Genomic DNA, 72089 nt, shown 5'->3' with positions numbered 1-72089 from the left:
CACCCCGAGGCTTCGGCGACTTGCTTGAATAGCATGATGAACGCCTCGGGGTCGTCCTGCGGGCCCATCTTGGTGACGGTGAAGGGAGACTGGCCCGCGGTAGGAGCGCTGGTGGACCCCGCCGACGTGAGGAGGTGCCGGAATGCCTCTCGATCTTCTTGTTGGGCCAGCACCAGGGCCTCGAAGTGTCGCTCTTCCGGAGGGTGACGAGCGCCTGGTGCTGGCTTTGCTGGGCCGTGGCGAGGGCGTGGACCAGGTCGGTGAATGGGGAGGACTCCATGGGGCTGCTCGGCTGGTGCTCCACTTTCCCGGGTTTCGGCACCACTGTAGCAGTTCAATAGGGGTGAGTGGAGCACAGAGGATGGCAGGACAGAGATCAGGTTTGCAAAAAGGGCTTTATTGCCACACTTTTCAGTGAACAACTTTCCAAATGAACACACACATCAACACAACCAGCGTCTAGGTCGGGGATCAGCTCCTCTGCTCTCGCTCTCCCTCCTTAAATAGGGCGCTGTCACTGGGAAGACACACAAACACAGGTTAATTGCCGTCAGGTGTAGTGATTCTGCCACTTACCTTCCCTGACTCCGCCCTCCTGTCACAGACCAGCGCTTGACCACGCCCCCGCTGCCACAGTAGTATAATGTAGTTTCAGCCTTGTTTTACAGGTAAAGAGTTGAGGTTTGCCCAAAAGTCAGGGTTGCAGCTCATTAATACACTATTTCAGATGTATAGTGAAAAAAAAATCGACATTCTCACCTTAGCAGACCTTTCGCTTTGCTCCTTCAGTACTGAAGAGCTACACTCAGCCTTGCGCCCAAATGACGTCTTGCATCGCACTTCCAACAGGCAACATGGCGGCCTCCTGGTGGCATTAGAGCAGCGATACAAAAATGCTCACAGCTTTCTTATAAATGGTCAAACATGCCTGAAACTTTTCTTACAGGCTCTCAATATTACAAGCTACCAACCCATGCATGTATTTACTTTACATTTTCTATTCCTTTCAGTGAGCAATGAACACATCTCTCTCTCTCTCAGGAACAGGATTCTGAAGTGATTTAATTGACCTGACCATCCATCCATTCTCTGTAGCCGCTTATCCTGTGCAGGGTCGTGGGTAAGCTGGATCCTATCCCAGCTGACTATGGGTGAGAGGTGGGGTTCACCCTGGACAAGTCACCAGATCATCACAGGGCGACACACAGAGACACACAACCGTTCACACTCACATTCACACCTCCAGTCAATTTAGAGCCACCAGTTAACCTAACCTGCATGTCTTTGGACTGTGGGATTGATCTGACCAAACACTGCTATTCCTTTACACTTTTCCCCATGTGTACTTTTCTTTTGTCATTTATTTTATTTGTTGTGTCACATATGACTGGACAATTAAAAAATATTTTATATTGAATTTATTGTAATGTTTGCACATAGTTTACTTACATTATGTTTAAATTTCTGATCCCATTTTGAAACCATAATAATCTAATAAACTACAAAATGGTCAAGCAGTAAAAATAAAAAGATCAGAAAAATGCCCAAGGATAAAATGAAACAGCAGAAGGGGAAACGAGTGTGTGTGTGTGTGTGTGTGTGTGTGTGTGTGTGTGAGAACTACATTTTAAAAATAAAATCTATAAATACCTGAACAGTTACAGAAGACTTATCAGAATTAATGTTCTAGTCATCCAAACAAAGTTCATAATGAAATCACTTCATCCTTTTCCACCTTGTTGTTTAATTCACCTCTTCAGGTTTCGACTGGGCGTGGGCCAATCTTAAGTCTCATCATCGTATCATGATTTACACCCAATTATGGCATTCCTTTAGAACAGGACTGGATTCCAGGCGTCCTTCTCCTGATCATCAGCCCTTTTCCAGCTGTTCCATCTGAAACGATGGTTACGTATGTAACCGCAGTTCTATGAATTTCGGATGACCGCCAGAGGCGGTGCTTAAAGCACCCGGATGTCCATCACATGCGCATGCAGTTCGAGTGTGTATACCAACAAAGTCGCTTGCGACAGGGGTGACGTATGTCACTGCACCGGTACTTAAGGTGCGTTCACCCCGGAAGCGTTCTCTTGGCAGTCTTCTCGTCAGCCTTCCGAGTGACGGCCAAGCTCTGGTGGTCATCCGAAATTCATAGAACCGCGGTTACATACATAACCATCATTCTATTTCATTTCTCCTGACCGCCAGAGGCGGTGCTTAAAGCACCCGGATGACTAATACCAACAGGGTCACGAGGAAGACCTACTTACCCTATGAATGGCTGAAAAGGGTGGCTGTGGCCAGTGGATTGTGCATGGCCACATTAACCCTATAAAACCTTGCAAACGTGCAAGTTGAGACCCATGAGGCAGCGGCCCAGATGTCAGGGAGTGGAACTCCACGTAGAGCCGCCCATGATGCAGCCACACTCCGAGTGGAGTGGCCTCGGATGTGGGGAGGGAGGGACCGGGAGGCTGCTGTTAATGGCCTCCACGGTCCAGTTCGACAGTCTCTGTTTGGACAACGCGTGGCCGCGCCTATGTCCAGTGTGACCCACAAACAGTGCATCCGACTGCCGAAATGCAGCAGTCGCTTCAATGTATGCCCTCAGTGCTCGAACTGGGCAAAGAAGGATGTGACCTTGGCCCTGCTCATTCTCCTCAGGCGGTGGTCTGAAGGCTTCCAGGCTGAGGGGCTGATTGGTGTACGAAGAGGAGAAGTTCTTGGGCATAAACAAAGGATTAGGCCACAATGTTACACCCGTGCCATCGGGGCTCCATTGTAAGCACTCCCGGCCGATAGACAGGGCGTGTAGTTCACCCGCTCTCTTAGCCGATGCCATAGCTAAGGGAATGCTGTCTTTAAAGATAGCCAATTGAGCTCCGTCCCCTGTAGGGGTTCAAATGGAGGTTTACACAGTGCACTTAAAACCAGAGGCAAGTCCCAAGCTGGTCTTGGACTGCGTTGAGGGGATCTTATGCGCTGAGCACCTTTAAGAAAGCGGCTCACCAGTGTGTGGGATCCCACTTTCAGCCCGTCTACCCTGTTGTGCACTGCGGATATAGCCGCTACATACATCTTGATGGTGGAGGGTGCAAGGCTCTTGTCCAGACGAGACTGTAAAAAGCTGAGAATCACCGGTATCGGGCAACATGCTGGTTCCTGATGGCATGCTTGGCACCAACTCACAAAGAGCTTCCACCTATTGGCATAGAGCGCATTGGTGGAAGGTGCGCGGGAACACTGGATGGTCCGCACCACAGTCGACTCACATTCTGCTAGCAGTGGGTCAGGCCCTTCAGAGGCCACACCCACAGCCACAACCGTGCTGGGTTCGGATGCCAAATTTGACCCCCCATCTGTGAGAGGAGGTCCATCCATGCAGGGAGACACCAAGGCTCCTTGTACAGCAACCTGTACAGGGTAGGGAACCAGACTCTCTCTGGCCAATAGGGGGCTATCAACAGCACCCTGTGGCCCTCCTTGAGGATCCTCTCGAGAGTGGGCAGAATTAGCGGGAGTGGTGGGAAAGCATACAGGAGCTGCTGTGGCCACTCGTGTGCCAGTGCGTCTTGGCCCAAGGGGCTTGACGTTTCTTTCAGTGTAAACCACAGGGGACAATGTGTCGTGGCCTGGGAGGTGAAAAGGTTCACCTCTGCCCTGCCGTATCGCAGCCAAATACTCTGCACCACTTCCGGGTGCAGCTTCCACTCCACCGGGTCGGGGTTCTGTCGTGACAGAAGAACCGCAGCAGTGTTCCTCACTCCTGGTAAATGCATTGCCCTCGGGCTCACCAGACAAGGGTAAGCCCCTGTCAGCAGGTGCCAAGTGAGCCTTCAGGGAAGGTAGTGACCTGGTGCCGCCCTGGTGGTTTATATGATAGACCACAGATGTATTGTCGGTCTTTATATGGACATGCTGACCCGCTAAAACCAGAAGGAAATGTTTCAGGGCGAGGAAGACGGCCTGCAGCTCTAACACCTTGATGTGTTGTCCTCGCTGTTGTGGGGCCCATACACCCCGGGCAGTCCTGCACTGCCACACTGTGCCCCAGCCGATCAGTGATGCATCGGTGGCGACTACTTCTCTGCGAGAGGGTATGGACCCCATGGGGACCCCTCGCATTAGAAAAGAGTGCTCTCTCCATGGGTGTAGACATGAGGAGCAACTGGCCGTGATTCTGACTGGCCTGTGCCTGTGATGTTGTGGATGTAAACCAAGGCTGTTCATCCAGATTTGTAGAGACCTGAGTGTGAGGAGGCCCAATGGAACTACCGACAAGGCCACGGTGAGCATACCTAGTAGTGTCTGGAAAGACCTGAAGGTCGGGGTTCGTCCCTTCCTGAAGCGATGTAACCGTCAGACAATATCGCTCACCCATCGCTGAGACAGGGTTGCCCTCAACAGCTGAGAATCCAGCTGAAGGTCAAGAAAAACAGTCTTCTGGCTGGGTGTGAGGGAGCTCTTGGCGTGGTTCACCCTGAGCCCAAGTTTGGTGATGTGAGAAACCAGCACGGCTGGGTCGCTGAGCGCGTCTACCCTTGACTGAGAACAAATCAACCAGTCGTCCAGGTAGGGGAGGATACGCATTCCCCTGCTCTGAAGTAGGGACAGTGCTGCTGCGACGAATCTCATAAAGATTCTGGGAAGTATGCATCCTTCAGATCGATGGTTGTGAACCAATCGTCCCGTCTGATGCTGTTTAAGACGTCGGATGTGTGCAGCATACGGAATTTGAAGACCTTGAGGTGGTCGTTCAAATGTCTCAGATCCAGTATGGGGCGAAGCCCACCCCCTTTTTTTTTGGATGGTGAAATAGGTGGAATAAAACCCACTGTTTTGTGAAGGTGGATCTAATGGCTCGATGGCACCCTTTTTCAGGAGGGTCAAGACCTCCTGGCGTAGTGCCAGAGCTTTGGCCTGGTCTTTTACTATAGTCATTTTGACCCCTTGCACTCTTGGCGATCGGCATCTGAATTGTATGCTGTAACCCTGAGAGAGGGTGGCTATAACCCAGGGGTCCGATGTTACCACTTCCCAGTAGGCGAGTTGTTGACTGGTGAAGTGTCCGACCGCTGGAGTGGAGTAGTCAACATCTGCCTCCACGCCCCCTATGGCCCCTGGGGGGGGGGTTGTACCCGACGTGCCTGTGCGGCGGCACCAAAGAGCTGTCTCGGAATCACTGGGAGAGTGCGGAGGGCCCTCCTGCAGGGATCTGAGAGTGGTGACTGAGCCAACCATACCTGACGCCTGGCGAGAGTTAAAGACGACATTAGTCTGCCCAGCTCCCTGGACATGAAAGCAAATGCCTGCAGCGAGGCCTCGCTTAGGCTTTGCAGTGATGGGTCTGCTCCAGAAGACTGAAGAGCCTGAGACTGGGCCAGGATCAGGTGAGATAATGAATTGCCTATGCATGCAGCCCGTGCTGCAGCGTCATAGCTCTTCCCGATGGAGTCATCGGTCAAATGACACTGTGGCCGTGGACAGCGAGCGTCGGGTCTCAACGCCTCGTCCGGTGAAGGATCAGGGCCGCAAGGGCCTGTTCGATTGTTGGCATGCTGACCAGACCCTGACTGGACGCACCCTGCATCTCTACAGCTCCCTCAACAAAGGGGGCTGAAGGTGGAACAGTGAAAACAGCAGAGGGGGAGTCTAAAAAAGGCACTCTGCATCTGTACTTCAGATGGTGCCGTGTCCCACCCCAGGCGGGCTAGCGCCATTTTTATCGCGGGCTTGACCATAGTGGAAAGCACGTCCTCCTCTTGAAGCTCCGCGGCCGGGGACAGCACCGGAGGCTGTGGCTCAGGAGGAGTAAATGAGGCAGCAGAGGCGAGAGCATCAGCAGGCCGTGCCTCAGGCAGTTGTAGGTTATAGAGCAAAGCCTTAATCTCAGCAAGCTCTGAAGGACCACAATGGAAATAAGTATTTTTACTTTTGTGTTATCCTCCGCAATATTTATATGTTTACATGTTATGTATATGTTTTTATTGCGAAATAAATCAATACAATACAAAAAGAAGCCAAGGTGCCCACTCGTTGCGCCAAGGGGTCCACCTTCTGGTACTTGGGCCTCCAGGGAGCCTCACGTGACGGCTGCTTAGGGCGCTTCCTAGACTTAGGAGGCAGAGCGTAGTCGCTCGGTGCTGGGGGCAGTCGAGAGCCCAAACTGCTTTCCAGCTGAGCAAGTCTAGCAGTGCGTCAAGTAAACAAAACGAAATATCCGTGGCGGAGTCAGGAGCGAACATACTCACCCAACCGCGTTCAGGTAATCAGCAATCAAAGCTGAAATAAACAAGCTACAGCGCGAATCAAAAGCGTACAAAAACACCAAATAAGTATCACATTTGCAACAAAACGATACTTATTAGATCGCTACAAGGCGAGAAAATATCCATATGATCACGGTGAAACTTATAATTAGAAGCTGCTGGCTGCCGAAGTCCGAGCGAACTCGCTCATAACCGGTTTAGTTGAAAATACTTTACTTACCTTAAAGCTTCGAGACAATCAGCACATAAACATGACTGCTGTTTATTCTACTTACCTAAATATGGATTAGGTGATGGTAAACAAGCAGTGTCGAAGTACCAATACAGAACCAAGCACCCAAAATGAAATATCCCCGGTGGAGTCAGGAGCGAACACACTCACCCAGCTGCGTTTAGGTAATCAGCAATCAGCTGAAGTAAACAAGCTAAAGTGTGAATCAGAAGCGCACACAAGCACCAATTAAGTATCATACTTGCAACAAAATTATACTTATTAGATCGCTACAAGGCGAGAAAACACCCCTATGATCGCAGTAAAACTGAAACTTATAATTAGAAGTTGCTATCTGCCGAAGACAGAGCGAACTCACTCAGCAAACAGCTGAAGTAAACAAGCTAAGCTACAGTGCGAATCAGGAGCGCACACAAGCACCAAATAAGTGTCATACTTGCAACAAAATGATACTTATTAGATCGCTACAAGGCGAGAAAACACCCCTATGATCGCGGTGAAACTGAAACTTATAATGAGAAGTTGCTATCTGCCGAAGACAGAGCGAACTCACTCAGCAATCAGCTGAAGTAAACAAGCTACAGTGCGAATCAGAAGCGCACACAAGCACCAAATAAGTGTCATATTTACAACAAAACGATACTTATTAGATCGCTGCAAGGCGAGAAAACACCCCTATGATCGCGGTAAAACTGAAATTTATAATTAGAAGTTGCTAGCTGCCGAAGTCAGTGAACTTACTCATAAACGGTTTCTTACCTTAACCAAATGACAAATCGCAGTCTTAAGAGGGCGAAAAAAAACGCAGTTCCAACCCGTTAAGGGTTTGCAAGACTCCAGCGATTGCTCTTAGAAAAATAATATAACTCGAAAACCTGCTCTGCATGAGAAGATGCAAGAGAAGGCTTCCGGGGTGAACGCACCTTAAGTACCGGTGCAGTGACATACGTCACCCCTGTCGCAAGCGACTTTGTTGTGTAACCCCTTTTTAGCGGGTGCTAGAGCACTCAGTAAGAGCTAAAATGAATTACACTAAATATTAATAAACAATGGCGCAACAGGATTCCTAAATTCTCAGCGGTGGAATGGTGAGCTGACTGAAACTCCTGATACCACAAATATAATTAATAATTATTATTTTTATAACTGTGTAGTTGAAGGTGAAGAATATAAATGTGAATAAAGTAATAACAATTGCAAATTTAGTAGCGCGGTGCCTCCACTGGGGAAATACTACACTTACTTTGAAGCTAGTGCAGGACGTATCTCCTCAGAATGTTCATACAAATAAATGTGTAAAAGTGAGTGTTACGCTAACCAAACTAACTAAACACCAGTCAGTTGTGAGAAGGTAAATGATCTGCCAAGACCCAACATGTGAATTGAAATACAGTAGTACAAAATTTATTGAATAATAAAACAACTCAACTAAGAAAGAAAAAAAAATAAAGGGAGAGAGAGAGAGAGAGAGAGAGAGAGAGAGCAAGCTAGAAAAAGTGACACAAAGTTTATAATTTACACGGGCTACGTTTACAACTTAGAGAACCGTAGTTGTGATAAACATTTACTATAAAAACAAATGATCACTCGTATAAACCCTTCCGATCAACCCCAAACATCAGAAAACAGACACAAAACAAAACAGCGCGCAGTTGGGGCCCTTACGATGGTGCACTTGATGGCAGCTCCCTGAGCCGCAGGCAACACAGCAACCGCTGCGCTGCCCAGCAAGAGCCACAGGTCCAAACCAGAGCCAAACGTTAACGCGCACGGGCGCGCATGTGTGTGTATGTCAGTGTAAGTGTAATCACGAACCAGCATCAGCAGTTGCTCGCCGAACAGCCACTCGGTCCCGCACCGAGTCCTCCACAGCAAGCGGGTGGCGAGGAGAGGGGGGGGGGTTCCCGATGGGGCCCAGCAGCAGATGGCCACACGAGAAGGGGGCTGGATTGGCTAAGAGCTAGCTCCGACGAACAACAGTCCACGTTGCGAGCCGACCACCAACCACACCGCGCACACTCCGACGCAATGTCCCTTCTGTCCCGTTTGTTCTCGATGTCCGTTATAAACAGTCCCTCCACGACTCAATAAAAAACAAAAAAAACACAGACCACAAAACGCGCCAGTCTCTCTCCACTGTCCAAACGGCTCAGCTCGCCTCTCTCTCTCGAGGTGATCGAATGTTCCCGCCCTGGAATGTTCGAGTACCGCCTAGTTCGCGGGAAAACAGATATTTATCGCTCTACCATTGGGTATCACGGAATTTCAAAAAAAACATACATCAACAATACATGGGATTGGACAATACAGATCAGAACATTTAAACATTGAAAACTGATGACGCCACAAGGCATCACGGTAAATGGAGTCAACCAGGCACTACAATGCAATACAAAAAAAATGGCTGATATCCCAATGAACAGTATCAATGACCTTATTTTAGAGGTCCTTACATTCTCCCCCCACCAAGAAAACAGCATGCCCCCATGCTGGGTCACACGCATCAGAAAGTGAACAGGAAAGTAGAGATAAAGAAAAAACAATAAAGAAATTACCAAGACAAAACAAACACACCAAAACAAACAGAGACTAGTGCTTAAAACTAGCAATGGGTGCATTGGCAGTTGTGCATGGGACTAGAAACGGCATGTGTGTGCATGTGCTACAAAGAGCCTGTGGAGAACACCACCAGGCATGAGAAAACCGGTGTGGTGTAGCTATGCGTTTGCTCTGCACGCCCAGCTGGCCATAAGTCAAGCGATTAGTAGGCTTCCTATCCCTATGTGACCTACGTACGGCGAGGGGTACTGAGTCTGAGGCAGCTACCAAGGGAACATTAGGAGAGCTACCCTCCCGGCCTGCAGCTACCAAGTCTTCAGCTACTTCAGAGGGCCTATATGGAGGGACAGGGAGTGCAGTGTTGGGTGGAGCTAACGTTACATCACTCGGTGCGTGTACTAACCTGGGGCTTCTAACAGCGGTGGAGACACATGGTGCAGCAGAATCTGGTACCCATCTAGCAGGCAGAGGAGCGTGTTGCACAGCATCCTCAGCATAACAACCATATTCTGAATCAGAATCTGACCCACTAAACTGTGCACAGACCACAGGGGGCAACACCTCAGAGACACCAGTTCTAGTCTTCTCCTTTGCTGATCTACGCTTCACAGCCCTTGGGCCACGGGCTGGAGCGGCGGCGACCACAGGACCTAGTCTTACCTCCTGTCCCAAAGGCAAGATATAGTTATGGTGCATCACCTTGACTGGGCCGTTACCATCAACAGGCTTGAGTCTGTACACTGGAAGATCAGACAATTGACTGTCTACCACGTAAAGGCAGGAATTCCACCTGTCAGCCAACTTCTGCTTCCCTTTAAGACCCAGGTTTCTAATCAAAACCCGATCCCCCAAACTCAGGTTATGATAGCGCACTTTCTGGTCATACCTTGTCTTATTGCCCTCATTCATCCTACTCGCGGAGGCACGGGCTAACTGATAAGCAGCCTGCAACTCCTCCTTCAGCTGTGTCACATATTTCAAATGTGAGGAGAACGAAGAGTTATCTGCCGACACTCCAAAGCACAGGTCAACAGGAAGACGAGCCTCACGACCAAACATCAGGAAGTAGGGTGAGTATCCCGTTGCCTCATTTGGAGTGCAATTGTAGGCATGCACCAAATGCGAAATATGCTCACTCCATTTGGACTTTTGGTGGGACTCAAGAGTGCCGAGCATATCCAACAGCGTCCTGTTGAATCGCTCTGGCTGAGGATCACCTTGTGGGTGGTAAGGAGACGTTCTTGACTTCCTAACCCCCAACATGGCCAACATCTCTGAAATCAAGCGACTCTCAAAGTCCCTTCCCTGGTCAGAGTGTATTCGGGTGGGCAAACCGTAATGAATGAAATACTTTTCCCACAGTGTCCTTGCCACCGTAACTGCGGTCTGGTCCCTAGTGGGAAAAGCTTGGGCGTAGCGTGTGAAATGGTCAGTGATAACCAACACATTGCAAACATTTCGAGAGTCAGGCTCAATCGAAAGAAAATCTATACACACCAGGTCCATGGGCCCTGAACTCTGAATGTGGGAAAGAGGGGCAGCTCGTTGAGGTAATGTCTTCCTCTTGATACAGCGCTCACAAGTCTTACAGTATTTCTCTACGTCAAGCTTCATTCTGGGCCAATAAAACCTGTCGCGGACTAAACTGTACGACCTGTCGAACCCCAAATGGCCACTGTCATCATGTAGCAACTTACACACGAGACCCCGTAGTTCCTTAGGCAACACCAGCTGTCTAACATGCCTGTCACTCAGCTTAATTGTCCTGTATAGTAGACCCTTATCAACAGAGAACTTTGCCCACTCCTTTTTCAGGACCTTAATGTTGGGATGGCTGTTCAGGATGCTACTAGCAGGCTTCTTCAGGCTCACAGCATGCCAAACTTCTCCCAGAACTGGATCACTCTTCTGAGCCTCTTGAAGCTCACCAGGACTGAAAGTAGGCAGTCCGTCAGGTGCTACCGCTGCAACATGACAGAAAGCAGTCGGAACAGCAGACTCGTGGCTACAAATCTGATCAGCCACACAAGAAAAAGAAGAACCTGTTCTCTGCGTGGCCACTACCTGACAGATAGCTCGAACACCGGGAGCCGGAATCTCTTGCCACTCATCATCAGGAGACAGACTGATGTGAGGGCGTCGTGAGAGCGCGTCAGCATCCACGTTTCTCCGACCAGGCCTGTACTTCAAGCTGAAGTCGTAAGTGGACAAAGCGGACAACCAGCGATGACCAGTGGCATCTAGCTTTGCAGACTTGGTGATGTAGGTCAGCGGGTTGTTGTCAGTCCTGACCTCAAAAGTGGCGCCATAAAGGTAGTCATGCAGCCTGTCAACAATTGCCCACTTCAAAGCAAGAAATTCCAACTTGTGAGCAGGATAATTCCTCTCAGAAGGAGACAGACTGCGACTAATGAAAGCTACCGGGCGCAAACTCCCATCAGTCTCCTGATACAGAACACCACCAAGACCATCCAGACTGGCATCCACATGCAATACATATGACTTCTGGGGATCTGCAAAAGCGAGAACAGGCGCTTGAGTCAACCTCTGCTTCAGCTCCAGAAAAGCAGACTCGCACTGATCACTCCATCGAGGACCAAAGGGCTCAGAGGGCCGAAAGAACGGTTTCGGGTCAGCGGCTTGTGAACTCAAAGTCTTCTTCCTGTGAGACTGACAACCCTGAAGCAGATCATTCAGAGGACGACACAAAGTTGAAAAACCCTTCACAAACCTACGATAATAGCCGCAGAAACCCAAAAATGACCGGAGCTCCGTAACGGTCTGAGGTCGAGGCCAAGACACGACAGCTTCTATCTTAGAGGGGTCAGTGGCTATACCGTCCTGTGAAACTATGTGCCCAACATAGTTCACAGACGTTCTCCCAAACTGACACTTGTCCAAAGACAGCTTGAGGCCTTCAGCTTTCAGCCTGTCAAGAACCTTTAAGAGCCGCTCCTCATGCTCCTCCAGTGTACGCCCAAAAACGATCAGGTCATCCAAGTACACGAGAACTTCAAGAAAATTCATGTCTCCGACTGTCCGCTCCATGACTCTCTGGAAAGTGGCAGGGGCACCACAGATTCCCTGAGGCATGCGCTCAAACTGATAGAACCCCAATGGACAGATAAAAGCAGTCTTCTCTTTGTCAGCCTCACTCATAGGAATCTGGTAGTAGCCACTTCTCAAGTCCAGCACAGAGAACCACTTACTACCAGAGAGACAATGGAGGGCGTCCTCGATCCTGGGAACTGTGTACTGGTCTGGGATTGTGCGCTGGTTAAGCGTCCTATAATCAACACACATCCTGACCTTACCAGACTTCTTACGCACTACAACAATGGGAGAAGCATAAGGACTCCGAGATTCTGAAATGATGTCATGCTTCTGGAGCTCTAGCAAATGCTGACGCACGTCCTCCAAATCAGCTGGAGCCAAACGCCGTGAACGCTCTCGAAAAGGTCGTGAATCATTCAACCTTATGTCATGCTGTGTGCTTTTCGAGCAACCAACATCCCACTCACTGCAAGAGAACACTTCCTTCCTCAGCAACATTTTCTCACAGAGACGCTGTCTTGCCTCCTCTGGCATAGAAGAAGTGCCAAAATCAAAAGAGGCAGAAGAAAATGAACTGGTGTCTGCAGAACTACAAGTGGATGGAATCTGTGGCACCACGTCAACTGGAAAAATGTGAGCAAGGGGACTGCCTCTCTTCACAAGGACATCGCGAGAAGACACATTCCTCACATTAACAGTAATTCGACGGCATGATACAGCAGAGACAGGATGAACTTCAGGCCGAACCTCGAGCTCAGGAACAGACGCGTCATCAGCACTAACAGGCTGGTCAATAAGCACCACGGAGTCATTGAGCTCGCCTGGGAACTTAGGTAGCCCTGAAAGCTGCAGCTCCTGCCCAGGCTTTAAAAGAATAGGTTTAGCTCTGGTGAACCACACGGTGCCATGCTTATCCACATCCTCAGGCAACACACTGGTGTGCTTAATGGACTCAAAAGCCTCTTTGATAACAGGATGTATGGTCAGTGCATTCAAGAATCCGTCACCAGCCTGTTCGCGACAGGAGTGGAACAATCTCCTCACTAAATGAGTGTTCGTGCCGACCAAAATGGCTATACCTTCGTTTGCTTGCGGGTCAGGACACACAAGGGCTAAAGCGTCCACTACCTGAGGTACACCTGTGACAGCCTCCGTGAACTCCAATCTGAGCGGTAAGTAGCCATCATATGGGTATTTGTGAGAGCTCAAACCCCATATTTCAAGATTCGTCACCGGCTGCAGTGGCAAGTGTTTCAGATATGCATTGTAAAAACTTCGATACAAGATGGTGACTTGAGAACCACTATCAAGTAGAGCTTTGGCATAAACACCCTCTATCTGCACGGGTACCTCAGCCGAGGGCCCCACCAACCCAGATGGCAGTTGTGATTGGCTGACACTGATTGGAGGTGAACAATGAGCAGAACGGGTTTTGCGTGACGGGGCTCGGTGCCGTTCCTTCACTGAGCTCCGGGAGAGTTTCCCTGCTGCTTGACCCTCTTCAGCAGCTTCTGATTCACTAACCGCAAGTTCTCATGACGCGTGCACTCACGAGTGGTGTGGCCATCTTCACCACACTTATAGCAGAAAATGCCAGGAACAGGAGTGGGTGCTGTAGATTTCGGCAAGCTTAAAGGAACAGTTCTTGTGGAAAAAGCTGGGGCAGTGGTCTCCGTGCTCTGGCTTGCGCTACATGGTCTGACTGGAGTAGCAGGGGCTACAGTGACAGCAGTCAAAAGTTTCGACACCAAAGATGACAGCTCCTTGACCTCTTTCCTCAGACTATCCACCTCCGATGCCACTGGGCTCACTGGCACATGGGGAAGAGCAACAGCAGCTGTCACGGGCACTGGAGGAAAAACAGTGGTTACGGGTGCCCGTGGAGTAACAGCAGAGGAAACAGAAACTTTCGCACTCTCTCTCGCACTAACCCAGTGTTCTTCCTCCCTCACACTTCGCATCAACTCTGAAAAAGAAGGCGGAGCTTGCAGAGTGTGCAGAAGTCGCACACGTAAAGCCACAATGTCAGTGGTGAGAGCACCTTTGAACAGCTGCTCAAGACGAGCACGATTTAGGCCGGCAGCGTCAATCCCCCCTCTCAGAAGAGCGCGGTGAAGAAGCTTATCTAAGCGGTACAGGAAAGCTGAAAGCTTCTCTCCGTCGTCCTGAAAGGTATGGCGAAACAAGGCCATAAGATCAGCTCCACACTCCGTAGAACCATAAGTAGTGTCAAGAGCAGCGAGATAATCAGTAGCAGTAGCTGACGGACTACTGACTTTTAAGAATCTTACTATGTCTGCAGCAGGCCCACGCAAACTCTCGACGATGCGCTGTCGCTTCGCTGAGTCACTGCACTGCCACTCAGTGACCATCTGTGTAGCCTGCTCCATCCAAACCTCATACTCTTCCTCACCAGCAGGAACAGGACGAAGGCCAGAGAACAGCCTCAGCTTTCTATACCCAGGCGCATCAACAGATGCCTGGCTACAGCGATCAACAAGCTGACCGATGGCATGCACAAGCTCAAAACTGACATCAGGTTTAGGAGGCTGTGGGCCCAGCACAGCTGCCTTAACATCACCCATGGACTTACCCTCTTGCTGCAGAAATGCTGACAGCTTGGCTTCAAAATCATCGCCTGCAGGAACAGAACTAGCAGTTATTAAGCTACTCACAACATGAACAGCCCAAGGACCTGCATCACCTACCACTCCCACTTCAGGAGGGACACAGCTCTGCTCCAACTCAGCGGAAGTCTCCACTAAAATGTACAAGTGCCTACCAGTGCTGTCACTACGGCGACCACGTATCCGAGTCCGACCGAAGACTTTCACTGTACTGAGCACGCGGCTAACAACATCATTCGTAGCCTCCAGTGGCACTCTGCTAAGAAGAATAGCATGAGACAAGTCAACATTCTCTTCACGGCTCCACTCAACAGCCTGGTTAAGCTCCATGTTAAAAGCTGCACAGCAAATGGCAATAACTAGAGAAAAAAAAAACACTAAGCAAACACAGCTACCTACTTGTTTTGGTAAACAGGACTATCCCAGCGGTGCCTCCAAAATGTAACCCCTTTTTAGCGGGTGCTAGAGCACTCAGTAAGAGCTAAAATGAATTACACTAAATATTAATAAACAATGGCGCAACAGGATTCCTAAATTCTCAGCGGTGGAATGGTGAGCTGACTGAAACTCCTGATACCACAAGTATAATTAATAATTATTATTTTTATAACTGTGTAGTTGAAGGTGAAGAATATAAATGTGAATAAAGTAATAACAATTGCAAATTTAGTAGCGCGATGCCTCCACTGGGGAAATACTACACTTACTTTGAAGCTAGTGCAGGACGTATCTCCTCAGAATGTTCATACAAATAAATGTGTAAAAGTGAGTGTAACACTAACCAAACTAACTAAACACCAGTCAGTTGTGAGAAGGTAAATGATCTGCCAAGACCCAACATGTGAATTGAAATACAGTAGTACAAAATTTATTGAATAATAAAACAACTCAACTAAGAAAGAAAAAAAAATAAAGGGAGAGAGAGAGAGAGAGAGAGAGAGAGCAAGCTAGAAAAAGTGACACAAAGTTTATAATTTACGCAGGCTACGTTTACAACTTAGAGAACCGTAGTTGTGATAAACATTTACTATAAAAACAAATGATCACTCGTATAAACCCTTCCGATCAACCCCAAACATCAGAAAACAGACACAAAACAAAACAGCGCGCAGTTGGGGCCCTTACGATGGTGCACTTGATGGCAGCTCCCTGAGCCGCAGGCAACACAGCAACCGCTGCGCTGCCCAGCAAGAGCCACAGGTCCAAACCAGAGCCAAACGTTAACGCTCACGGGCGCGCATGTGTGTGTATGTCAGTGTAAGTGTAATCACGAACCAGCATCAGCAGTTGCTCGCCGAACAGCCACTCGGTCCCGCACCGAGTCCTCCACAGCAAGCGGGTGGCGAGGGGGGGGGGGGGGTTTCCCGATGGGGCCCAGCAGCAGATGGCCACACGAGAAGGGGGGTGGATTGGCTAAGAGCTAGCTCCGACGAACAACAGTCCACGTTGCGAGCCGACCACCAACCACACCGCGCACACTCCGACGCAATGTCCCTTCTGTCCCGTTTGTTCTCGATGTCCGTTATAAACAGTCCCTCCACGACTCAATAAAAAACAAAAAAAAAAACACAGACCACAAAACGCGCCAGTCTCTCTCCACTGTCCAAACGGCTCAGCTCGCCTCTCTCTCTCGAGGTGATCGAATGTTCCCGCCCTGGAATGTTCGAGTACCGCCTAGTTCGCGGGAAAACAGATATTTATCGCTCTACCATTGGGTATCACGGAATTTCAAAAAAAACATACATCAACAATACATGGGATTGGACAATACAGATCAGAACATTTAAACATTGAAAACTGATGACGCCACAAGGCATCACGGTAAATGGAGTCAACCAGGCACTACAATGCAATACAAAAAAAATGGCTGATATCCCAATGAACAGTATCAATGACCTTATTTTAGAGGTCCTTACAGTTGGTATACACACTCAAACTGCATGCGCATGTGATGGACATCCAGGTGCTTTAAGCATCGCCTCTGGCGGTCAGGAGAAATGAAATAGAACTGTATTTTTATTTTGCTTTTTGTTGTTTTGCACTGTATATTTGTGTCTGAACAGAGAATCCTGATGATACTGGATCGGTGGTGTTTGTGGTTTTTCCCCGTACGCTAGCGCACGTGTGGAGCTGCACATTAGTGAAGGCCTCACAGGAAACCAGTGTGTGGTGTGTGAGGCCTGAAGTGTGTGCAGTTCCCAGTGTGTAGTGATGGAGAGAGACACGAGCGCTCCCTCTGGGATTTAAACTGACCTCTGTTTAATAAAGTTTTGTTTCGACACAGTGTTTGGATCTTGAGTTTATGAAGCATCTTTTATAAACCTGAGTTTGATTAATAGTCGTCATTTGGCCTTTAAATGGAAATAGAAAAGTAGAAACACAAAGGGAGTTTTTATGCCCTGGTAATTAAAATTAACACTATTTTATTGTTTTAATTGATTTACATCATCTGTTAGTTTTAAAGTACAATAAACTAGTACAAATGAGTTTAGAACATGGGGAGAGACACATCACTGACATTAAATCAGGCATCTGAGAGGAAAAACAGCCCCAAATCAGAAAAAGGTGATATTGTATGTGGAAATTGAAATTAAAACTGAAAATGATTTGTAAATAATCTTTATATGGATAGATTCCAAAACCTGCAAAATAACTCTGTATTTATTCCATATTTTAAATATTTTTGAAGGGGTCTGAATACAGTGAGTGTAATTATTTTTTGAACAGAAAATGGTTCAAGACACAAAATTGTTAAAAGTATTCTTACACACAGTAGGGTGTGTTTCCACCAGCAGCAGGACAGAAAGACGCAGTAGTTTGAGGAAGTTTTATTTCTGAAGAAAGATTTTGCCAAAGAAAAAAAAGAATTTGAGACATTCTAAACTTTCATATCAGTGTAATAAATCTCATAATAGTGCAGACATTTAAAATAGTCTGAATTTTTTTCTAAAAACATCTTATATTCTGCATTAAGACATTTATGTAACTTATTTTCTTATTAATCTATAAAACAGATGCACTCTGAAAATAATTCATTAGTGCCACAGTTTCTGCACACAAAAGTGTCTTTGTATTTCAGGGAGAAATTCAATCTGACACCTCAGTTATAATTTTACTCAACATTTCAACTTTTACCAACATTTCATTTTTTCATCGGATTACAAAACCTCACAGATGAGTCAGAACCCCACATCCAGACCCCAGCGTATAGAGGCTGAGTGAATGTGGTGTGGACTCTGTGGAGGAGCCTCATCGGGTCAGAGACGCTGTAGAAGGACAGAGTTCCTGCACTGTGATCCACATACACTCCTAGTCTGGAGGATGATGGACCTCGGAGATCAGTCTTAATGTTCTTGTGTCGGAAACGGACAGAGGAAGGAAAACACTGCAGACTCCAGGACTGACTGTTGAATCCAAACCCACACTCATTACCCCCTCCTTTCCTGCTGATCTCTTTATATGAGACTGATATGTCCACACCACCCCTCCGCTCCACCTCCCAGTAACAGCGTCCACACACACTCTCCTTACACAACACCTGAGACCTGAAGTCAAATCTCTCTGGATGATCAGAGTATCTCTGTTTTGTCCCACTGCGTGTCACCGCTCTGTTCTTCTCAGACAGAATGAGTTTAGGATTTACTGTGTTTGGATCCAGAGTCAGATAACAGAAATCTAAAACAATAAAATATCCACAGGTTAGATGTTAATCACAGGATTTATAAGAAGTGTGTGTGAGACACCTGTCTGTCGTGAGGCTCCGAAGCGCGAATGGAGTAGAGGGGGCATGGCAAACGAAACCACGTTACCGATGACGAAAGAGCCCTCAGCTCGATATAAAATCTGGAGGGCTCCGAACCCATTCCCCTCTGTTTTAATAGTATTTATTGGTCACATTTTAGACACAAAAGATTCAATTAGCAAAACTGTGACCAATAAATACTGTTAAAACATGTGAGAATGAAGCTTTTTCTTTTTAAGCCCACGCACTGTTCAGCAAATGGGGTAACTTTTAATGTGGTAAACAAATGCAACTTTAATCAGAATTATGAATGATGTATGCATTGGAAAATAAAATAATTCACGCCTATGCAAGATGAGTTTTGTTAACTGCTTGTGGAGTGTGGGTTCAGTCCAGTCATCATCTCACTGAAGCATTTGGCCAGATGGTGCATCCGGCATCCATACTGTCAGACGCTGTATTTCTTATTACATTAGTTTACCACGTTAAAAGTTACCCCATTTGCTAAACACTGTGTCGTCTTAAAAAGGAAAAGCATCGAAATTGAATCGTTTGTCTAAAATGACTGAATTGTGTGATGAATAAATACTGTTAAGACATGACTGTGAGAATGAAGTGAAAATGGCAAATAACATGAGAAAATAATCCTGTTTCAACAGCTGTCCTAAATAGAAAGGAAGTATTGTACAGCCTTTTGTGTTATTTATTATTATTATCTCTCATGGCGGCACGGTGGTGTAGTGGTTAGCGCTGTCTCCTCACAGCAAGAAGGTCCGGGTTCGAGCCCCGTGGTTGGCGAGGGCCTTTCTGTGCGGAGTTTGCATGTTCTCCCCGTGTCCGTGTGGGTTTTCTCCGGGTGCTCCGGTTTCCCCCGCAGTCCAAAGACATGCAGGTTAGGTTAACTGGTGACTCTAAATTGAGCGTAGGTGTGAATGTGAGTGTGAATGGTTGTCTGTGTCTATGTGTCAGCCCTGTGATGACCTGGCGACTTGTCCAGGGTGTACCCCGCCTTTCGCCCGTAGTCAGCTGGGATAGGCTCCAGCTTGCCTGCGACCCTGTAGAACAGGATAAAGCGGCTAGAGATAACGAGATGAGATGAGACGACGGTTTAACACACAAACCAAATGTGAGTGGTAAGATGGCGTCCAGATGGCTTCACTCGTCTCTACAGAGGGGAATGGGTTCGGAGCCCTCCAGGTTTTATATAGAGCTCAATGGTTGTGATTCACGAAAAGATTCATGACTCGGAGTCTCATTCAACAGAGTTCACTAGCGACACCTACTGTTCAGAGAAATGTACAGCATGTTTTAATTCCTACATCACAACAGTGTTCTGACACTTTACATTATTATTTACACAGTTTTCCATTTTAAAATAACTTATAAACATTAGTTTTTTATATACCTTTGTTATTCAGTACTCTTATTTTCTCTCTCTCTCTCACACACAGTCTCTGTATGAATTTATGCTCAGTATAATTGTGTCTGCACAGGAAAAGGTTTAGATAAACATGAAGAGGATAACGTGTGTGTGTTGGACTCAGAGTCCTTCTGTAGCCGTAGTAACATTTCAGAGAACCTTTATTGATTTTTATTGAGGAACAGGATTTCTCCTCACTGTGTTTGGATCGAGGCGGTTCCTTTAATGACCTTCTGAATAAGTGTTGTACTTTTGTTTATCATGTCTGGAATTCTGAGATTGAACGTGTCATCGCCATAATTCTCAGCAGTAACGATGTCCGCTCATGAGCTTTATAAAATCCCAGCTTAAAATGTAGATACCATGTCTATAAAATCAACCTTCAAGCTTAGATTTGTGACTTCTGAAGACCATTCAAGTTTAAAAGATGGTGCTGATATGTTAATAAACTGTGGCGAGGAATGTAGATCAGTTTTCCAAGTCCAGTGCATTTGTTGTTAAATATGAAGCCCTTTTTTATTACACAAAAATAAGATTAAGCTCCAACTTGACGCATCGAGGATAATGTACATTTAATCCACGCATGTCACGACAGTTAAGGCGAAAGAAAGAAAAAAAAATCAAATGTTTATGCATTAATAACCAAGTTAATGAACAAAATCTTGCTTTTGGTGGTCCGTCTTCACCCACTGCACCTCATCCCCTTTAGATTCTGCAGTTGCTGCCCCCCATCGTGAAAAACAGGCCCTGGGGTCACTTCACATTCCTGATGGAACCACTCCAAACAGCTTTCACATTCAGCCATTTTTTTCTTTTCCTCCCTTTTCCCTCAGCATTCTGTACACACAAAATACTTCAATCTTTAGTGTTGTATCGTGGCGTCTTTTTCTGTTTTGACCTTAACTTTGTCAGTATAATTGTGCGTGAATCAAGCTGACGTTCTTCCTGCTTAGAATTATTATGAGATTAATTATGATGATTAGAATTAATCACCAAACCTAAATGATTTCAATCCTGACGTGAATACTCGTCATATTAATTCTAGGTACTATTCCCCACACGAATTTCATTCTTCTCAAGAACTTCGTAATTATTCCCCACCCAAACGAAGGTTGGAGAAGGATATAGAAACAGGTTCTGTCCATCCATCCGTCCGTCTGGTCATGTTTTCGTTTCTGGGCCATATCTTTAAATCTACTGAAGATATCTTCATGAACCTTTGTATACATAATCAACCAACATGTGAACTGGTGCCTTTTGCTATTTTCGATTTTTGGAAAAAAGTATTTTTCAAATTTTTACATAGCAATAGATTTTGACTTTGAGCAATGTTCGTTTCCGGAGCATATATCCAAAACTATTCATGATACGGATCTGAAACTTGGTATACATGTTAACAAGGTGATGTAGATGTGCCTTTTCATACTAAGAAATTTGAGAAATTTTAATTTTTCATGTTTCCATGGAAACAATTTCAGACTTACTCTGGAGACGAGGTTTGGTTTTCAGAGCAGAACTTGAAAACTATGAGTGGTTTGGTCTTGAAAGTTGGTATATGTGTTGATGAAGTAATGTAGATGTGCCTTTTGATACTAAGACGTGAAATTTTAATTTTTAGCTCACCTGGACCAAAGGTCCAGTGGGTTTATGCCAATGGCTGCTGAGGTCAGTGTAAAGAGGTAGGGTTGGTTTCCTGCAGCAGAACTTGAAAAACATGACAAATAATATATTGAAACTTGGTATATAGTGCGGGGGATATAGATGACTATCTTCTTGTTTATCTGACAAGTTGTTCTCTTTCCTTCACTATATTATCAGGAGCCTCTCAGCTAAATTTGATGAATTTCAACACATACTCAGTATTTTAGATCATCTATTGAAGATCCATTGCCTTTCAGAAACCTGGCATTCAACTCAAAGATAGTTTTGTCAACTTTTACTTACCTGACTTTAATTACATTTCCCAACACACTAAATTGGACTCTTCATAAATTGCTGAAGTTATAATCTAAGAGATGACCTTAAAACTTCTTCTGATCAAGACGAATCAGTCTGTGTTGAGCTCCATAATGAAGGCAGTAAGAACATAGTTTGTGGTGTGAGATAGAGACACAGAAACAGTTCTTTTCAGCCATTTCTGGATAATCTTTCCAGAATAATTGATAAAATCCATGAGGATTGAAAGCTTTGTATTTTTGTGAGCAACCTAAACTTAAATCTGATGAATTCAGACACTCGGATACCTACAGGTGATTTAATCAATACTTTATCTTCCTATTCGTTTCAGCCATGTTTATTGACAATATATTTTTAAATTCACTTAAATATCCTGTGCAGGGTCACAGGCAAGCTGGAGCCTATCCCAGCTGACCCTGCACAGGATAAGCGGTTAAGGATAATGGATGGTCGGATGACTTGAATATGCTACATATAATGGGAATATTTTATAATGACCTAACTAACCATTTTCCCAACTTTGTGTCTATTGACTCAATTCACCCTCCCCATTGAATAAGCAAGTTTAGAGAAGAGAGTTCCTATGCCAGGTGGCACAGTGGTGTAGTGGTTAGCACTGTCACCTCACAGCAAGAAGGTTTTGGGTTCAAGCCCAGTGGCCAATGGGGGCCTTTCTGTGTGGAGTTTGCATGTTCTCCCTGTGTCTGTGTGAGTTTCCTTCACAGTCCAAAGACCTGCAGGTTAGGCTAATTGTTGGTTCTAAATTGACTGTAGGTGAGAATGTGAGTGTGAATGGTTGTTTGTCTCTATGTGTCAGCCCTGCGATGACCTGGTGATTTGTCCAGGGTGTACCCCACCTCTCGCCCATAGTTAGCTGGGATAGACTCCAGCTTGCCTGTGACCCTGCCCAGGATAAGCAGTTAATGGATAGATTTCATATGGTTCAATGAAGATGCATTTATTTATCGTTTTCAACAAATTGACTGCTCTAGCCAGTCCGATGGTGAGCCTGATATTCATGACATTCTCCAGCTTTCTTGAAAACTCTGATGAAATTATTACCGCTCATGTTCCTCTGAAAAACCATGTCAAGGAAGGAAATCAAACTCAAATCTGAACCTTGGATTTCCCTTCAGTCTTAAAACAATGAATTATAAAATCAAATTGTATAGAAAAATCGATCAAGACGAGAAATCAGTACCTGTATGCCAAGTACAAAGTGTAGAGAAATAAGCTAAACCATTTGACTCCTATAGGTAAAAGGATCTAGCAAATGAGTTCAATGTTTATTTTGCAGACATTGGTAAAAGTATCAGCCAAACAACACCAAAGGTCAACAAAATATTTTCAGATTTTCTTGCTTCTCTGACAAGCGACAGCTTTCTTCTTAGTCCTACATGGACACAAGAAATTCAAGACATTTTTCTCTGGCTCAAGTCTAGAGAGGCTTGTGGCCCCTTTAGTATTTCTGTAGCCCTGTTCAAGATATTAAACTCAATCTCAAAGCCTGTGGAGATCCTACATCACTTCTCCTTTACTTCTGGTACTGTTCCTGATTCTTTTAAACTTGCTCGTGTCAGACCCGTGTTTAAAGCAGAAGCTCAACTGTTAACTTCTAATCATAGACCCTTTTCTCTTTTGTCAATTTTTATCAAAAATATTAGAAAAACTCATGTAAAATAGGCTGAATACATATCGAGAGAAGTTTGGTTTCCATGACAACAGATCTACAGAACATGCACTTTTACTAAATCACTGATAAAATCCAAAGAGCAATTGAAGATGGCAAATTTTCCTGTGGTATCATTCTTTGTCCGAGTAAAGCTGTTGATGCCATAGATCATGATATTTTGTTAGAAAAATGATATTCTTATGGCATCCGTGGCATTGTCCATAATTGGTTTGCCTCATATCTATCAAATAGACATCAGTTTGTTTCAGTCGGTAATATTTCATCCAGCTCTTTACCAATTTCATGTGGAGTACCACAGGATTCGCTTCGTGGCCCCCTTCTATTTCTCTTATACATAAATGATTTTATGAACTGCTCCAATATATTTGATTTTCATCTTTTTGCAGGTGACTCAAATTTATTCCTGGCAGATTCATCTTTAGATTCTCTAGAAGCCAGGGTAAATTCTGAATTAGTCAATATTCGGGAGCTTGGTTGCAAATTTGAATTTCCCTCCGGAGATTAATAAAGTAAATTCTGATATCATCGCGTGGCTTTGTGCAAATAAATTCTCTCTGAATGTCGACAAAAATTTTGTTCTTTTTTTAATCCACCCCAAAAGAAATTGAGCAGAACCATTTCCTGAAAATTAATTATAAGCCGATTAAACAGAAGAACCACATCAGGTATCTTGGAGTAGTTTTAGACTCTCACCTCATCAGGAGGAAACACATCCACCAGTAGAGCAAGAAAATCTCCAGAGGCTTTGGAATTATTGCTGAGCTTCATCACTATGTTTCTCAAAGTATTCTAACTCAGCTGTACTACTCTCTTATTTATTCTTTAATATACGGTGTTACAGTTTGGGGTAATACTTATGAGGCTACCCTTCGACCGATAACTGGACTCCAGAAAAAAGCTGTCAGAATTATTAATTTAGCTTCTTTTAATGAACACACACCTCCTATTTTTTAAAAAGCTGGAGATGATAAAATTCTCTGATTTTATAGATTACTTAAACAGTATTTTTATGTTTAAATTTCATTCTAGTTTATTTGGTGCCTGCCTTTGATAACTTTTTGACACTTTTAGCATCAAGGCACAAGTATAAAACTTGACTGGCTTCGAGATCTTCATTTTGTGTTCCTTCAGCCAGAACTAACGATGACAAGTTTAATATTCACTTCAAAGCTGCTGCTCTCTGGAACAGTATTGATGAATCTTTCCAGAGTCTTAGCTTCAGCAATTTCAAGCGTTCTATCAAAAGTACGATTATCGCTTCAGATCAGCATTCCTTTCTCTTTTCCTCACACTGTCATTTCATTCTTTCCCTCTTTTTATTGTTGTATTGTATTTGTTGAAATATTGTATTTTATCATTGTGCCTCTGTGCGACTAGCTTTCTTCTTTATAACAGTAATCCATTATTTTTTTCTGCCTCGTGAGATTAGATTACTAGTTATTTCTAGGCAGAATTTTATCCTTCGTATGTATTAGATTTCTGTGTGTGATATAAATAAACTATTATTGATACACATTCTGTGTGTTGTAGGTCAAAAGAAAGACCATCATGTGGGTGGTCCTCCTCTGAGTTGAAGAGTGTGTGTGTGTGTGTGTTACACCTACACTGCAGGAAATCTTCTCTGCTCTTTGGTTCTGAGGGTAAAATCATGTGAACTGCTGCAGCTGTAGAGACACAGAGACAAAATGGAGACTGAAAAATGACACGAAAACAGTTTAAAGCATGAAAATGAAAAATTAGATTCCTCACTGCTCTCAGTCAGACACGATTTAGAGATCGGCCAAAATGTCATCACACTGTGCAGCATTTGAATGCAAGAATCATGAGAAGCAAAAAACTTTTCCCAGCTGAAGCTCTGACAATGTGTGTGTTTTTACTTTCTGATGGATTTTATGGAGCAATTAAGGCCTCGGTTCTGATCTAATGTTCATCATATTTGTTATGTGTAAAGTTCAGTAAGATTAGTTTGTGGATTTGTGATTAAGGTCCTGTTTATCTGGGAAATTTATTTGTAATTTGCACATGTAATTTCTGAGGCGGGCAGCACAGTGGTGTAGTGGTTAGCGCTGTCGCCTCACAGCAAGAAGGTCCGGGTTCGAGCCCCGTGGCCGGTGAGGGCCTTTCTGTGCGGAGTTTGCATGTTCTCCCCGTGTCCGCGTGGGTTTCCTCTGGGTGCTCCGGTTTCCCCCACAGTCCAAAGACATGCAGGTTAGGTTAACTGGTGACTCTAAATTGACCGTAGGTGTGAATGCGAGTGTGAATGGTTGTCTGTGTCTATGTGTCAGGCCTGTGATGACCTGGCGACTTGTCCAGGGTGTACCCCGCCTTTCACCCGTAGTCAGCTGGGATAGGCTCCAGCTTGCCTGCGACCCTGTAGAACAGGACAAAGCGGCTAGAGATAATGAGATGAGATGAATTTCTGAGGCTAAGGGCCTCTGCATGCTCTTGCGACAAGGCTTTCGCCAATAGCTTTTTGCAGACAGTTGTAATTTATCGTTGAGCAGGGAGTAATAGGCGTGCGCAATGTTATTCACCACCACAATGCAAGGGGGCGCGAAGTCGCTAGGAGTAGTTGGTGGGTGTGGTTAGTGGAGTGTTTATCCTCCAGTTACTGATAATGACTAGAACTGGAGTCATATAGATGTACATACTTCCTCACTTCCTCGATCAACCGCTCTTCGTGCTGCTCCATCTTCGCTCGTGTTTTTAAAAATGGCGGTCATGAAAACAAAACAAACCGGGAAAGTAGGGAAGCGGAAGTGCGTGTACAGTGGATGTAGAGTGGACCAATCAGAGCCCTCTTGTCTGCGAGGCTGTTTGTGGTGGTCACAATTTTTGGGAGGTGCGCGCAGAGCGTCTGTGAAGGGGGGGGGGGGGGGCTTCGCAGACGCCATCTGCGACGCCATCTGAGAGGACTGGGTTGTCAGCATAAATTGGCCTTAATACTAATGCTTTGTGATTTGATGCAGTTTTGTTCCTGCTTACATTTTATTTCCATTACATTAATTTTATGGCTCTCTTTACTGTGATACAGAACAAATGTTTGTTTGTTTACCTTGTGGATGGATTACATTGAATTCCTCCTCACAGATTTCCTCGACTTGTTTTTTCAGATCTGAGAGAGATTTCCTCACTCCAGCAAGCGAGAGATGTTGATTGACAGTGAAGCTGGGTGAGTCGTCACATCCAGGAGAAACACAGAGAGACGGGAAACTCTACAGAGAGGAAACACAGAATAGAGAAGGAGAAAAGTGTAGGAGAGGAACGAATGAATCTCAGACTGAATCAGACCAAAGACACACTTGGGATCTCAGACAGGAACATTTATTGTTGCTGTAATGAGCTTTTAGGAGGAAACTTTGTGAGGAACAGCGCCCTCTGTAGATCAGACAGCGAGTGTTACCTGGAGGAAGTGGATGTGATCGTGTGTGTGTGAAAGCTGCTCCAGCTCAGTGAGACTCCTCTGAAGATCAGCAATCTCCTGCTCCAGTTGCTTCAGGAGTCGCTCAGCTTGACTCAGTTCAGCTTTCTCCTGAGCTCTGATCAGCTCCGTCACCTCCGAGCACTTTTTCTCCATGGAGCTGATCATCTCAGTAAAGATCCTCTCACTGTCATCTACTGCTGCCTGTGAACGCTTCTGTTAGTACACACACACACACACACACACACACAAAATGGAGATCTAATCGGATACTCTGTAAAAATAAACTCTCTCTCAAGAGATATTTGAGTTGTTTTTGTTAAACCCCGGGTTTTGATTCCTTGTTTTTTTAGTTCATTATTTTAAGGAGATATGCAGAACCTTTATTTTTAAATATATTTCTAAGTGGATAGTATCTCCATCCTTGACTCTTGTATGTTGCATAAATAGGAATCAAAAAATATTTTTTGAGAGTTAAACTCGACCGCAAATTTGGCATTGGAGCTGCCCCGCTGAGCCAGCCAGCCCTGAGCGCGTGATGTCACTGCGGGAACCGGTTTTAAGGCCGAGGCCTTTGACAGCTATAGACCAAAGTCATATCAATAAAAATTTATGGTGAAAGTAAGAAATACCGTTACCGACTTGCTCAACTAAGACTGATTTGACTTCGTTGATTGTGGGTTGACTCTCATTAAAACAGGATAGGTGTTATAACTTATGCAACATACATGTACATGCATCTATTCATTCTCATCTCATTATCTCTAGCCACTTTATCCTGTTCTACAGGGTCGCAGGCAAGCTGGAGCCTATCCCAGCTGACTATGGGCAAAAGGTGGGGTACACCCTGGACAAGTCGCCAGGTCATCACAGGGCTGACACATAGACACAGACAACCATTCACACTCACATTCACACCTACGGTCAATTTAGAGTCACCAGTTAACCTAACCTGCATGTCTTTGGACTGTGGGGGAAACCGGAGCACCCGGAGGAAACACACGCGGACACGGGGAGAACATGCAAACTCCGCACAGAAAGGCCCTCGCCGGCCATGGGGCTCGAACCCAGACCTTCTTGCTGTGAGGCGACAGCGCTAACCACTACACCACCGTGCCGCCCACATGCATCTATTTTCACTGATAAAACGTAAAAGGCTCATTAAATAATCAGATGAACTGAAAATCACATTCTGAAGCAAATTAAATAAGTCTTAAACCGGTAACTTAAATTCACAATACAAGTTACATGTATTAATCTAAATGCAGGTAAACGTGTTCTTCTATTTCGTTTCTCCTGACCGCCAGAGGCGGTGCTTTCAGCACATGGATATCCATCACACGAACGTGCAGGTCGAGTAATAGTAACAACAAAGTCACGTGTGACCTGGGTGACGTCACCCCGTGACCCCGGCACAAAAGACCGGTGAACCCAGGAAGTGACCTCTTGCATCTTCTCGCGTTTGCAGGTTGCGAGTTGGATTGGAATTTGGACAAAGCGCCGTGTTAGTTTCGTTACCCATAGGGTTGGGGCTGTGCTTATGCATCCTCCAAGAAACTGCGTTAAGTCCACCAATTCTTTTCTCTTGTCGTTATATTCGTATTGATTTGTTACTCCGTTAAGCTGAGTGCTCTCGCTCGGTGGAGTTAGCTGATTAGCCCTCCGAGGCGGTGTCCTCGCCGCTGGAGGCCGGCTTGTTTTCGTTCAGGTAAACGGTTTTCATTCATTTAAATTAAAGCGGTGTTTCTCGCCGCTGTTTATCAGTTCTGTGGCGCACGGCGCCCATCTTTGTTAATATTCCCGACCATGGGTGTGTTCGCCTGGTCGTTTTTCGTTGCCGCCTGATTGTTTATTTTGGGATACTTACTTGGGGTGTTCTCGCCCTATTTTTTAAGTCCCCTTCTGCCAGCCAGGTGTCATGGACCTATTCTCTTGCTGCGCCAACCGCCGGGCCCCCCTCGAGCTGGAGGACTGCCACCGCGAGTGCCCCTTGTGCCTGGGTATTGATTACCTGCAGCAGGGGCTGACAGACATGGCCTGCGCAGACTGCATGTGCCTGAGCATGGCTGCGCGGACCACCAGGCTGGCTCGGATGGATCCTCCGTCTGACTTCCCCCGGGCCTCGGGGGGACAGGACATGGTGCCGGCTGCAGCAGCGGGGCCCAGCAAGCGCTGTGGGGCTCCCCCACGCGTCTCCGCTTCCAAGGCGAAAAAGAAGCGCTCGGGCGATTTGGCTCGGAAGGTGGAGGTGATGTCCACCGAGCTGGAGGAGATGAAGGCCCTGCTGGCGAATCTCCAGTCTCCGCCACAGGGCAGCAGTGTTCCCGCAGCCACCCCATCTGCCTCGCAGCCCGACCGTTCACCATCACCACCGCTTCTGTCACCGGCCGTTGATGCACGCGGCCTGGATGAGCTGTCGATCCGGGCGTCGGAGAGCTTTGACTGTGGTGGGTCTGACGGTCACGACTCCACCTCTCCGGCCGGTTCCCAGGCCACCAGCCATGGCACCGTGGCAGCGTCGGAAGGCGGACGCTCATCCATCCAGCCAACGCTGAGGGCTGCATTGGCCCGTCTGGGGTTGGACATGCCCCCGGTGGCCCAGCATCAGAGCGCTTTCTTCAGAGGCTCCACACAGCCTTCCTTGTTGTCTGTTCCGCTCTCGGCCCCATACATCGAGGAGTTACAGAGGTGTTGGGTGGACCCTAGACGCCTTTCCCACCTCCCTAGTGACTGCAGGGCCCTGGCAGCAATGCAGGACGCCCCTACCTACAGCCTCCAGCAGATGCCCAACATTGAGCCCTCCGTGGCTGCCCTCGTCCTTTCGACCAACGAGGCTCTGCGGCCTGACGCCCGATGCCCCCGCACTCAATGCCGTGCGACCGACGACCTCATCGTGCGGGGATACGACACGGCGGCACGAATGGGTCGTATTGACAATTCCATGTCCCATCTGCTGCTGGCCCTCGCCCAGACGCTGGAGGGGACGAGCGCGGCATCACGGGAGCTGTGCGACGCGGCTCTCTAGGCCTTTGCCTACTCGTCGCGGGAACTGGGCCGGCTGATGTCGTATCTCATCCTCGCCCACCGGCAGATATGGCTGGCGCAGTCCCCTCTGGCCGAGCCCGACCGGCGTGTGCTGCGCTCTCTCCCTGTTGTCCCCGGGGAGCTGTTTGGCGAGGCCGCTCAGCAAGCCCTGGACCGGAGTGCCCAGGTCGTCCAGGCGCGACAGCAGTTCGCTGGCCTCCGCCAGGTCCACCACCACAGCAACGCTGCCCAGTCCTTCAGGGGGCCCACACCGACTCTATCTCGGCCACGCACCCGCCAGGAGACCAGACGGGTTGATGACTTTCGTCGCCCCACCACCTCCCGGACCCGCGGCGCCGCCCCCTACACCCAGTCCACTCCTCGTCGCCCCCATGGTGACCGACGGGGGCGCTGTGGGCGGCGCTGATATCAGCGAGCCGGCGGTCGGCCGCTTTTCCAGCGAACAGCTCCAAAGCTAGAGAGCGTTGACCCCAGACCCCTGGGTGCTGGTGACCCTCACCGAGGGTTACCGCATCCAGTTCTGCCGCCAACCGCCGCATTTTCATGGGGTCAAACACACCACCATGAGCCATCCGGGGAAGTCCCTCGTCCTCCGGCAGGAAATCGCCACCCTCCTGGAGAAAGGAGCAATCTCTCCCGTCGACAGGCAGAGACGGCAAGGTGGGTTCTACTCCAGGTATTTTCTGGTTCTGAAGAAGGACGGCGGTATCCACCCGATCCTCGACCTGAGGTCCCTCAGCTCCCACTTGAAGACCATGAGATTCCGCATGCTGCGTACAGTGGATGTCTTACACCACATCCAGGCGGGCGACTGGTTTGCCACCGTCGACCTGAAAGACGCCTACTTCCGTGTTCCCATTGCGCCACACCACAGGCAGTTCCTGCGGTTTGCCTTCGAGGGCCAGGCTTTCGAGTTCAATGTTCTGCCCTTTGGGATATCGCTGGCACCCCGTATGTTCACCAGGTGTATGGCAGCGGCATTGGCACCACTTCAGGCAAGGGGTTTGCGTGTCCTGCCTTACCTGGACGACTGGCTCGTCTGTTCACGGTCAGCAGCTCAGGCCCGCACCGACATCGCGACTGTGCTCTCACATGTCGCAGAGCTGGGGCTCAGGGTGAATTACAAGAAGAGCTCGCTGGTGCCCAGCCAGGAGATGACTTTCTTGGGCATGCACCTGGATTCGAGGTCGTTGATGGCAACCCCCTCCCAGACCAGGATCCACAACATCCGCCTGCTGCTTGGCCGCTTCGGACAGGGCAGGTCACTCGCCCTGAAGACCTTTCAGCACCTGCTGGGCATGCTTACGGCAGCCTCCTCTCTGGTCCCGCTGGGACTCCTGGACTTACGCCTGCTTCAGAGGTGGCTCAACGGTCTCCACCTCCACCCGGTGCTGCATGGGCGCAGGCTCGTGAAGGTGACGGATACTTTTTTCAGGCTCCTCCATCCATGGAGGAGGAGGGCTTACCTTCTGCGGGGTGTTCCGCTGGCGGCTATCCCCTCCCGGAGGGAGGTCATCACCACAGATGCTTCCCTGGGAGGTTGGGGTGCAGTCTGGCAATGCCGGACCGTCAGAGGCTGCTAGAGTCCAGGGCAGCGACAGCAGCACATCAACGTGCTGGAGCTACGGGCTGTGTTCCTCAGCCTACAGCACTTCCTCCCAGGCCTGGCTGGCAGACACATTCTGGTGCGGACGGACAACGCTACGGTAATGTACTACATCAACCACCAGGGAGGCACCAAGTCCCTCCAGTGCTTGGAAGTGGCCGGCCAATTTCTGCAGTGGGCCCATCAACATCTCTTGAGCCTGCGTGCCATGTACTTGCCAGGCACTGCCAACAGGGCAGCGGATCTGCTGTCCCGCCAGGACCCCGATCCCGGGGAATGGAGACTCAACCCAGCGGTGGTTCTCGCCATCTGGGAACGTTTTGGCAGGGCAGAGGTGGACCTCTTTGCCTGCCAGGAGTCGACACACTGCCCTCTGTGGTTCAGCCTCCACGGCCCCAGCTCTCTGGGCCAGGATGCGCTGGTGCATGCTTGGCCGAGGCAACTGCTGTATGCCTTCCCCCCTCTGCCGCTGATCATGCCAACCTTACACAGGGTTGCGATGGACCACCACGGGCTGCTGCTTGTCGCCCCTTGGTGGCCGGGCCGAGTGTGGTTTCCCATGTTGCTACAACTTCTGAACGGCAACCCCTGGTGCCTGCCAGTGAGGACGGACCTGCTATCACAGCTGGGAGGGCAGATCTGGCACCCGGATCCAGCCCGTCTGCAGCTCTGGGTGTGGCCGCTGAAGGGCCGGACCCCCTGCTAGGTCTTTGTGAGCCGGCAGTGGTCAACACCATTGCAAGCTCTCAGGCACCCTCCACCAATGCCCTCTACGCCAACAGATGGAGGCTTTTCTCCAACTGGTGCTTGACTTGGGGGGAGGAGCCTACATGCTGCCCCCTGCTGACCATTCTACTGTTCCTCTAGTCTCTGTTTGATAAGGGTCTTACTCATTCCACCATCAAGGTCTATGCAGCTGCCATCTCTGCTCAGCATGCCAGAGTTGGGGGAAGGACCGTGGGGTCCCACCCCTTGGTGGCACGTTTCTTGAAGGGTGCTCTCCGGTTGAGATCCCCCCGACGGAGCCGGGTACCCACATGGGATCTTCACTTGGTGCTGCAGGCTCTCTGCGACGCACCGTTTGAGCCCCTGCTCACGGCAGACATTTCATGGCTCTCCCTGAAGACTGCTTTTCTTCTGGCCATTACATCGACGAGGCGCGTCGGGGAATTACACGCGCTGTCAGTCAGTGGGGAGTGCCTGCAGTGGCACTCCGGCGACAGTGGGGTCACTCTGTGGCCTAACCCCTCTTTCTTCCCGAAGACCCTCTCTGCTACCTTCGTCAACCAGCCCCTCAGCGTTGCGGCGTTCGAGGCGGGCCATGGTGAGAGGTTGGAACTTTTGTGCCCAGTTCGCGCCCTCAGGGTGTACGTGTCCCGTACGGAGGGCTTCCGTAGGAGTGACACCCTGTTTCTGTGCCACACAGGGCCAAGGAGGGGTCTGGCGCTCTCTAAGCAGAGGCTAACCAAGTGGATAGTCGAGGCCATATTACATGCCTACAGGCACGGTGGCTCCCCGATTCCTCCGGCTGTCAGGGCGCACTCTGCACGGGGCGTGGCAGCCTCACTGAAGGGCGTGCCCCTTTCAGACATATGCAGCGCAGCCTCCTGGGCTTCCAGCTGCACCTTCACCAGGTTTTACCATCTTAATGTCGTCCCACATAATCCTGTGGTGACGGCCGTCATTCCAGGCCCGTCGCAGCAGCACTGAGTACGGGTAGGCACTCCTCATGACCTGGTTGGTATTAGTCATCCATGTGCTGAAAGCACCGCCTCTGGCGGTCAGGAGAAATGAAACAGAACGAGGGTTATGTATATAACCGCGGTTCTATGAGTTTCGGATGACCGCCAGAGCTTGGCAGTCACTCGGAGTGTACACGAGAAGATTTGCCAAGAGGTCACTTCCTGGGTTCACCGGTCTTTTGTGCCGGGGTCACGGGGTGACGTCACCCAGGTCACACATGACTTTGTTGTTACTATTACTCGACCTGCACGTTCGTGTGATGGATATCCATGTGCTGAAAGCACCGCCTCTGGCAGTCATCCGAAACTCATAGAACTGCGGTTATATACATAACCCTCGTTTTTGTCGTTTTGTATCCAAATGAGAGTCGGAGCTTACCCGTCTGCGTTCTCGCTTCTTGAAGGCCGATCTTGTGGCCGATTGTTTTGAAACAATCTGACGTTCAGTTGTTCATTCAGTTCTCCGTTCATTCACTTCTTCCATGTAAGGGCGAGGTGGCAACAATATCCAGTTTAGAAATCAGACAGCTGCTCCACTTATTCTCCATTTTCTCCATACTGAGTACTCCAGCATTACTGATCGGGTCAGGCAATTACTAAAACCCGGGACGGGACATCGCCGGTTTTAGAAACAACCGCAGAGAGGTTGCTGCCTGAGCGATAATATGTCACGTCCCGTTCCATCCTGGGCTTTCCCAACAACCCTCGGCTCAAACTGTGGGAGAGCTGGTGCCACTGAACTTACTTTCCTTTTTTTTAAAAATTTTTATTTTTATTTTTTTATTTTTCCTTTTCTCATAGTTTTATTTAATTGTTGATACTGCACCCTCTTTCAAAACTGGCTTATAGCCAACACTCCTCAACAGATCAGAGGTTTTGTACGAGTCTTCAGTAAAATGTGCAGAGCAGAGGAGAGACCACTTCGTAGGCGCCCAATGTGCCTGTGAACTTCTCGCAAAATGCATCCAAATCTTTGCAGTTTGAACATTTTTGGGGCATGAATGCAACATAAATCCACCTTCTGTCATGTTGCTGCACCGGCCAGCAACACATCTACATGGCATGGCGATAAATTAGCTCAAAACGGAAGCTGGAAGTTGCAGTTACCGCTGTGTTTCAGTATAGCGGAAATGGCGATGGGACCGATAGCCTTCCTGCTGTGACGTTACAGACATCAAGGTCATTCACTCAGGCCGCGACCTATATGAATAATTTTAAATCATAAATATTACGATATTAGATTTATTGTTAACGCTTAAAACTATTCCTGTGCCATTCTTGGGGTCTCAAGGCATTTATGAACAAAAAATGAGGCCATGGTTCTGCGTATCTCCTTTAAGCAGGTTAATTGAAACACAGCGACTCTTCACTCCTCACCTTAATAGTGTCCACAGTCTGTTTCAGCTCCTGCACCTCCTTCTGCTTCTCCTGGATCCTCTGCTGGGATTTCATCTGCTCCTCCTTTAGCTCATTCTGAGAACAAATAAAAAAACATTTTAAATACATTTCATCATCTTCTACACAATTATAGCCAAAAAGAAAAAAACAAACTAACTAAAAAAAGTCAATAAAAACATTTCAATGAAAACTAGAAATAATGCCTCTAGAACTAACTAAAATTAAAAGACACCCAAAATGAAGTGACTTCTATCTTCATATGTTTGCACCACTTATGATATTATAAGTTTAGTTTTCTGTGAAAATGTCAACTGATTGTTATTTCAATGTTATTTGTGTGACAGAAACATCAAGGGAGTTCAGCAATATTCTCTGTAGTGAAACTGTTCAAAAGGCAGCTGTGACTTTCAATGGGATTCACAGACAGACTGATCTGAGAAAAAAACGCGATGAGTGCTTCCGGGAATGCGAAAGAGCCGCCAGATTCATTGCAACTGGCGTTTGGTGGACTGGGGTGCGATCATGGATTGAAAGGAGTTTTAGATGAGCGTGAAACTAATGATTTGGAGGAGTTTTCAGAAGAGAATGACAGTGAGAGTACTATAAAAGTGAAGGTGAAGATAAGTCAGGTAAATGGAATTACCACCAATTAGATGCTTTAAATGTCAGCAATATGGACACATTTCTTCTGTGTGCAAGTCAAAACCTAGGTGTGCTAGATGTGGAGGCGAACATGAATATGGTAAATGTGAGGAAGGAACAAAAATCAAGTGCTGTAACTGTGGAGGTGAACACAGTGCGGCCTATAAAGGGTGCGAGATGTATAAAAGAGCAATTCAAGTGAAAAGTGTGAAGGTGAAAGAGAGCGTTACTTATGCCGAAGCTATTAAAAAGGTTGACAAAGAAAACCAAGCAAAATCAAGGGTTAAAGGAAGTATGACTCCTGTAGTTTTACCCCCGAGTCAAACTCAAATGACTCTGAAATGCTGTAAAGTAACTGAAGAGACTTTAATTGTGGAGAAGAAAAAATTCATTGCTTTTATGGTGGAAGTGATTAATTGCTCAGCCCAAGTAGCAAGTAGAATTGATAGAATTAAAATAATTTAAAAAGCAGTGGAAAATTATCTAGATATTCATGAATTGTCAGTTGATTCCATTCACAATATGGTATTAGGGGTATCTGATCGTCAAGCACCATGTGGCAGTTAATAATGACTTTATCTATTCTACAGTGGAATGCCAGGAGCTTAATTGCTAATGGTCAGGAACTAAAACACTTTATTGAGGAACAAGTTGTTAAACCAAACATTATCTGTATACAGGAAACCTGGTTAAAATCATCACTTGATTTAATAATATATGGATACCTAGCAGTGCGTAAAGACAGGGATACTGCAGGAGGTGGAGTGGCCACATTTATTCAGCAGTGGATTAATTACAGAGCTTTAAATATAGATAAAGAGGTTGAAGCAGTTCTGGTTGAGATTTGGGTCGGTAAAACTAAGATTAAAATGATCAACTTTTATAACCCTGGTAAAAGAATCTTGAGAGAGATGCTAGATGGTATGTCTCATCTCATCTCATTATCTCTAGCCGCTTTATCCTGTTCTACAGGGTCGCAGGCAAGCTGGATCCTATCCCAGCTGACTACGGGTGAAAGGTGGGGTACACCCTGGACAAGTCGCCAGGTCATCACAGGGCTGACACATAGACACAGACAACCATTCACACTCACATTCACACCTACGGTCAATTTAGAGTCACCAGTTAACCTAACCTGCATGTCTTTGGACTGTGGGGAAAACCGGAGCACCTGGAGGAAACCCACGCAGACACGGGGAGAACATGCAAACTCCGCACAGAAAGGCCCTCGCCGGCCACGGGGCTCGAACCCGGACCTTCTTGCTGTGAGGCGACAGCGCTAACCACTACACCACCGTGCCGCCCTGAGTTAAACTCAATCATTACAAATATATTATGAGTCAGCAGAAGAGGTTCTTAGCAAATCTTCTGGGATGAGGAAAAAGAGAATGGTACCTTGGTGGTCAGATGATTGTAAGGAAGCAATTAAAGCTAGAAATAAAGCTTTCAAAATTGTTCAATCAAACCATTCCTATACCAATTAAATTGAATACAAAAAAAAAAAAATCACATTCAAAAGGTTAAAAGAATTATAAGAGAAGCTAAAAGGAAATATTGGCATGATTTCTGTTCTAAAATAGGGCAGAAGTCAAAGTGGATGATATTTGGAGTGTGATTAAAAAGATGGGAGGCATTAGAAGGGAGTTTTCCTTACCTGTGATTAAAAACAATGATGTGGAGGCAGTAACTAATCAAGAGAAAGCAGAGATGCTTGCGAAAAGTTTAAGGTTCATAGTTCACAGAACTTAACTGATGATGAATTGTCTTGGAGAGTTAAAGTAATAGATGAGAATAGAGGATGACTGGAAAAGCAGGTAATAAGTGAGAGTGTACTTGATAAGGATTTTACATTATTTGAGCTTAGGAGAGCGTTAGATGAGGTTAGGAACACTTCACCAGGGAAAGATGGTATATGTTATAAAATGATTAATGACGTCAATGACGTGGCTAAATATGTAATTTTAAGTCTTTTTAATAAGATTTGGGAGCAAGGTAGATTGCCTTTGTGTTGGAAACATTCTGTAGTGGTTCCGATTGGAAAACCAGGGAAGGATAAAACTGAAGTTAAAAGTTATAGGCCAATAGCATTAACATCTAATTTATGTAAGATTATGGAAAGAATGATCACTAGAAGGCTAGTGTATGAAACTGAAAAAAAGAGGTCTTGTCTCCCCACACCAGAGCAGCTTCCGTAGTGGACGTTCTACAATGGACCCTATTGTATGTTTAGAAAATGAAATAAGGAAAGCACAAGTCAATAACGGATCAGTTTTAGCAACATTCTTTGATAGAGAGAAAGCGCATGATATGCTATGGAAGGAGGGGTTGTTAATTAAGCTGAATAGGATGGGTATTGGTGGCAAGATGTTTAACTGGATTAGAGACTTCCTAAAGGACAGAACAATAGAAGTAAGAGTTGGGGTTAACTTCTCTAACATCGATTCAATAGAAAATGGAACATCTCAAGGTAGTGTATGCAGTCCAGTACTGTTCAACATTATCATTAATGATGTTTTTAATAAAATAGATGACATTAGAATCAATAGAACATTATATGCTGATGATGGAGCTTTGTGGATAAAAGGACGAAATATTGATATTAGAACTAAAATGCAATTAGCTATCAACAAGGTAGAAAAATGGGCATGTGAGTGGGGTTTTCATTTGTCTGTAGAAAAGACTCAATTTATTTGTTTTTCAAAGAAAAGAGTAAGTCCCACACTAGAGCTTAAGTTGTATAACCAGTCCTTAGAGCAAGTTAATATTGTTAGGTACTTGGGAGTTTGGTTTGATGTCAAGTTAACATTGAAGGAACATATTCAGAAAATAACTGAGAAATGCAAAAAGGGCATTAATGTTTTGAAATGTTTATCAGGGTACAACTGGGGAGCCTCAGGGATGTCCCTTAAAATAATTTATATTGCACTGATAAGATCAGTTTCAGATTATGGCTGTATTGTGTATCTTTCAGCATCTAAGACATTGCTTAATGAACTCAATAGAATGCAGGCTAAAAGTCTCAGGACATGTTGTGGTGCATTTAGAACTTCTTCCATACCAGCGTTGCAAGTAGAATCAGGAGAAATGCCCTTAAGCCTCAGACATCTTAAGTTGTGTATGGCTTACTGGATTAATTTAAATGGACATGAGGCATCACACCCTACTAAAAAAAGTTCTCAGTGAGTGTTGGGAGTATGGCAGATCCCAGATTTGTAGCTTTGGATGGGATGGTAACAAATTAGCAAATCAATTGGGAATAGATGATATCATTTGTAGTAAGACTGTGCCCCTGGTAACAACTCCACCTTGGTTGTTTTGCTCCCCTATGGTGATCATGGAAACCAAAGAGATAGCTAAATCTGGAGGAGTGCATCAGAACATAGAGCAATATTTAGGAAGTAGGTACTATAATACAACACAGGTTTATACAGATGCATCTAAAGATTCAGAGGGTAAAACAGGTATTGCAGTTTATATCCCTGATTACAAAATCTCTATTAAAAAGAGAACATCAGATCATCTGTCTATATTTGCAGCTGAAATGACAGCCATTATTATTGCATTACAGTGGATAGAAGAAACTAGGTCCCCTAAAGCAGTTATTTGTTCTGATTCTGTGTCATCTCTCACATCCGTTCAAAGTGGAGAATCGTCATGCCGACAGGACTTATTGAATGAAATTAATATCTTATTTGCAATCAGTCAACAGAGAATATCAATCCAGTTTGTATGGGTTCCAGCCCATAAAGGAGTTGGTGGCAATGAGGAAGTAGACAAGCTGGCAAAAGAGGCAACCAAAGAAGAGGAGGTCCAGTTAAGTATTCCACTCAGTAGATCAGAAGTTAAAGTGCATATTCTGGACCAATTTAGGTTTTTTTTTTATATGAAAGTATGTCCCTCTACACACTCATCCAGAAGGGTAATTTTGCACAAGGCCATCTGTCTACAGCAGAAAAAAATAAATAAATAACCAAACACATCTGGAAAAATCCCAAAGGAGTCTGGAGCCAGAATTGTGACGTCACCTGCAGAAGTGCTGGCAGGCTGCGAGAGCTTGCCCAGTTTCAGTGCACAGCCTGTGTAGACCAAGCGCTCCCATTTCTCTCTCACTGTCCTGTCGTTTGGAAAATGATGAGTACTAATTCCATCAAGATTGGTGTTGCTACACCCTCCTACGATACATCTATGAACCATTTTAATAGTTACGCGATAATGAAGAAATTTGCAGAAAACCACCAGGTCGTTTTCTCAGAAACAAACCAGCACTGATGTAGGATTCAGAGGGAGGCGTCCCGCAGATGACGTCATGAAAAATCAATGTTTCCCGGGAAATTCAAATGCCAATTTTTTTTCAAAGGTGGACCAATTCACCTCAAACGGCTTGATTTCAATTGAATTTTTCTGGTATTGTGCAAGGTAAAAAAAAAAAATAAAAATGCAGAATGTTACAGATATTTGACCAAAGTTTAATATAAAATAGGAGAATTACATTGATCTTGCTCCTGAATTTACCCGTGATATGCACATTAAGGTACTCATTAAACAGAGTTAACATATGGCAAGCTGAATGGGATAAGGAGAAGAAAGGTAGACACTTATATAATATACCAAAAAGATCTCAAGTAGCAAACCAAGTTACCCAAACAGACAGGAGGAGGTTTGGTTTACAAGATTGAGAATAGGCCATAATGGATTAAATAACAGCTTATACGTTGCAAACAAACATCCATCTGGAAAATGTGAACTTTGTGGAGTGAGAGAGGATGTAGATCATGTTCTTTTAAGGTGCTTAAAATTCTACAGACAAAGAGAAAAACTGAAGAGGGAAGTGAACGCAGTCAAGAAAGCCTTTTCTTTAGACACCTTATTAGCAGAGGTGGAAAGTAACGAATTACATTACTCACGTTACTGTACTTGAGTAGCTTTTTTGTGTACTTATACTTTTTCAAGTAATTTTTAAAAAGAGTGTATGTAGCGGGTTCAACGTTTGGGTGGAGCACAGAAGACAGCAGGACAGAGATCAGGATGCAAAATGGTTTATTGCCAAACTTTTCAGCCTAACAATTAAAGTGAACACTCGGAGACTGACTCGCGCACACGCAGACTGTCGTCTCCTCTCCCTGACTCCCCGCCGCTCTCCCTCTCCCTCCTTAAGTAGGGCGCGGTTTACTGGGGAGAACACACACAAAACATAGGTTAATCACACTTAGGTGAAGCGATTCTGCCACTTACCTTCCCCAACTCCGCCCTCCTGTCACAGACCGGCGCTTGACCACGCCCCCGCTGCCACATACCCCCACCGCCCGACTCAGGCCGGGCGCCCGTCCGGCCCGCAGCCGACTCCCCCCCCCCCCCCCCCCCCCTTGACGGGAGAGGAACTCCGCCACGACCATCTGCGCCCCTGGCCTGTGGACCACCTTGAAGTTGAAAGGTTGGAGCACTAGATACCAACGGGTGATCCGCGCGTTGGCATCCTTCATGCGGTGGAGCCACTGGAGGGGCACGTGGTCCGAACAGAGGGTGAAAGAGCGCCCCAGCAGGTAGTAAAGGAGGGCGAGGACCGCCCACTTGATCGCCAGGCACTCCTTCTCGATGGTGCTGTAGCGCCCCTCACGCACTGACAGCTTTCGGCTGATGTATAATACTGGGCGATCCTCTCCCCCCACCTGCTGGGACAAAACGGCCCCCAGCCCTCTGTCCGACGCATCCGTCTGTAACAAAAAAGGGAGAGAGAAGTCAGGGGAGTGCAAAAGTGGCCCCCCACACAGTGCAGCCTTTACCTCAGAGAAAGCCCGCTGGCACTGCTCCGTCCACTGGACCGGATCTGGCGCCCCCTTTTTAGTGAGGCCAGTCAGCGGGCTGGTGACATCCGAATAATTAGGTATAAACCTATGATAATAGCCAGCCCAGGAACTGTCTCACCCCCTTTTTGGTCTTGGGCCTCGGGCAGGCCGCAATCGCTGCTGTCTTATTAATTTGGGGACGCACCTGCCCATTACCCAAGTGGAAGCCCAGATACCGTACTTCCACCCGCCCAATCGCACACTTCTTCGGATTGGCAGTGAGCCCCGCCCGCCTCAGCGACCTAAGGACGGCCCTCAGGTGTTGCAGGTGCCGCTGCCAGTCATTACTATAAATGATGTCGTCTAAGTAAGCGGCCGCATAGGTGGCGTGGGGCCGGAGGACCCGGTCCATCAGCCGCTGAAACGTAGCGGGTGCCCCAAACAGCCCAAACGGAAGTGTGACGAACTGGTGTAAGCCGAACGGTGTGGAAAAAGCCGTTTTTTCCCGGGATAATGGAGTCAAGGGGATCTGCCAATATCCCTTCGTCAAATCCAGTGTTGAGTAAAAGCGAGCCGTGCCTAGTCGATCGAGCAGCTCATCAATACGAGGCATTGGGTACGCGTCAAATTTAGACACCGCGTTGACTTTTCTATAGTCCACACAGAACCGGACCGAGCCGTCGGCCTTGGGAACCAAGACCACCGGGCTGCTCCAGTCACTGTGGGACTCCTCGACGATGCCCATTTCGAGCATGGCCTCAAGTTCTTCCCGAACCACCTTTTTTTTGTGTTCGGGTAATCTATAAGGACAGCTACGCACTACCACCCCCGGGGGCGTCTCTATGTGGTGTTCTATGAGGTTGGTGCGACCGGGCAGGGGCGAGAACACATCTGAAAACTCGGCCTGCAACTGGGCGACCTCCGTGAGTTGGGTCGGGGAGAGGTGGTCTCCACAGGGGACCGGAGAGGTGCAAGATGCCAATGACCCTTTTTGGACCTCCGGCCCCAGCTCCGCCTTTTCCGGAACTACCGACACCAACGCCACGGGGACCTCCTCGTTCCAGAGCTTCAGCAGATTGAGGTGGTAGATCTGTAGCGCCCCCTCCCTGTCCGTTCGCCTAACCTCATAGTCGACGTCCCCGACTCGCCATGTGACCTCAAAGGGCCCTTGCCACTTGGCGATTAATTTGGAGCTCGACGTGGGCAACAGGATGAGTACCTTATCTCCCGGAGTGAACTCTCTAAGGCGCGTGCCCTTGTTGTACAGGCGGGTTTGCCGTTCCTGGGCCTGCCGCAAATTCTCCTGAGTTAGGTGGGTGAGCGTGTGGAGTTTTGCGCGCAGATCCATAACGTATTGAATTTCATTTTTGCTCTGTGAAGGTCCCTCCTCCCAATTTTCCCACAGTACATCTAAGATGCCGCGTGGCTTAAGCCCATACAATAATTCAAACGGGGAGAACCCCGTGGAGGCTTGGGGGACCTCTCGCACGGCAAACAACAAGGGTTCGAGCCACTTATCCCAGTTACGTGCGTCCTCACTTACGAATTTTTTGATAATATTCTTGAGGGTGCGATTGAACCGTTCAACTAAACCGTCCGTCTGTGGGTGATACACGCTGGTGCAGATCGGCTTAATACCCAGTAGCCCATACAGTTCGGCCAGTGTTCGTGACATAAACGAGGTGCCTTGGTCAGTCAGAATCTCTTTCGGGATTCCGACCCGGGAGATGACGTGGAAGAGGGCCTCTGCAATACTACATGCGGAGATATTGCAAAGAGGCACTGCTTCCAGGTATCGCGTTGCATAGTCCACCAGAACCAATATAAAGCGGTACCCTCGTGTTGACCGATCTAATGGCCCGACGAGATCCATCCCAATTCTTTCAAACGGGGTCTCGATTAATGGTAGGGGGGGCAAGGGCGCTTTTGGAATGGCCGCTGGATTTACCAACTGGCATTCGCGGCACGCCGTACACCACTTACGGACGTCGCCGCGAATCCCTGGCCAATAGAATCGGGCCATTATCCGGGCGAGTGTTTTATCCTGCCCAAGGTGTCCCGCCATGGGATTAAAGTGAGCCGCCTGGAATACCAATTCCCGGCAGCTCTTTGGAATTAACAACTGGGTGACACGCTCCTTCGTCTGAGTGTCCTGCGTCACTCGGTATAACCTATCCTTTAAAATGGAAAAATAGGGGAAGGGCGGGGTGGCGTTCGGCTGGAGCGTTTGACCATCGATTACTCTCACTTGGTCAAACGCGTGTCACAGAGTTTCGTCTCGCGATTGTTCCAGTGGGAAATCCGGGAGGGATTCCCCATTAGAAAGAGGAGGGGCCGGGGGCTCCTTACTCTGTCGCAGAGAACATAGACGGCTCTGAGACCGCAGCTCCAGCCAAAGCAACACCGGGACCCTCCCCTGATAACCGGCAGGACCCACTCTTTACTTGGCGTGCCATCAACCCCCGAAATCCCGGCCAATCAGTCCCCAAGATCAAAGAGTGGGTAAGGCGAGGATTAACCGCCGCCTTCACTATGGATTTGTCCCCTCTGAAATGTATGTGGACCGACACCAACGGGTAGTAGTGAATATCCCCGTGCACACACAACGCCTTCACCCCTTGTGCTCCCCCCAATGCCTCGTCTTGCACCAGGCTTTGGCGGATCGAGGTCTGATTGCAACCCGAATCCACCAACGCCTGATATGTCGCCCCTTGTACACTTACCGGTATGCGATAAGCTCCGGCCTGATCGAGGGCAGCCTCTGGCGCGTCGGGGATCCGCACCACCGCCCCCACCTCCATCGCGGCACACTGTTGCTGCAGGTGGCCCAGTTCCCTGCAGCGCCAGCAAACCGGCCCGGGCCTCCCCTCTGCAGCTGTGGTTTGAGGGTCACTCACCTGAGGGGGGGGGGGGAGAGAGAGAGAGAGACAGACACAGAAGGGAGAAACAGGAGGGCACCACGGGTGCGGCGGGCCGGCTGGGGTGGAGCCGGCCCCTGCCTCCGTGGTGGGGGAATGGGGCGAGGACGGGACACGGGAGGAGGGGGGAGAGAGAGAGAGAGAGAGAGAGAGAGAGAGAAGAGGAGAGAGATGATGATACCATCTGTTGTCCTGCCGCCGGGACAGCCGCCAGATGATCCTCCGCCAGTCCTACGGCCTGATCCAGCGACGCCGGGCGGTGGCACTGGACCCACTCCGCGGTTCCGGTGGGCAGGCGGGCGATGAACTGTTCCAGCGCCACCTGGTCGATGATTCCCTCGGCGTCGCGATCTTCGGCCCTCAGCCACCACCAGCAGGCGTCCCGGAGCTGCTGGCCAAACGCGAACGGGCTGCCGACTTCCTCCATCCGCAGCGCGCGGAAGCGCTGGCGCTGCTGCTCCGGCGTGCGCCCCACGCGCTGGAGGACAGCCCGGCGAAGGTCGGCGTAGGCCAGCCGGTGGTCGGCGGGGAGCTGTAGTGCGGCTAACTGCGCCTCTCCTGTCAGGAGGGAGAGGAGGCGCGCCGCGCGCTGCTCCATCGGCCACCCCGAGGCTTCGGCGACCTGCTCAAATAACGTGATGAACGCCTCGGGGTCATCCTGCGGGCCCATCTTAGTCAAGGTGATGGGAGATGGGCCCACGGCTGGGGCGCTGGTGGACCCCGCTGACGCGAGGAGCCGCCGGAACGCCTCTCGGTCTTCCTGCTGAGCCGTGGCGAGGGCGTGGACCAAGTCCGCGAACGGGGAGGATTCCATGGGGCTGCAGAACCGGTGCTCCACCTTCCCAGGTTTCTGCACCACTGTAGCGGGTTCAACGTGTGGGTGGAGCACAGAAGACGGCAGGACAGAGATCAGGATGCAAAATGGTTTATTGCCAAACTTTTCAGCCTAACAATTAAAGTGAACACTCGGAGACTGACTCGCGCACACGCAGACTGTCGTCTCCTCTCCCTGACTCCCCGCCGCTCTCCCTCTCCCTCCTTAAGTAGGGCGCGGTTTACTGGGGAGAACACACACAAAACATAGGTTAATCACACTCAGGTGAAGCGATTCTGCCACTTACCTTCCCCAACTCCGCCCTCCTGTCACAGACCGGCGCTTGACCACGCCCCCGCTGCCACAGTGTACTTTTACTTAAGTATGTTTTCTTTTAAGTAGTGTACTTCGGTACATTTTACATCACAACCGTTACTGAGTAAAAAAATAAATAAATAAATAAAAAAAAGGCTAAAACGGAGAAGGGGAAATGCGTTCTGGAAATGAATCATGGGAAGGACAGTTGTCGCGCGCGCGCGTCTCACACAGACGATGGCGGACATGCACCGGCGCTTTAAGGGGGGGGCTTCGGGGGGCTCAAGCCCCTGGGCCACAGCCAATCAAGGGCCTTGTAATATTAATAAAATAATAAACTGTCGGAATCGTGGGCCTACATTAATGTACGGATAGAAATAAGGTTAGAAATAAATGAGCGCACAGTAGCCTGCTGTAAGAGACATGGTGGATGTGGTTTGTGAAACGAACACCCACAACTGTACCAGAATAAAATGTAACAAAATGTAACGTCACGCACGAAAGCGTGCCAAAGACTGCAGACTACAGAGACACAAATTTAGAGGCTTTGAAAGATGAAGCGTTCACATATTAGCGGGGCGCATAAAAGGAAAAAAAGAGAGAGATGCAGGTAATGATAGAATCGTTGCCTAAAGTCACAGACTTTAAGATAAGGATCACCAATCTGTTCAGAATATCAGCTATTTATCAGTTTTCAGCCTACCAGCAGCTAGGCTATGTGCAGCTAGGCTAGATATGTTATGATCTGTCCAACAGTAAAATAAATCAGTTGTGATTTGAATACATGTCGTGTGATTTGAGTTATAATCCTGTTAGTATAATAGCATATTTCGATGGGAATAATAAAATGTCTAAAACGGCATCTACTGAAGAAATTGATGAAAAGATTGTAGCCTATAATGTTCACAGTTCGGGCAGCAAACAGAGTAAGCATACTGAGGGGAATAGCAATACAAAGCTAGCGCAGATCCACATTTCTCGCTAGCTGTGTTGGGTGTGTTGTTAACCCATGTGGATTTAAGTGAAATACTTGAGAAGTTCTGTGGTCAAGACAACGTTTTAAGGTAAGGACGCTTGATTATTAATGTTTGCCCACCGTGGCTTGTTGTTGACGAAAGGCCCACATGATTTTGCCTTATGCAGCTACTGCTAGCGTCATGCTTTGAACTAGGTTAAGTTCATTTGCGCTAAAGGATGGGTTTATTGAAGGACTTTGATGTCGCTAGTTTCTTTTTAAAAAATCGTATGCTCAAAACAGTATGCCCGTGTTCATCATGTTTAACTTTTTTCTTGATGGAGTGCGTGAAATATTGTTGCAAGTGGTATTTCGATGCAGTCATCTCAAAAAGGCAGTTGAATGCACAGTCTTATTCAAGGAGAAGGAAGACTTGCATGATGCTTGAACATAGATCGGTAAAATAGACCCTAGTAGGACTCGGTTTCGTGTATTTCGGTCTGTAGAGTTAGGAGTTTGGCCGCTGTCCATGGTGTTTATGTTTCATGTGGCCGCCGAGCCAAGTACCTTGACTTGCAGTGAATGTTTGTTTTCATGCCGCCGAGCTATTTTTATGTATTTTATTTTTTAAAAGGACTTGTCTGTAGGTGTGTGTGTTTTATGTTTACAACACATAGGTCTACATTATAGCGCACACAAGTTTGTGTGGTTATCTCTGGCCATGCCCCTGCGTGAAAGTTACGCAGTATCACTGTCCTGTCCGTGGTAATAATCAGAACCGGCTCTGTAATGATAATGCGCACGTTCTTCTCTCCCTCTGTGGTCGGATGTGTTGAGCGATGTGAGCGTGGGCCTTGCGCAGCTACGCTGAGCCAAACGTAACCTATCGTAGGCTTCTAGGCTAATTACGCGCTTACACTGTAAATGCTCACACGTATTGCAAATAAAATAAGAGTGTTTTCCTGGCCAACGGTAAGGGTAGGGTTGACAGGTAGCCTATGAGGGGCCTAGCCCCTGGGCCATGGGTGTTGATAAAGCGCCCCTGCGGACATGGAGGAGACCGAGGAACCTGTGGTGGACGACCCTGCAGAAAACGCAATTTCTTCCAGTAATGAAGTGCACCCCTGGCCCTACATACGTGATCACTTCAGCTTCATAGAGAAAAGGGGTGACAGTTTCAGTATGCAATGCAGATTATGTGTGCCCAAGAAGACAACCATTGCGGCATACAAAAATTCGACGTCTAATCTGCGCAAGCATGTTGAGGTAAGTATTGTCATTGGCATCATAATCACGGGCGCAGATAGAGGGTGGGACGGGTGGGATTCGTCCCACCCAAATTTAAATTCACCTCGTTCGGTCCCCCCCCTCCACTTATAGGGAGGAAAAAACATCTATGCTGTCTTTCTTTGCATAAGGAAAACCTCACGGAAAAAACAAAAGACTAATTACCATTTGGTTTATTGAGGTGCACAGCAGTACATACATAGTTGCAACAACTCACATAAAACAAAACAAAGACTGATATTCGGTTGGTTGAGCTGCGCAGACTGCACAGGTTGCGAGCTCGAGCTAGGTTGCTATGGTTACCCACAACAAGTTTGACAGGCATATCGGGGTTGGTTTGCTGGCAGCTTTGTCCCCCCCAGTTCAAAAAAACGTATCTGCACCCCTGATCATAATGTTTCCTTTCCATAGTAAAACCGACAATAGGCTGGTTATATTCCAAAAATAGTGGATGGCATTGCTAATGTTGAAGTAGCAAACTGTTGGTACTGTAACATAACGGTAACTAGTCTGTTATTCGGTTGGCTAATCATGCAAGCAAGTTAGCTCGCCAACCTGACGTGATCAGTCCTCCTACCATTCTACATCCAACAGGCCAGAAAGGAATACTAAGCAAAACAAATAATGTTTGAATTGAATTGTTCAATAACACACAGTGCACACAGGCAAGCTACGAGATTTTGGTGCAACATTTCACTTTCATGTTTCGTGTACAATGCTTTGTGTGTGGTCAGGGCGATGTAAACGACATGATTGTGTGTATTGACCTTTTTTGTTTGTCTCAGTTTTAATGCAGCATTATCCTAAGCATTCAATTTGATACACTTCCTTTAAATAAAACATCTGGGTTGAGATGTACATATATCCTTGTTTCCTCTTCTTTTTCATTTTTGCACAACACAATGGAGGCAGAAAACACCCATAGTTAAAAGTAACGTTTTACTTTTACTCCAAGTACATTTTAAATGATCTACTTTTTACTTGAGTAGATTTTTTGTCTGGTAACTTTACTTGTACTTAAGTAAAATTTCATCAGGGTAACAGTACTTGTACTTGAGTATAATATTTTAGTACTCTTTCCACCTCTGCTTACTAGGTGAGCCAAGATCAGAAAACATCACTTGTGCTATGATAACATTTATCAAAGAAACAAAATTAGCAAATAGGATTTAGTTTGTTGTTTTGTGTTGTTTTTCCATTTTATTCAATTTTTCTTTGAAATGACATCCATTTGATTGCACCTCAGTCCAGTAGATGGCGGTAATACACTTTGCTTGTAAACTGCCATAAAACCTGACAGAAGAAGACGACTGATCTGAGAGCAGTGCGCGTCATCACTGTTCCCTTTTATTTCTCAGTGAGTTTAGAGGGGGGAGACATGCACAGTGCACATCTTCCCAGCCCAAACTTGCCTCTTCCCAGACACCTTGGTCAGCTCCTCGGGAAGAACACCGAGGCGTTCCCAGGCCAGCCAAGAGACAGTCCCTCCAGCGTGTCCTGGGTCTTCCCCGGGGCCTCCTCCTGGGGGGACATGCCTGGAACACCTCCCCAGGGAGGCGTCCAGGAGGCATCCGAAAAAGATGCCCGAGCCACCTCAGCTGGTTCCTCTCGATGTGGAGGAGCAGCGGCTCTACTCCGAGCTCCTCCCGAGTGACTGTGCTTCTCACCCTATCTCTAAGGGAGCGCCCAGCCACCCTGCGAAGGAAACTCATTTCAGCCGCTTGTATCCGCGATCTTGTTCTTTCAGTCATTACCCAAAGCTCATGACCATAGGTGAGAGTCGGAACATAGATCGACCGGTAAATTGAGAGCTTCGCCTTTTGGCTCAGCTCCTTCTTCACCACGACGGACCGGTAAAGCGACCGCATCACTGCGGAAGCTGCACCGATCCGCCTGTCGATCTCGCGCTCCATCCTTCCCTCACTCGTGAACAAGATCCCGAGATACTTAAACTCCTCCACTTGAGGCAGGACTTCTCCACCAACCTGGAGAGGGCAAGCCACCCTTTTCTGGTCGAGAACCATGGCCTCGGACTTGGAGGTGCAGATTCTCATCCCAGCCGCTTCACACTCAACTGCAAACCGCCCCAGTGCATGCTGGAGGTCCTGGCTTGAAGAAGCCAACAGGACAACATCATCCGCAAAAAGCAGAGATGAAATCCTGTGGTTCCCAAACAGGATTCCTTCCGGCCCCTGGCTGCACCTAGAAATTCTGTCCATAAAAATTATGAACAGAACCGGTGACAAAGGGCAGCCCTGCCGGAGTCCAACATGCACTGGGAACAGGTCTGACTTACTGCCGGCAATGCGAACCAGACTCCTGCTCCGTTCGTACAGGGACCGGACAGCCCTTAGCAAAGAGCCCCAAACCCCATACTCCCGAAGCACCCCCTACAGAATACCATGAGGGACACGGTCGAATGCCTTCTCCAGATCCACAAAGCACATGTGGACTGGTTGGGCAAACTCCCATGAACCCTCGAGCACCCTATGAAGGGTATAGAGCTGGTCCAGTGTTCCGCGACCAGGACGAAAACCGCATTGTTCCTCCTGGATCCGAGGTTCAACTATTGGTCGAATTCTCCTCTCCAGTACCCTAGAGTAAACTTTCCCCGGGAGGCTGAGAAGTGTGATTCCCCTATAATTGGAGAACACTCTCCGGTCCCCTTTCTTAAAAAGAGGGACCACCACCCCAGTCTGCCACTCCAGAGGCACTGTCCCCGACCGCCACGTGATGTTGCAGAGGCGTGTCAACCAAGACAGCCCCACAACATCCAGAGACTTGAGATACTCAGGGCGGATCTCATCCACCCCCGGTGCCTTGCCACCGAGGAGCTTGCAAACCACCTCAGTGACTTCGGCTTGGGTAATGGACGAGTCCAACTCTGAGTCATCAGCCTCAGTCTCCTCAATGGAAGACATGACGGTGGGACTGAGGAGATCCTCAAAGTATTCCTTCCACCACCCGACAATGTCCCCAGTCGAGGTCAACAGCTCCCCACCTGCACTGTAAACAGTGTTGGCAGAGTACTGCTTCCCCCTCCTGAGGCGCCGGATGGTTTGCCAGAATTTCTTCGAGGCCGACCGAGAGTCCTTCTCCATGGCCTCCCCAAACTCCTCCCAGTTCCGAGTTTTTGCCTCTGCAACTGCCCGAGCTGCAGCACGCCTGGCCTGCCGATACCTGTCAGCTGCCTCAGGGGTCCCAGAGGTCAACATGGCCTGATAGGACTCCTTCTTCAGCTTGACAGCATCCCTTACTTCCGGTGTCCACCACCGGGTTCGGGGATTGCCGCCACGACAGGCACCAGAAACCTTGCGGCCACAGCTCCGAACAGCTGCGTCCACAATGGAGGTAGAGAACATGGTCCACTCAGACTCAAATGTCCCCCGCCTCCCTCGGAAGCTGGGAAAAGCTCTCCCGGAGGTGGGAGTTAAAGACCTCCCCAACAGAGTGCTCGGCCAGACGTTCCCAACAGACCCTCACCATACGTTTGGGCCTGCCAGGTCTGTCCAGCTTCCTCCTCCGCCAGCGGATCCAACTCACCACCAGGTGGTGATCAGTTGACAGCTCAGCCCCTCTCTTCACCCGAGTGTCCAAGACATATGGCCGGAGATCAGATGAAACCACAACAAAGTCTATCATCGACCTCTGACCTAAGGTGTCCTGGTGCCACGTGCACTTATGGACACCCCTATGCTCGAACATGGTGTTCGTTATGGACAAACCGTGACTAGCACAGAAGTCCAATAACAAAACACCACTCGGGTTCAGATCGGGGAGGCCGTTCCTCCCAACCACGCCCCTCCAGGTGTCACTGTCGTCACCCACGTGAGCATTGAAGTCCCCCAGTAACACAATGGAGTCCCCAGTCTGAGCACCCTTCAGTACCTCTCCCAGGGACTCCAAGAAGGCCAGATACTCTATACTGCTATTTGGCCCGTAGGCACAAACAGCAAGAGCCCTCTCCCCAATCCGAAGGCGCAGAGAGGCGACCCTCTCGTTCACTGGGGTAAACTCCAACACATGGCGGCTGAGCTGGGGAGCTATAAGCAAGCCCACACCAGCCCGCCGCTGCTCACCATGGGCGACTCCAGAGAAGTGGAAAGTCCAACCCCTCTCGAGGAGCTAGGGTCCAGAGCCCAAGCTGTGCATGGAGGTGAGCCCGACTATCTCTAGCCGGTACCTCTCAACCTCCCGCACAAGCTCAGGCTCTTTCCCCCCCAGTGAAGTGACATTCCATGTCCCAACAGCTAGCCGCTGTGTCCGGGGATCAGGTCGTCGAGGCCCCTGCCTTCGACTGCCACCCAATCCACACTGCACCAGTCCCCTACTGCTACCTCTGTGGGTGGTGAACCCACAGGAGGTCATAGTCAGGTTTACTTCTTTAAGGTGGTGTGTGTACATTCAAAACCACACCCAATTCCACTGGAAGACAACCACACCCAATTTCCACATTCAGAAAGATAAAGATTTTTTTTTAACCTGTAGATCATTAAATGTTATGAAATATGATCTCCAGTTACAGAGCTTTAACACAGTCACGTGAGCACTTTAGCTGTAAAATGCTGGAAGGAGGGTGTTGGGTGTTTAAAGCAGACTGACTGGTCTGACCTCTTTAACATTTCTTTACATATTACTGTTGGACTGGAAATAAAAATTTACTTCACAGAGAATGACAGAGAACCAATTAAATCCACTGAATAGAAATTAGATTAGAAATAGAATTTGTATAAAATGACTTGGAAAAGAAGAATGATGTCCAGTTCTCACCTGTTTTTCATTTCTTTCTGCTTTAGTTGAAACTGTTTCATGACCTTTATGTTCATCCATCGTACACAAATAACAGATGAAGCTTTGGTCAGTACGACAGAAGATCTCGATCAGTTTGTCGTGTTCAGAGCAGATCTTCTCTTGGAGCTCTGCACAGGTTTCAACTAACTTGTGTTTCTTAAAGGCAGGAGACTGATAGTGAGGTTTAAGATGAGCTTCACAATAGGAGGCCAGACACACCAGACAGGACTTGACAGCTTTGTATTTTCTCCCAGTGCAGAAATCACACTCCACATCTCCAGGTCCAGCGTAACAGTGAGCAGGAGAAGCAGCTTGGAGTTCAGTCTTCTTCAGTTTCTCCACCACTTCAGCCAGCATGTTGTTCCTGCACAGAACAGGCCTTGGGGTGAAAGTCACTCTGCACTGGGGGCAGCTGTAGACGCCCTTCACATCCTCCTGATTCCAGCAGCCATTAATACACACCTTACAGTAACTGTGTCCACAGTGAATAGTCACAGGATCCTTCAGGAGATCCAGACACACTGGACAGCTGAACTGATCCACTGATAACTGATCTACTGAAATACCAGCCTCTGCCATTTTCCTGTACTGAGAGAGAGAGAAAGACTCTGAACTCTCTGCTGAGTTTCGTTTTCTCTGAAATGAACTTCCTGGTTGTGTGTGTTCTGTGTGGCAGAGAGAGTGGGCGTGGCTTTAAAGAGAGGGCTCCTTTTTTGTAATGTGTAAGTAGGGGCCTGGCTATGTTAGCAAATTGCCATTCAGTGTGAAGGGATTTGAAACGGTGTGTGTGTGTGTATTTCCTACAGGGCGTATAGACTTGAACAATCTTACCAGTGATAGTTCAAGTGAACAATGACCACATCTCTCTCTCTCTCTCTCTCTCTCTCTCTCTCATGAACAGGATTCTGAAGTGATTAATTGATCTGACCATCCATCCATCGATCCATTATCTATAATTGTAATTAAAAAATTTTATATTGAATTTGTTGTAATATTTGCACAGTTTACTTACATTCTGTTTAAATTTCTGATCCCATTCTGAAACCATAATAATCTAATAAACTACAGAATGGTCAAGCAGTAAAAATAAAATGATTAAAAAAAATGCCCAAGGATAAAATGAAAAAGCAGAAAGGGAAAAGTGTGTGTGTAAGTACAGTCTAAAAATAAATCTATAAATACCTCAACAGTGGAAGTGCTTTTGATCAAAGTTAAAAATTAAAAAATAAAAATTTCTCATCTAATTTCCTGACGACTTCTTCACATCCATAACACATTATACTAAAATTAAATTCAGAAATGACCCTGATGCTGCTCCTGAAGATCTTTCCAACACACATCGTTGAAAAATGACAAACACCAACACCAGTCTCGTCCTCATCTCATCTCATTATCTCTAGCCGCTTTATCCTGTTCTACAGGGTCGCAGGCAAGCTGGAGCCTATCCCAGCTGACTACGGGCGAGAGGCGGGGTACACCCTGGACAAGTCGCCAGGTCATCACAGGGCTGACACATAGACACAGACAACCATTCACACTCACATTCACACCTACGGTCAATTTAGAGTCACCAGTTAACCTAACCTGCATGTCTCTGGACTGTGGGGGAAACCGGAGCACCCGGAGGAAACCCACGCGGACACGGGGAGAACATGCAAACTCCACACAGAAAGGCCCTCGCCGGCCACGGGGCTCGAACCCGGACCTTCTTGCTGTGAGGCAACAGCGCTAACCACTACACCACCGTGCCACCCCAGTCTCGTCCTTTTGTAAGTTAAAGAAGGTTTATTGCAGAAACAGACACATAGTGATAAGGGTTCAGCACACCACTCATACCGTCCCTTTGTTCTCAAATCTATATATACTCTTTACTAGATAAAAAGGAGACATCTATTGCATTACATCTATTGCAATTACATGCCGGAGCGTGATCAGCTCTAAAACTGATTGGATCTTCTCTAATCGCTGGTTTGTACGCACATCTGCTACGCACATAACGAGCATGATAAGATTAACATGTTGTGGTGCTGAATGTTCTGAATCGTTAGTCCTTGAAGAGGAAATGCTCAGTGAAAAGGAAAATTACAAGACAGTGTGACACTAAAATTTACTCTACAATTCCCCCTTTTATCATGTAAATGAGAACATTAAATCTATAATACTGTCATACAGGGTTCACCTACTGGTTACTGTCCAGTCTGTGGCAGTAGTCAGTTAATGAACTACGTGGTATTGGGTGTTTTCTACAGAAGTCTCTACACCTAAGCCACTTAGTCCTGTCCCCTAAATCAGCTAGGTATCATACGCTAGTGTATGTGTAGTCAGAATGGATTCTTTCAGCGATCACCATGTGATTGGTATTATCAGTCAATATGTCATAAACCCAGTTAACAGTTTGATCTCTTTCTATCTTATTTTTCCAGCTGAGAAGTCTGCCCCCTGGAGTACCTGTGGTGTCAGACACTGCTCCTGTAATACGTGCATTAATCTCCGTCACTGGACAAACTAGCAAATACTACTTATACCATGTATGAGGTTCACAATTGGGTACAGAATGAAGAATGCTTTGGAATGCACAGTCTGTCGTGTGGCTGTGTGTGTCGATGTGTCGTTGTTCGTTGGTCCCCCAAAGGGGCTCTTGATAGCAGAGTGTCCACTCACGGTGCGACGAGGCCCCCTGAGGGCTTCTTGAATGCTGTCTGTCCTGTACCAGGGCCTCCTTGTGCTGCTTGTCTGTTGGTTCAGGTACTCTTCTGCAGTGACTGGTGTGTACCCACGTGGCTCTCTTGTCCACTTTTACAGCTGACTGTGTGGTGAGCAGGACTTGGGATGGTCTCGCCCACCTGGGCTTGTTCCACTTCGTCCCTCTGAAGTCCTTTATCACCACTCCATCACCAGGTTTCAGGTCATGCAGTGGTCCCAGCACCGGGACTGGTAAGGCTGATCTCACCTGTTTGTGAATATTATTCAGAGCAGAAGAGATGGTTGCACAGTAATTCAACATCACATAAGGAAAGGTCAGGGCATCCTGGTGTAATGGGACCTATCCCTGTGTTTGGGGGTCTTCCAAACAATATCTCAAAGGGACTCAAACCATGCTTTGGTTTTTCTCTCATTCTCATCTGCATTAATACTATCGGTAGGACCTTTATCCACCCTAGTCCTGTTTCAGCACAGGATTTGCTCAGTTTGTGAAGATTCTCAGTCATCCAGGTCATGGTAACTGTGGGTGGTAAAAGAGAGCAACTGGACTTGCTTGAAGATTCTTGAAGACGTTTCACCTCTCATCCGAAAGGCTTCTTCACTTCTGTCTGACTAGTAGGGAGTCTCAGGTATTTATCCTCTCATGGATGAAAAGCTCATCTAAGGTGTCTTTTGGCCCTTTTCCACTACCCTTTTTCAGCTCGCTTCAGCCCTACACGGCTCGCATTTCGACTACCTCAGAACAGCACGACTCAGCTCGCTTCAGCCCTGCTTAGCACCCAAAACTCGCACGGTTTTGGAGTAGGGCTGAAGCGAGCCAAACCAAGCTGAGTGAGGCTGGGGGCGTGAGCAGACACTCCCCTGTGCACTGATTGGTGAGGAGGAGTGTCCTCACATGCCCACACACGCCCCGCGAGCACGCTGGGATCTGTAAACACCGCAAACCCGGAAGAAGAATAATTACGAATTACGAGAATTTCTGAAGCCTTATGCGCCTCACCTCATCTATACGCTCTTGCCAGTATCTGTTGGCGTTGTCAGTGACAACAAGCCACAGCACCAAGACCAGCAACACTAACGACTCAATGTCCTCCATGTTTATTGTTTACTATCCGGGTTGTGAGACTACTGCTTAAAAGGTCACTGATGTCACTGTTTGCGCCGCTTAACGACATCACGTGACGTCCACCCACTTTCGCTAACTCCACCCAATGTGTCCACCCACTTCCAGCCAGCATGGTTCAGCGCGGTTGTAGTCGAAATGCAACTCCAATAGCCCCGCTCAGCTCGACTCAGCACAACTCAGCACGGCACGGCTCAGCCCGACTCAGCCGCGTTTGTAGTGGAAAAGCGGCATTTGAGTCATCCTGTTGGTGTGGGTCACTGGGGGCTGAATGTGAATGACCTCGAGAGTCGTTAGGGTGATCAATGGATTGCCCATTAAGGTGATCAATGGAATGCTGATTCTCTCTGTCCTCCTGTGAGTCACTGAAAACAACTGGATTTTGGTGTGCATTCAGTTGTCTGGGAAGTGTGCCAAGGATTGCATTGTAGGTGGCTGATAAATGATGTCTTAGGCTACATCCACACAACAACGGCAATGAGATGTTATTTAAAAATATATCGCGTCCAAATGGGCAACGATCAGTAAAATATCAGGTCCATATGGCAATGCAACGCTTGCTGAAAACGATGCAATACACATGCCACACCTCTAGGGGCGCTGTAAGACGGTCCCTTCGGAGACACCAGAACAATAGAAGAAGTAAGGACGCATGCGCATAAACTATTATGCGCGAGACTTCATATTAGCCACAAAGTCAGGAAAATCTGTTCGTAAAATTACATTATAATGACCAAATACAATGAAAAGTATTTTTCCAGTCTCACCTGTGAAAGGTAATCCCATGTGATCTCGTTTGGACGGCAAACCTGTTGGTACAGTTAAACGCAGCTAATCTTTATTCTCCGCTTTGACCTATCCAATATGGCGGCGAGGATGACGTATGATTCTACGCGGAAGGCGGCGTCTTTAATGGTCCGGAATAAATTGAATGCTACACGTTGATGGATTAATTTGCTCTTCTACGCCCTTTTTGAGGAATGTATTGTAGGACTTAAACCATCATCTGAAGAGGTGAGATCGCTCCTTTTTTCCCTATTTTTGCTGGCGGGATTGACTCTGCCCTAAGGGCAGAGTCTCTCTCGCTCTCTCACTTTGCACCATTACACAATAAATATTCACAGTGAAAATATTTTGTAAGCGCGTTTCATGAACCAAGTTATAGGATTTGTTGACAACTCGCATCGAGTTCATTACACTTCTACCCGGCGTGAAGCACTCAGTCATGTGGTTGTGACATCATCGTAAACAAATCCGTTCTACTCATCCAGATGACTTCGCAACGGCAACGTTGCCAGATGTTTCCACTCTGGAACCCGTTCTCAAAAAGATTGCGTTTTGGGCACCCAAAACGCTGGTGCCGTGTGGACGCCAGGCCTAAACGATAAGCAATTGTATTGGAGTCACCTGAATCCGTTGCCATGTGGACAGGGCCTGAGTCCTTTTTTGCTGTAGGGAAAACTTCTATCCACTTGGAGAATATATCAACAATCACCAAGCAATATCTTTTCCCCTCACTAGGTGAGAGTAGGCCTGTCACGATATTCGATATACCAACTTATTGTATGCTAAATGAAAATGAACTAATTTTTTTTACTGCGATTTTGGCATTTACGCATTGTTAATCTACACAGGGAAGTCGCCAGAGTATTAGCTTGACCCATTGACTGAATAAAACACTGCGCTGTTTTCTGTCATCTCACGCGGCTCTCTGTCAGAGGCGGGGCCTCCCAGCATGCAACAGTTATCCAGCCAGGGGATCCACTGAATGGGGAAAAGACAACATGTTGCTCCGTTGTACAGACCACAGATCAGTCCCCCCAGGATTCCGCGGGCCTTTTTTGTGATTGTTGCGGGCTAAAATGTCTGATGTTGCGGCGGGTTTTCCAAAAAATTGCAATGAGAGTTGCGGTGTTTTTTAGGTTTTTGTTGCGATTACATTGCAGGAGGAAGTGAAAGTTGTGAGAAATTGTTGCAATTTTCTCTTTGTGATTAAAATTGAGTGATATGTTAAATATTAAGTTATTACTGAAAAACTATTGATTAAAAAAACAGACACTGAGAAATGGTCCTATAAACAACTTTACCAATATAAAAGATTACCAGGACTACAAAAATGCAGAAAAATAGGTTTTACTTATCCAAATGCACCTGTTGGTTCAAAAGTTAAAGTGCAGAGAACCTCACAGCACAACATGAAGTTACCTTAAAATATAATATAAATGCCTCAGTTTTCATGTAAGAAAAAAAAAAAACTATTAATACTAGTAGTGTGTGCAGGCAGTCTCTCCTGAAGACTAAATTAAACAATAATTATAAACTAATAAAATAAATGGCTCAGGCTTCATAGAAGAAAAAAAAACCCAATTTGAACAGAATCTCAGAGTATGATGCTGAAGCTGCCTACCGTGGCGAAAAAAAAGTACTTTATTGTATCTAAAGTATATTCATATTTTTAATAGTATATTGAAAATGTACGTACACAAATTGTACTTTTTGTAAATATATAAAAAGTATACTAACATCACACTAACACTTTTAACACACTTTAAAATAATTATACTAGATTACACTTTTAGAAATATATTATATTAAAAATATACTTTAAGTGAAAGTTATGTGCAATTTCTAAAGTGTACTTAGTGTACTAATTTCTAAAGTGTACTATAATACAAACAAAGTACACTTTAATTTGACTAATTAAGCATATATCAGACCCTCCAGGATTTCGCGGTGTTGCGATTTGCAACTTCAACACAAATTCACCCAATCCCCGCGAATTCAGGGCGGTATTGCAATTATATCCAATCACCGCAACTTTCCCGCAAATTTGACCAATCGTTGGCGTTGTCTTGAGGTGAGGTCGACAAACTACCTTACGCCTTACTTCCGTGTATACGTTCAAGAGAAGCAGCATGTGCGAGTCAGTGTTTATATAGGCTTAAATTCTGTTACTGAAAGTGTGTTATGTTTACAGTGAAGGACTGCGAGCACTTTTTTTTTTTTACTTTATACAAGAAATTAATGGGTGCCAACATTTTTGCCAAAATGGTATTTTATTTTCCATTGTTTAGGCAGCTTCAGTATCATACTGTGAGATTCTGTTCAAATTGCTTTTTTTTCTTCTATGAAGCCTGAGCCATTTATTTTATTAGTTTATAATTATTGTTTAATTTAGTCTTCAGGAGAGACTGCCTGCACACAGCACTAGTATTAATAGTTTTTTTTCTTACATGAAAGCTGAGGCATTTATATTATATTTTAAGGTAACTTCATGTTGTGCTGTGAGGTTCTCTGCACTTTAACTTTTGAACCAACAGGTGCATTTGGATAAGTAAAGCCTATTTTTCTGCATTTTTGTAGTCCTGGTAATCTTTTATATTGGTAAAGTTGTTTATAGGACCATTTCTCAGTGTCTTTTTTTAATCAATAGTTTTTCAGTAATAACTTAATATTTAACATATCACTCAATTTTAATCACAAAAAGAGAAAATCGCAACAATTTCTCGCAACTTTCACTTCCTCCCGCAATGTAATCGCAACAAAAACCTAAAAAACACTGCAACTTTCATCACAATTTTTTGGAAAACCCCCCCGCAACATCAGACATTTTAGCCCGCAACAATTACAAAAAAGGCCCGCGGAATCCTTGGGGGACTGATTAGGTGCAGTGTTCGTGGCTTATGAGTACCAGGTGGATAGTTAGCTAACAATTCCAACGAGTCTCATCTTCTCTGCTTTGTGTCTGTTGCAAGTGGAACCCCGTAAAAACTGGAACGACTGACCATCAAAGCAATCATGACTGAGACAGGAACAGAAGCCACGGTAAACCTAACTGAAAGCCTAACTGAGGAAAAGCGAATGGTTAAACCAACAAGAAAAGCACTGGAACATAATCTGCAAATGAAAATAAGCTCAAGAAGAGCCATACTAGGCCAACTCACTGAGAAAAAGAACGAAATGCATGCTCTAATGGATGATGATGCAAATGTGAAAATTATAGAAAGGGACTTGTTGGCCAAATATGAAACACTGATAAAGGAATTCAGTAAAATAAATGAGCACGTTAAAGACCTCTTCTGCCAGATTGAATGCCTAGAGAACATGAACACAGATCAAAGGGATTGGTTTGTGCCAAGAAATAGTGAGCACAGAGAATTTGTGCAAGAAGTGAATACATGGATACAGGATGCGATACTACGCCAAGAAGAGGCTAACAAGGTTAGTGATGAGATACATCCTGAAGATAGTGTGTCAGTCACATCTAAGAAGTATAGAAAGTCTAAGTCTGTCTCTACTACTTCTGCAACATCGTCAGCTCGTGCCGAACGCTTATAGGTAGAATTAGAAAGAACCACTCTGTTAGCCAAGTCAGCTGCATTGAGAAGAAGACAGACTTTAGAAGAACACGAACTACAGCTCAAGGTTGAAAAGGAAGAGTTGGAGCTACAAGCAGGGCTTGCTGCAAATGATGTGCAATTAGCTGTGCTAAGAAAATATGGAGGTTCAGAGGTGTCAGGCAGAACCAGAAGTAGTAGAGTGGATGTACTAATGTCTAAGGAATCGTGATGTCAGCCGCAGTAAGAGTGGTGTAGCCAGTAGTAGCACTCAGCATAGCCACACAAGTGGAAGAGATGCAGATGCGATACAAGCTCCCGTCAACTCATTAGACAATTCTGTGAATACAGAGAATCTGGTTATCGTCATGCAACGCAAAAATGACATCACTGAAAGCCTAATAAAGCAACAAAGGCTCTCTACATTGCCATCGCCGAACATTCCTGTTTTCAAGGGAGATCTGTTAGAATTCCGTCTCTTCATGAGAGCCTTCGAACACAGTGTTGAGAGCGAGACTGAAAATAGCAAAGACCGGCTTTACTACCTAGAACAGCACACAAATGGACAGCCTAATGACTTAGTGCGCAGCTGCTTTCACATGGACCCAGCAGGGCTCGACATTAGCACTTGCCCGATGGCCCGGCGGCATTTTTTACGTCTTTCGGGCCAGTTCGGGCCACTAAATTTGGCCAAACAGTGGCCCGGGCGGGCCAGTATGTTTTCGATACAAATTAACACATTTTATTACTCATATTTTACCCAGAATTGTGAAGAAATTGTTCATAAATTGCACCTTTTGGATACGAGGTCCGTCATCTTTGTTTACGTCACGCTCCGCTCCGCGGCAGGAGTGTGTCATCTTCGTGCATCGTCGGAGATATTCGGCGCTGTTCGGAAGCGTCATTTTGGTCGAGCGCCAGATCGAGGAGAGAAGAGCGGAGTTTACCAAAGTCTCAGATGGCCATCGGGACACACTTAGTGACACCATGGCAGCAGGATGTGCACGCATAATCAGGGCTCGACATTAACGGTTGTTCGCTTGTCCGGGACAAGTAATACTTGTCGAACAAGTTCATCGTCTCAGTTACTTGTCCGATTGGACAAGTGCCAAAATACGCTGATATTCAGGTTACATATCAAATTTATCAGCTTATTCACATGATTTCCGAAGCATCTCACTTGACATATTGTTTTGATGAATCGCTGGAGGTTTCTATTCGGAAAGAGCGATGTGCGCATGCACAATATTCCACTTGCGAAACCGGCCAATACCGCTTCGTGTATTTGAGCTGAGAAGTAAACGGTCGTGTATGATTGGTTTTAATCGTGTCATACACGTGGATTTGTTGACATTTCTGTTGGCGGGAAAATTATTCAACTGTATATTTACGTTGAGTGTGTGGTAATTTCAAAATCTTTGAATTGTTGTTGATGGTGTTCATTATATAGCCGAGCGTGTGCTGGCGGGGAATGTGCGCCTGCGTGCGTGTGGATTGACAGGGAGTGAGGTAGGAGTGGGGAAAGTTATCTAGGAAACACCAAGCTGTCAAATGGCTGCTAATTAGGTTACCGGCTGTATTAATTAACTAATTAGTAATGGGAGTTTAGGGATTTGAAACATAGGGCTCTATAATTTAGATATAAAATTATGGATTATTTGAAATTATATTTTTTTGACCATTAAATACCATACAGGAGCCACACTGAATAATTAGACAACAATTAATCAGTGGAGGATATATATTCAAAATTAATAATTTAAAAATGAAAATATATATATAATTTTAATTTTCTGGTTTTCAGTTTCTCAAAATAAATTAATGATTGATGGAGTCCAATTGATGGAGCAGAACTCAAGGGTTGACAGATGAATAGAAACTTTATTTGTATCCATTCACCTGTGAGTCAATAGAGGTGTGGAGGTTTTCATAAGATATATTGTCTTGTCATTTGATAACTAGATTTCAGTGTATAATAATCAGTGATTTACAGTATTAATCAGTCAATTTTATCAGTTGTTTTTATTTATAGCATTGTTGCTTGTTTCTCTTGTCCAAACTAGTGATATCAAGTCATAAATTTTATGATAATGTGACTTTTTGTGATATTTGTTACTGAACTGCAGAGTACTGATCTGTGTGTATATAATGGTTAGTGTTTCTGGATCTCATAGTATAGTTATTTTGTTCTTAATTTTATGTTAATAATTTCTATTCTATTGGGATATATTGCTTCTGAACTTCAGCAGAATAATTGGTGAATTATGGCATCAATCAGTCTGTTTTACTATATTTTTGAACTTTTGCCTCAGTATATCAAGTATTGATTACTTTTGATTCATAGATATTATGCATATGTTGTGAATTCGGAAACAAATGCCATAAAGATTGGGTTACAAATAGTTTGTGGTTTTGTTTTGTTTCTCAAATATTTCTTCGGACAAGTCAACTTCACATTTGGACAAGGAAATTTCCTTTCAACTTGCCTGACAGGACAAGCGGTTTCAAAAGTTAATGTAGAGCCCTGGCATTTTAGATGAGAGTGTGGAAGAAGAAAGCTATTGCACTAAACTATAAACCTTAAATTGACTTTATTGCTATTTCAGTGCAGTGCACATTTTCAGAAGCAAAAACTTTTTATATATTTATTTCAATTTGATTTGACTGTTTTTGAGTCCATTGCTGGTAATTTAGACCGAGTTACTGTCTTTTGTCAGTATTGTTTTCAGGTACAAAATCAAAATATAAGTTGTGATAATCTTGAGAAGGCTCTTTTTAATTTTAGGGGGCGGTCATTATTTATAGGGAGGGGGGCTATGAATTTATGGGGGGTCATGAAAAAGTGACACTACTTTGTACAGAGATGAGGAGATTATTGCCTCCTACAATGATGTGCCTTGGGGATGTTCTGCAAAAATTTTCAGCCTTACTGCGCTCGGCAACAACATGTACCCCTAAAGTCTACTTTTCTAGCCAAAAATCAATGATCATAGTGTATTATGAACTGTATGAAATGTGGTGGCCTGAATGCGGGCACCGCACGCATTCAGGCCACCACGTTTTCCATTTGGGCCAGTAACTTTTCAATTCCACTGGCCCAATGGGCCACCAGTGGTAAATGCTTAATGTCTAGGCCTGCCCAGATCAGGGCTACCCTGAAGCCAGTAGACTTCTAAGGGAACGATTTGGTGATAAATATAAGATATCCATGGCATACCTTGACAAGGCTTTAAACTGGCCCACCATTAAAACAGATGACACCAAGGCACTTGAATCCTACGCCCTCTTTCTAACAAGCTGTAATAATGCAATGGCAGATCTGGAGTACTTAGAAGAGATGGAAAATGCTGCTAACATGCGCATGATCATCACAAAGCTCCCATACAGGCTGAGAGAGAGATTCAGGAGTGTCGCCATAGACATTCAGAAAAAGTAAGATCGTAGGACGAGGTTCAAAGATGTAGTGGCGTTTGTCAACATACAGGCCGAGATGGCATCACACCCTGTGTTCGGCGAAATCTCAGGGCAAACAAAACGCCAGACAGAAAAGTCAAATGGAAAGAAAAACATCACAACACTAGCCACCGAAGTAACAGCGCAGAAAGCCGAGAAAGGTGCTGCTAGTGCTGGGAACAAGAAAGCTCAGGAGAAGGGAACAAATGTGAACAAGGCCTTCATAAAACCCTGTATCTTCTGTCAGGGAGATCATACCATGGAACAGTGCAAGAAACTTCAAAAAACGCTGCACAAGGAAAAGCTTGAGTTCCTTAAGAGCAAAGGACTTTGCTTCAGTTGTCTTAAAAGGTGGACATATGAGTAAGGCCTGTGAAGAAAAGAAGACCTGTCAGATATGTTCAGCAACACACCCTACGCTCTTACACATAAGACAGAAACCTAAAGACTTACCAAATGAAGAGGCTTCAAAGGAGGAGCCAAAAGAGGAGTTTCCAAGGGAAGAGCAAACCGTTGTCAGTGGATTCGTGGATGCTGGGGACGCAGGCTCGCAGACTGGGGCCGGGGGTACAGGTAGTGTCCTCGCCATCGTTCCTGTGAGAGTAAAGGCAAAGAAAGGTAACAAGGTATTCAGACCCTCCAGGATTTCGCGATGTTGTGATTTGCAACTTCAACACAAATTCAACCAATCCCCCCGAATTCAGGGCGGTGCTGCAATTATATCCAATCACCACAACTTTCCTGCAAATTTGACCAATCGTTGGCGTCGTCTTGAGGTGACGTCAACAAACTACCTTCCGCCTTACTTCCAGTGTTGCCAGATTGGGCGGTTTCAAGTGCATTTTGGCAGATTTTGAACATATTTTGGGCTGGAAAACGTCAGCAGTATCTGGCAACACTGCATGTGCGAGTCAGTGTTTATGTAGGCTTAAAGGAACAATCCACCGTACTTTCATAACGAAATATGTTCTTTTCTGAATTGAGACGAGCTGATCCGTACCTCTCCGAGCTTTGCGTGACCTCCCAGTCAGTCAGATGCGCTGTCACTCCTGTTTACTCCTGAGTGAAAGTATCAATGCTGTTGAAGCGCGCAGAAGGTGTTAGTACGCCTGTCATTATAGTGCGGACTTTCCATAGTATAGAAAATCACCACGTTTCAATTTGCGTAACTGAACTTTGTTTTATGTCACTGGTCATATAAACCTATGTAAACAGGAAAAACGTGGAAGAGTTTGGTCGCATCTAACTACAGCCCCCAAAAATATCGTTGGCCATACTGAGCCTCGCTACATTGCTAACAGGAGTAAACAGGAGTAACAGCGCGTCTGACTGACTGGGAGGTCGCGCAAAGCTCGGAGAGGTACGGATCAGCTTGTCTCAATTCAGAAAAGAACATTTCATTATGGAAGTACGGTGGACTGTTCCTTTAAATTCTGTTACTGAAAGTGTGTGATGTTTACAGTGAAGCACTGTGTGCACTTTACATTATTATTTACTTAATACAAGAAATTAATGGATGCCAACATTTTTGCCAAAATGGTATTTTATTTTCCATTGTTTAGGCAGCTTCAGCATCATACTGTGAGATTCTGTTCAAATTGTTTTTTTTTTCTTCTATGAAGCCTGAGCCATTTATTTTATTAGTTTATAATTATTGTTTAATTTAGTCTTCAGGAGAGACTGCCTGCACACAGTACTAGTATTAATAGTTTTTTTCTTACATGAAAGCTGAGGCATTTATATTATATTTTAAGGTAACTTCATGTTGTGCTGTGAGGTTCTCCGCACTTTAACTTTTGAACCAACAGGTGCATTTGGATAAGTAAATTTTCTGCATTTTTGTAGTCCTGGTAATCTTTTATATTAGTAAAGTTGTTTATAGGACCATTTCTCAGTGTCTTTGTTCTTTTAATCAATAGTTTTTCAGTAATAACTTAATATTTAACATATCACTCAATTTTAATCACAAAAAGAGAAAATCGCAACAATTTCTCGCAACTTTCACTTCCTCCCGCAATGTAATCGCAACAAAAACCTAAAAAACACTGCAACTTTCATCGCAATTTTTTGGAAAAACCCCACAACATCAGACATTTTAGCCCGCAACAATCACAAAAAAGGCCCGCGGAATCCTGGGGGGACTGAATAATATAACAACCACCAATCAGAATTCAGATACATTCATCTCATCTCATTATCTCTAGCCGCTTTATCCTTCTACAGGGTCGCAGGCAATTTGCCGAGTAAAATTCCTCTGGCGGGAAACTTCAGAAAGGCAGCGAGGCGAGGAAACGACTCTCCAAACATTTTAATGAATTGGATGGCTTTATTGGTGAATTATGCCTCCAAAAAAAGAACTTTACAGCTGAGGAAGGCGAGGACATTAAACAGTCACTCAACTTTCTGGTGGAGGAAGTTTCTGTTATTAAACAACAGAAAGCCATCATGGACCTGGTGACGGAAGTGAAGTCGCTCAGGCTGCAGAACGCCGAGAAGGACCGGCGGCGTACCGCCCACCTGGAAAGCAGAGTTGCTGAACTGGAACAGGACACCAGGATGAAGGACGTCATCGTCACTGGGATTCAGATTAAACCCAGGTCAGATGCAAAAGCAGTGACAAGGGAGGGAGAATCTGATGAACTGGGCAGCAACTCCGTGGAGCAACAAGTGTCGGCATTCCTACACTCAAAGGGAATGGATATTGATTGCAGCTAGTGATGTGTCATGCGCAAAAGCTTTGTAGTGAATCAGAAGAGCCGACTCCCATCGAGTGAGAGCCGACTCAACACTTTTTTTTTCCCTTTCTCTGCTCAGCTCTCACTCTCAGTGGCTCAGCTCTGCTCACGACAGAACTTTGTTTTGATTGGCAGCATGGCGGCCTTGTGGCCAATCACATGTGAGGATATAGGATCATACCATTATGTGAAAACAGAGAGGGGGACAGACGCGACAGTCAGGTGGAGCGTCTGTCCGTCCCCGTCAGTGAGTGAGACAGTAGACAGCGGTGAGGAGGACAGCGCGAGTGCGGCGCAAAAACACGTAAATATGACTGACACCCATAAACGAAGCAGCATCTGGTTGCAGTTTAAAGATATTGGGAATAGCAGAGCAGAGTGCCTTCACTGTAAAATGAAAATAACAGTAAGAGCAGGTTCCACCACAAACCTGCACAGACGCATCAGAACTGTCCATCCCACAGTGCAGTTGGAGGAGAGAGGGCAAGCTGGCTCAACGTCTACTGACCCTGGTGTGTCTGGTCCCAAACCAACAACTGCTGCAGCAGCTTGTCCAGGGTGAACCCCGCCTTCCGCCCGTAGTCAGCTGGGATAGGCTCCAGCTTGCCTGCGACCCTGTAGAACAGGATAAAGCGGCTAGAGATAATGAGATGACGCTTTCACGCTAACACTTTTAACACACTTTAAAATAATTATACTATATTACACTTTATAGACCCCTCCTAGAACTGCCACCTTATTGTGGTGGAGGGGTTTGTGTGCTTGAATGATCCTAGGAGCTATGTTGTCGGGGGCATTATGCCCCTGTTAGGGTTTCCCAAGGCAGACAGGTCCTAGGTGACAGGCCAGACCAAGAGCAGTTCACCAAAAAACCCCTATGGAGAAAAAATCCAGGACCGTGACGTCGCCCGGTAGGACGCAGCCGGGGCCCCACCCTGGAGCCAGGCCCGGGGTTGGGGCTAGTATGCGAGCGCTTGGTGGCTGGGCCTTTGCCCATGGGGCCCGGCCGGGCTCAGCCCGAAGAGGTGACGTGGGCCCGACCTCCTGTGGGTTCACCACCCACAGAGGTAGCAGTAGGGGTTTGGTGCAGTGTGGATTGGGTGGCAGTCGAAGGCAGGGGCCTCGACGACCTGATCCCCGGACACAGCGGCTGGCTGTTGGGACATGGAATGTCACTTCACTGGGGGGGAAGGAGCCTGAGCTTGTGCGGGAGGTTGAGAGGTACCGGCTAGAGATAGTCGGGCTCACCTCCACGCACAGCTTGGGCTCTGGAACCCAGCTCCTCGAGAGGGGCTGGACTTTCCACTTCTCTGGAGTCGCCCGTGGTGAGCAGCGGCGGGCTGGTGTGGGCTTCCTTATAGCTCCCCAGCTCAGCCGCCATGTGTTGGAGTTTACCCCAGTGAACGAGAGGGTCGCCTCTCTGCGCCTTCGGATTGGGGAGAGGGCTCTTGCTGTTGTTTGTGCCTACGGGCCAAATAGCAGTATAGAGTATCCGGCCTTCTTGGAGTCCCTGGGAGAGGTACTGAGGGGTGCTCAGACTGGGGACTCCATTGTGCTACTGGGGGACTTCAATGCTCACGTGGGCGATGACAGTGACACCTGGAGGGGCGTGGTTGGGAGGAACGGCCTCCCCGATCTGAACCCGAGTGGTGTTTTGTTATTGGACTTCTGTGCTAGTCACAGTTTGTCCATAACGAACACCATGTTCGAGCATAGGGGTGTCCATAAGTGCACGTGGCACCAGGACACCTTAGGTCGGAGGTCGATGATCGACTTTGTAGTCGTGTCATCTGATCTCCGACCCTATGTCTTGGACACTCGGGTGAAGAGAGGGGCTGAGTTGTCAACTGATCACCACCTGGTGGTGAGTTGGATCCGCTGGCGGAGGAGGAAGCTGGACAGACCTGGCAGGCCCAAACGTATGGTGAGGGTCTGCTGGGAACGTCTGGCTGAGCACTCTGTTGGGGAGGTCTTTAACTCCCACCTCCGGGAGAGCTTTTCCCAGCTTCCGAGGGAGGCGGGGGACATTGAGTCTGAGTGGACCATGTTCTCTACCTCCATTGTGGACGCAGCTGTTCGGAGCTGTGGCCGCAAGGTCTCCGGTGCCTGTCGTGGCGGCAATCCCCGAACCCGGTGGTGGACACCGGAAGTAAGGGATGCCGTCAAGCTGAAGAAGGAGTCCTATCAGGCCATGTTGACCTCCGGGACTCCTGAGGCAGCCGACAGGTATCGGCAGGCCAGGCGTGCTGCAGCTCGGGCACTTGCAGAGGCAAAAACTCGGAACTGGGAGGAGTTCGGGGAGGCCATGGAGAAGGACTATCGGTCGGCCTCGAAGAAATTCTGGCAAACCGTCCGGCGCCTCTGGAGGGGGAAGCAGTACTCTGCCAACACTGTTTACAGTGCAGGTGGGGAGCTGTTGACCTCGACTGGGGACATTGTCGGGCGGTGGAAGGAATACTTTGAGGATCTCCTCAATCCCACCATCATGTCTTCCACTGAGGAGACTGAGGCTGATGACTCAGAGGTGGACTCGTCCATTACCCAAGCCGAAGTCACTGAGGTGGTTTGCAAGCTCCTCGGTGGCAAGGCACCGGGGGTGGATGAGATCCGCCCTGAGTATCTCAAGTCTCTGGATGTTGTGGGGCTGTCTTGGTTGACACGCCTCTGCAACATCGCGTGGCGGTCGGGGACAGTGCCTCTGGAGTGGCAGACTGGGGTGGTGGTCCCTCTTTTTAAGAAAGGGGACCGGAGAGTGTGCTCCAATTACAGGGGAATCACACTTCTCAGCCTCCCAGGGAAAGTTTACTCCAGGGTACTGGAGAGGAGAATTCGACCAATAGTCGAACCTCGGATCCAGGAGGAACAATGCGGTTTTCGTCCTGGTCGCGGAACACTGGACCAGCTCTATACCCTTCATAGGGTGCTCGAGGGTTCATGGGAGTTTGCCCAACCAGTCCACATGTGCTTTGTGGATCTGGAGAAGGCATTCGACCGTGTCCCCCGTGGTATTCTGTGGGGGGTGCTTCGGGAGTATGGGGTTCGGGGCTCTTTGCTAAGGGCTGTCCGGTCCCTGTACGAACGGAGCAGGAGTCTGGTTCGCATTGCCGGCAGTAAGTCAGACCTGTTCCCGGTGCATGTTGGACTCCGTCAGGGCTGCCCTTTGTCACCGGTTCTGTTCATAATTTTTATGGACAGAATTTCTAGGCGCAGCCAGGGGCCGGAAGGAATCCTGTTTGGGAACCACAGGATTTCATCTCTGCTTTTTGCGGATGATGTTGTCCTGTTGGCTTCTTCAAACCAGGACCTTCAGCATGCACTGGGGCGGTTTGCAGTCGAGTGTGAAGCGGGTGGGATGAGAATCAGCACCTCCAAGTCTGAGGCCATGGTTCTCGACCGGAAAAGGGTGGCTTGCCCTCTCCAGGTTGGTGGAGAAGTCCTGCCTCAAGTGGAGGAGTTTAAGTATCTCGGGATCTTGTTCACGAGTGAGGGAAGGATGGAGCGTGAGATCGACAGGCGGATCGGTGCAGCCTCCGCAGTGATGCGGTCGCTTTACCGGTCCGTCGTGGTGAAGAAGGAACTGAGCCAAAAGGCGAAGCTCTCAATTTACCGGTCGATCTACGTTCCGACTCTCACCTATGGTCATGAGCTTTGGGTAATGACAGAAAGAACAAGATCGCGGATACAAGCGGCTGAAATGAGTTTCCTTCGCAGGGTGGCTGGGCGCTCCCTTAGAGATAGGGTGAGAAGCACAGTCACTCGGGAGGAGCTCGGAGTAGAGCCGCTGCTCCTCCACATCGAGAGGAACCAGCTGAGGTGGCTCGGGCATCTTTTTCGGATGCCTCCTGGACGCCTCCCTGGGGAGGTGTTCCAGGCATGTCCCCCCGGGAGGAGGCCCCGGGGAAGACCCAGGACACGCTGGAGGGACTATGTCTCTCGGCTGGCCTGGGAACGCCTCGGTGTTCTTCCCGAGGAGCTGGCCGAGGTGTCTGGGGAAAGGGAAGTTTGGGCTTCCATGCTTAGACTGCTGCCTCCGCGACCCGGTCCTGGATAAGCGGAAGAAGACGAGACGAGACGAGACACTTTATAGAAAGATATTATACTAAAATGTACTTTAAGTGAAAGTTATGTGCAATTTCTAAAGTGTACTTAGTGTACTAATTTCTAAAGTGTACTATAATACAAACAAAGTACACTTTAATTTGACTAATTAAGCATATATTAGTACATATAAAGTCATATAAAGTATACAAAATATACTTTAAGTTGTTCCACTTTAGCACATAAAAGTACACTAAATACACTTCAAGTTGCACTTTTCTACAATTTAATTACAATTAAAATATATTTAGTACAAAATTAGTTGTTCCAAAATAGCATGCCTCAAGTTAACTAATCATAAACACACTTGAAGTATATTGATGATTAGTGTGACTTCAAGTACACAAAAGTATGCTAAATTTTAGTACACTTAGCACATTTATTTTTCACCAGGGTTAACAATGGAAAATAAAATACCATTTTGGCAAAAATGTTGGCATCCATTAATTTATTGTATTAAGTAAAAAAATAAAGTGCACACAGTCTTTCACTGTAAAAATAACACACTTTCAGTAACAGAATGTAAGCCTATATAAACACTGACTCGCACATGCTGCTTCTCTTGAACGGAAATACGGAAGTAAGCAGTGTTGCCAGATACTGCTGACGTTTTCCAGGCCAAAATATGTTCAAAACCCGACAAAATACACTTGAAACCGCCCAATCTGGCAACACTAGAAGTAAGGCGGAAGGTAGTTTGTCGACATCACCTCAAGACGACGCCAACGATTGGTCAAATTTGCGGGAAAGTTGCAGTGATTGGATATAATTGCAACACTGCCCTGAATTCGCAGGGATTGGTTGAATTTGCGTTGAAGTTGCAAATCGCAACATCGTGAAATCCTGGAGGGTCTGACTTTCTGATGTAAGATTTCATCACTTTTAATACCCGCCAGGAGGACCCGACAACTACCTCGGCAGTGTTCGGCAGTTTCCGCCATGCATCTCCCAGAATTCAATGCGGCACAACAAACATGGCTCCCGAGAAGAGGATTGTTTATTCGGGGCAAGAGTCCGACAAAAACGCCAAGAAAACAAGGACGATTTTGTCGTATCTCGGCAAAACCGGCAGCCAGCGTGACTCCAACAGTGACAGATCGCGCGTCCGCGAGGGTGACAAAAATGAAGACGGTCGCTGTTATAGTTGGATGGATATATATTGGTAAATTGTATAGGTTTGTATATATTGTATTGTTGAATCATGCAAAATTATACTGATATTATATCCCTTTTGAAGACAGCAACAGTATTTTACCTTTATTCATAGATACTTTTGAATATTTTGTTTTCTCATACCAAGCTACACTAATACGTGTTTTGTGTACATGTTCTATTTTTTTATGTTCTATTTACTAGTGCTGTGTTGCCTGT

The 72089-nt window shown here is 46.8% G+C and overlaps 1 protein-coding gene across 1 annotated transcript; it reads right to left on the bottom strand.

Annotated features, from left to right (window-relative positions):
- Window positions 1–17865: 17865 nt before the first annotated feature.
- LOC132864407 (tripartite motif-containing protein 16-like) lies at window positions 17866–52848 on the bottom strand. Its single transcript, XM_060897826.1, has 6 exons — window positions 52249–52848; window positions 34744–34839; window positions 26956–27189; window positions 26585–26767; window positions 25157–25244; window positions 17866–18416 (listed from the first exon to the last, which is right to left on the bottom strand). The coding sequence occupies exons 1-6, from the start codon at window positions 52846–52848 to the stop codon at window positions 17884–17886; spliced, it is 1734 nt and encodes a 577-aa protein (XP_060753809.1). The 3' UTR covers window positions 17866–17883.
- Between the last annotated feature and the right edge of the window lie 19241 nt (window positions 52849–72089).

Source organism: Neoarius graeffei, chromosome 17 (genome assembly GCF_027579695.1).
Source record: "Neoarius graeffei isolate fNeoGra1 chromosome 17, fNeoGra1.pri, whole genome shotgun sequence".
Lineage (NCBI taxonomy): Eukaryota > Metazoa > Chordata > Actinopteri > Siluriformes > Ariidae > Neoarius > Neoarius graeffei.
The sequence above is the reverse complement of the archived record's forward strand: the minus strand, read 5'-3'. Positions and strand labels throughout refer to the sequence as shown.

Coding starts and splice junctions, on each gene's coding strand:
- LOC132864407 (XM_060897826.1), bottom strand. CDS start 52,848: ATGGCAGAGGCTGGTATTTCAGTAGATCAGTTATCAGTGGATCAGTTC. Junction 26,768..26,955: donor ATCACATCCACTTCCTCCAG/GTAACACTCGCT, acceptor TCCTCTCTGTAG/AGTTTCCCGTCTCTCTGTGT. Junction 18,417..25,156: donor CAGAGAAGATTTCCTGCAGT/GTAGGTGTAACA, acceptor TTATTGTTTTAG/ATTTCTGTTATCTGACTCTG.